General features: G+C 34.0%; 4 protein-coding genes across 21 annotated transcripts in view; 1 reads left to right on the plus strand and 3 right to left on the minus strand.

Moving 5' to 3' along the window:
- Nucleotides 1–4329, minus strand: part of LOC140809569 (potassium transporter 7-like) — an 18064-nt gene extending 13735 nt beyond the window's left edge. For all 4 annotated transcript variants that reach the window (XR_012113129.1, XR_012113130.1, XR_012113128.1 and 1 more), the window contains exons 1-3: nucleotides 3844–4329; nucleotides 456–684; nucleotides 1–164 (exon numbers count right to left, since the gene is read on the minus strand). The exon at nucleotides 1–164 is cut by the window's left edge and continues 85 nt beyond it. Coding sequence is in view for 1 of the 4 variants with exons in the window: in XM_073167244.1 (XP_073023345.1) it covers nucleotides 1–164; nucleotides 456–684; nucleotides 3844–4113 (663 nt within the window). In the remaining 3 variants the exon portion in view is untranslated. The remainder of the gene's footprint in view (nucleotides 165–455; nucleotides 685–3843) is intronic.
- Nucleotides 4330–27297: 22968 nt separating this feature from the next.
- Nucleotides 27298–38300, minus strand: LOC140809240 (uncharacterized). Of its 6 annotated transcripts, none has more exons than XM_073166792.1 (13): nucleotides 38233–38300; nucleotides 37997–38039; nucleotides 36248–36333; nucleotides 35828–36084; nucleotides 35639–35707; nucleotides 35385–35510; nucleotides 33915–34820; nucleotides 33624–33807; nucleotides 29419–32487; nucleotides 29238–29327; nucleotides 28144–28440; nucleotides 27956–28029; nucleotides 27298–27549 (listed from the first exon to the last, which is right to left on the minus strand). In XM_073166792.1, the coding sequence occupies exons 7-9, from the start codon at nucleotides 34341–34343 to the stop codon at nucleotides 29789–29791; spliced, it is 3312 nt and encodes a 1103-aa protein (XP_073022893.1). In that variant the 5' UTR covers nucleotides 34344–34820; nucleotides 35385–35510; nucleotides 35639–35707; nucleotides 35828–36084; nucleotides 36248–36333; nucleotides 37997–38039; nucleotides 38233–38300; the 3' UTR covers nucleotides 27298–27549; nucleotides 27956–28029; nucleotides 28144–28440; nucleotides 29238–29327; nucleotides 29419–29788. The 6 variants fall into 6 exon arrangements, with proteins under 6 accessions (XP_073022893.1, XP_073022894.1, XP_073022892.1 ...); XM_073166793.1 differs by having other exon boundaries at nucleotides 27956–28032; XM_073166791.1 differs by having other exon boundaries at nucleotides 27956–28046.
- Nucleotides 38301–49779: 11479 nt separating this feature from the next.
- Nucleotides 49780–55251, plus strand: LOC140808747 (uncharacterized). 10 transcript variants are annotated; one of them, XR_012112999.1, is made up of 7 exons: nucleotides 49835–50383; nucleotides 50766–51156; nucleotides 51245–51554; nucleotides 52981–53646; nucleotides 54128–54261; nucleotides 54368–54503; nucleotides 54582–55251. XR_012112999.1 is itself a non-coding variant. In XM_073165971.1 (4 exons), exons 2-4 carry the CDS (start codon nucleotides 50843–50845, stop codon nucleotides 53131–53133), a joined length of 777 nt encoding a protein of 258 aa, XP_073022072.1. In that variant the 5' UTR covers nucleotides 49835–50383; nucleotides 50766–50842; the 3' UTR covers nucleotides 53134–54112. The 10 variants fall into 10 exon arrangements, 1 of the variants encoding a protein (XP_073022072.1); XR_012113001.1 differs by having other exon boundaries at nucleotides 49839–49919; nucleotides 50017–50383; nucleotides 54368–55251; XR_012113002.1 differs by having other exon boundaries at nucleotides 49846–49919; nucleotides 50048–50383; nucleotides 54368–55251.
- Nucleotides 55252–55407: 156 nt separating this feature from the next.
- LOC140808746 (uncharacterized CRM domain-containing protein At3g25440, chloroplastic) lies at nucleotides 55408–57953 on the minus strand. Its single transcript, XM_073165970.1, has 4 exons — nucleotides 57761–57953; nucleotides 56931–57405; nucleotides 56433–56834; nucleotides 55408–55605 (listed from the first exon to the last, which is right to left on the minus strand). Exons 1-4 carry the CDS (start codon nucleotides 57811–57813, stop codon nucleotides 55435–55437), a joined length of 1101 nt encoding a protein of 366 aa, XP_073022071.1. The 5' UTR covers nucleotides 57814–57953; the 3' UTR covers nucleotides 55408–55434.
- Nucleotides 57954–64115: the final 6162 nt, after the last annotated feature.

The following is a 64115-nucleotide window of genomic DNA, read 5'->3' on the forward strand; positions in this document are numbered from 1 at the left end:
CAGGGAGGCTTCAAGTCTTTCCTTTATCTTCAGTGACCTATCCAGCTCAGTTGATGGCACCTCTAGTCTAAAGATTGATATACGAGCATCTGATGGAAGTTGGTTGGGTAAAAGACTAACTTTAGCATGCCTACAAATCAATGAGTAAAGTGCAAATGTACCACCTGCAACAATAGGTCAATCAACTAGTTTGATTCATTTATAGGTTATGCATTAACAAGAGTATGGTAATTGTGTGTTGTGAGTGATGTAAAAGAACATTCTCAAGGTGATGTACCTTCACCGACATCATTAGCCCAAAGAACAATAAGGGCATACTTGATCAAAGGAATCAGAATTAAGGTGCACAAAACCAGGGACAATGCACCAAGAACATCTTATAGATTATGCATTAACAAGCGTATGGTAATTGTGGGTTGTGAGTGGTGTAAAAGAACATTCTCAAGGTGATGTACCTTCACCATCATCATTAGCCCAAAGAACAATAAGGGCATACTTGATCAAAGGAATCAGAATTAAGGTGTACAAAACCAGGGACAATGCACCAAGAACATCTTCCTTTCCATTGGCTGGTGCTTTGCTAAACATCACACTGAAGGTGTATAAAGGACTAGTTCCAACATCTCCAAAAACAACCCCAAGAGTCAGAAAGGCAAGTACTATTTTCCTAGCCAGAGTGACATTCTGCGAATACGATTTCAAAATCAACACACCAATTCTATGCCTATTGTAGGACATAAAGAAATCTATCAAAAGCTTAATTCACACGTTCTATTTCAGTAGAACAGTTTTCTAATAATGTCAAACATTTAACAGATTCATAAAAAAAAATTGAAACTAAAAATTCAAGGGCCTTGGTGCTTGTTATCTTAATAGTTAGAAATAGCTAATACACTAAAGTATTAGCCACATAGACCAAAGTGATTTACATTAGCAGGATATGCGAGACAAAACAACAAGATCATACTATAATCAAATGCAGCTGTCTTGGATTGCAGGGTTTCAGGCCTTCTAGCTCAAAGGAATTTTCCACCAGACCAACAATTATGATGCCTAATTATCATTCATCAATCCGTCACGTCAAAACAGAGGACGATGTTTTATTAATTTTTATGAGATTACTGTTCTATTTTTATGAGATTACTGTTCTGAAGCTTCAAATTACCAAAAGCGCGAAGCATTCATTGCATCACTTGGCATACCAAGATTTCAGTAAGTTCAAGAGGAATTAGGAAGCTTTGCAGAGCCTTGGGGTTGTTACAACTTACAGGTACATTTTGACATTTATAATAAATGGGAGAAGACACGAGTCAGGGGCGGAGCCACCTTTGGGCTAGGGTGGGCTCCAACCCCATCTTTTTTAAAAAAAAAAAAATTAGTACTCTTAAATTTTTTTCAGCTCGTATTAAAAATAGAACAAATTTTTTACCAGTTTCATTTTTTATATTTTTTAGTCTCATGTTTAAAAATTAAAAATAAAACAACTCCCACAAATCATAATTCATACTGCGTATTGGTTGGTTTATTGTCGTATGGTATGAAATTATGCAATTTCGAGATAAAAATTCAACGACTCTAAAATTATGTTGAATATTTAGTTGTGATTATTCGAGTTGCAATAATATTGTCTTATGATATAAATGAATTTTGGAGTTTGAATTTTTACCCAGTGTTCTAAATGGCGGTCGAGGCGGCCGCCTAGGCACCGCCTAGGCGGTAGGCGGCCCTCGACCGCACCGCCTATGCTTGAGGCGGATGTTTTAGTCGGCCAAAGCTATACGGCGTTGGGGAGGCGGGTCGAGGCGGCGAGCAGGCGGGCGAGGCGGCCAAGGCGGGCAGTCAAGGCGGGCGAGGCGGCCAAGGCGAGCAGGCGGGCCCTAGCACACCAAACTTTTTTTTTTAACTTTTGGTTTCACTCTCAAGTCTCAACCACTAAGCCCACCACACAATATCTGCCGCCCGCCGCCCTCCGCCCGCATATGTAGATATAGTAGATGGTGCATATGTAGATGATTTGGAAGATTAGTTATGGCATATGTAGATGTAGTAGAGGGTGCATATGTAGATGATTTGGAAGATTAGTCATGTTTACTCTAGTACTTGTTCTACTGATGGATAATAGATTGAAGCTTTGAAATTTAAACTTAGTTTTTTGGTAAAAATAATTATATTACTTTGTTAGTATAATAGCATTAATATGATGATGAATTTTTATTAACTATTTTGTTAGTTTGCATGTATATATTTATTTGCTTTGTATGAAGCTTTTTTGTGCTTAAAAATTATTTAATTACACATCTTACATGAAAAATGATGACTATTTGTGATTATATTGTATAATTATATATGATTATCTATAAAAAAATTCAACCGCCTAGGCACCGCCTGGGCACCGCCTAGGCGGCCGAGGCGGTAGGCGGACACCGACCGCCCCGCCACCGCCTCCCGCCATTTACAACCTTGTTTTTACCCTAAAAATCTATTGTCGCATATTTTAGAATAATAATCAATTGGTTCAAACGTTTGATAATTATTGATGTGCAATTATTATTGGGCTTGTTTTGTGATTTTTTTATTTATCATAACCGAAAATTGAATAAGTATAAAATTTGAAAATTAATTCTTTGTTGTAAAATTTTGAGAATATTGAATTTTTCTAGTTAAGTAAATCAGGGGATGAAGAAAATAAAAACTGTCAAGTTATTTTTAAACCAAAAGAGTATATATCAACAAATAACGGGCAAATATCAATTACAGTATATGAGTGAACAAAATATCGATTTCAACCAAAATAACAGACCAAAATGAATTAAATTTAAATTTCGGTTCGGTGTTGAGATGCAATAATTGTCCCGACTAAGTAGAGTGATCGGACCATGATGCTTAGGCTGCTCTGCGATTTAAAATATTTGAATTACACAATTACCACCAGCTATAGCTTTTGGTAAAGCAGCAAGCGTTTGGTCCTACATTCGGTTTATTTGGAAGTTCGGTTTAAATTTTTTAAAATATAGGGTAGTTCGGTTCAGTTTACTTTTTAATATAAAACTTCGTTAACCTAACAAACTAAACTTTTATAAATAAAAATAATATTATTAAATTTTTTAATAAAGTTTATAAAGATATAAATATTATAATTTCTAATAAAATTTATTAGATAATAGTACTACACTTAAAAATATTTTTTTAATAAATAAAATTTAAAATTTATTTAACCCAATTTTTATATTATACTTTTTTTATTTAAAACATGATTATTTAAAAAAAAACTCTAAAATTTCAATTAATTGTGTTACTAATCGAAATAATCGATTTTTTTTATTTAGATTGTCAGGTTTTCGTAGGAAAGTTCGATCGGTTCGGTTTGTAGGAAAAAAGTTTGGTTAATTCAATTTTAACTGAACATATTACTGTCTAACATTGGATGGCGCCAGGCCTAGGTGCTTCGTCCTTACACCAGTGTAACAATCAGTTGAACAGTATGCACCATATACGGAGCAACACAATTCAATCGACATGGACCGAGTACAAAAACAGGATAAATGGCCGCGCAGAAATCTACTCCACAAATCAGCAGCAACGCTAAAGGTGGAGATTTTCAAATTCAGTAGCATAAGTTCAACCTCTAAAGAAATTAGAATAGAAAATACTTATAGAATTCAATCCACTTCAATAAATAATTTGCACTACGTTCCTCTTGTGCCAGTACTTTCGATCAATTTATTGAAATCAAACCAGATTATGAGAAGAATTGAAAGACCTATTCCACCCCTTTATCCCCATTTTTGGCTGAGTAGGAGAAATACAAGAGCTTCGAGGGCTCGACTTAAAAAACACGCATACCTCAAAAGTATTACTCTGAGCGCCACGAACTTCGAGTGCTTCTACGTCAAATGGATCAATCCTAGGCTCAGTACGTATCAACTTGTACTCGCCGCTGTCTTCGTCATCAGAATCCAGCTGCCGCGGAGAATCCTCAGCTCCTCCGCCGCCGCCTTCTTCCTCGCCGTCGTTAACAGTCTGCGACCACTCCTCGTCTTGAGACACCCACCGAGAATCAACTGAATCCAACGACGATAAATCACTCTTCCCCCTCGACGATCCCTCCGCCATCCAACAACGTGCGTGCACGGGAATTCCTAGACGAAATCATACATTGATTCGACAGCGTAAAATTCCTCGAGCCGGTGAGTGAATTTATACGCACGTGTCTAAGATTGAATGATTTGATTTGTAGATTATAACAAAGGCTTTCTATCCAATCTCAGATCTGATTGTTATTTATTTGGCGGCTACGCAACTATTATTGGTCCAATTTGTAACCGACCTAGTCTTTCCCTTCTCTTTCCATTTTTTATTGAGTAATTTAATTAGACAAAAATTCGTGTGAGACAATCTCACAGATCATATTTTGTGAGACAAATCTTTTATTTGGGTCATCTATAAAAAAATATTACTTTTTATTGTGAATATCGGTAGAGTTGACTCGTCTCACAGATAAAGATTCGTGACACCGTCTCACAAGACACCTACTCTTTTATGTAACATTGTAACGATTTATTTTTCATTACAACTTATAAACTTCTAAAACATCTTATAAATAATTAAAGCTCGATTTAATCTATGTTACACTTGATATAGCTCTTCACGTCATCTAACATGAGGCCTACATCACATTCAAAAGATTCAAGGGCTCTCATCTAGTCATGCTACACGGAATGTTGTCATGGTAAATACATATGTTGTATTTGAATTGATTGATTCGAAAGAATAGATTTCAAATTTATAGACATGTTTGGATGAATTAAATTCAAAGAAATTGTGGATTCACTGTATATCAAGTTTTATTTCCAGTAACAATTAAGATAGATTTCAAATACGCATTTGTTGGATGCCCGTTGAAATCAAATTTTAAAATCATTTATCAAATCAAAATTTTCCATCTAAATACAACTTTGTCGTACTCGTTCTTAAAAACTAGACTATTTTTCAAGGCAAAAACTTGTGTGAGACGGTCTCACGGGTCGTATTTGTAAGACGGATCTCTTATTTGGGTCACCCATACAAAAGTATTATTTTTTATGCTAAAAATATTACTTTTTATTGTGAATATGGGTAGGGTTGACCCGTCTCACGGATTAAGATCCGTGAGACGGTCTCACATGAGACTCACTCATTTCTCAATCGATAATGATACATCAATCTCTCTTCCTCTCACACACACACACACACATATATTATACGTCTTTTGTGAAACAGTCTCACTGAATTTATTTCTGAGATTGATCAACCATATCTATTTTTACAATAAAAATGAATACTTTTAATATAAAAATATTCTTTTTAATAAATAACTCAAATAGAATATCTGTTACACAAAATTGATCTATGAAATCATCTTACATTTGTTTTTTTATATATATAATGTAATTACAATATGATTTATCTAACATAAAAATTTAGAGTGAGTCTCATGTGAGACCGTCTCACAGATCATAATCTGTGAGACGGGTCGACCCTACCCATATTCACAATAAAAAATAATACTTTTAGAATAAAAAATAAGAGTGAGTCTCATATGAAACCGTCTCACGGATCATAATCCGTGAGACGGATCAACCCTATCCATATTCACAATAAAAAGTAATACTCTCAGCATAAAAAGTGATACTTTTTCATGGGTGACCCAATAAAAGATCTGTCTCACAAATAATACCCGTGAGACCGTCTCACACAAGTTTTTGCCAAAAAATAATATTTTTTCATGGATAACCCAAATAAGAGATCTGTCTCACAAATACGACTCATGAGACTGTCTCAACAAGTTTTTACCAAAAATTTAACCCCCTAATTATAATGAGCGTGGTGGACACAGATTGGCTCAGAATGTATGACACTGACTGATTATTGCCCCCAATCCCGTGTTTTTGTTGTTATCCATACTTTAGATATTATCTTTTAACCATTAAATTGTATTATTTAAATTATTTTACTTTATTTATTTATTATTTGAATATGAATATTATTATTCTGATGATGTATGATCGTATAGGTGTACGTAGCCGGGCAAAAAAAAATTCAAAACGATAATATTTTAAATTTTATTTGAGTGTAGTTTTTTATGTTTTTGATTTCTAAATAAAAATTCTTGATAGATAATTCCAAATTAAATTCTAAACATAAAGCACGATGATCGGGATATATGCCCCTCGACTTGGAGTTTGATTTTATCCAAAAATGGGAAGCAAACAAATATTTCAATATTACAAACATAAAGCATAGTGTTCCTATTTATTTGAATAGTTTTTTATGTTATATTTCTTTAGGTTTTTTAAGTAGTAATTTGTATAGCTTATTTGATCTTTGAAAAAAAAAAGTAAAAATTGATATATTTACTGCAACTCGAGGTTCCTTGATGTTATAAAAATCAAATCACGTTTATAACAACATAGTAATTAGATATTTTCAAAATTTTATACCAAAATCGAAAATCCTTAAACGCGTAGTATAACAATCCACATGCCAAATTTTTGTCAACATTATATATTATCTGGCAATGTAAAAACCTGGATATGGGATAGCATGCCCCTCGACTTAGAATGCGAGCCATTTTCCGTTAAAAACTGTTTTATCAAAAAATAGGAAGCAATTAAATACTTCAATATAACAAACATAGATCATAGTGTTCTTATTGTTGGAGTATTGTTTTTTCGCACCTAACGAGCAACAAGTTTAAAAAATTTAGAGCGATTTACTTACAAGAGATTTTTTTATCTCAAATAAACAACAAATAAAGATTTAATCTTTAATATTCAAATCTTCAGCTTTAAACAGCAAGCTGTGAGCTCTGCTTCTCAAATGCCTTTAAGGTAATCTTGGATCTCTCCAAATGTGGATAAACAAACCACTGTTTATAAACAAGATTTATCTCTAGATCTTTTAAACGATTTTCAAGATCTTCAATTTGATTTTTGATTAATTTAATTTTCTTTTTTAAGATTTTCAAATAATTTACAGACGGCATAATATAATCAAATGGAGGATCATAAATATAATCGTATGACATAAACTTACATAAATTTTGATGAAATGATGAAACTCGAAACTGAAGAACTGGAGAAAACTTCGAAACTCTTATTCTCAGAAAGTAGTAGAGAATTTTGGTGTGTGGTTCACAAAGGATAATCACTCCTCTTATAGATACTAAAAGAAAACAGTACTTCCACTATCTATATTACTTAAACCAATATAATAAAGACACAGGCACCAGATAAGAGACACGTACACAAGATAAGATTACAAACTTTAATAATTTACAACAATAATGCAGGACTTTTAGTCGAGAAAGCTTGTGAATTCCAGCTCACACATCCACTGTCTCATGCATTCAATAATGCAAATATGTCGTCACCCTCATATGGGTCCTGAGCATCTTGATCGGTCATCTGTGTATCGTCTTCCATTTTTTCCTTTTCTTTTGAGGAGGTTGATTCTTGAGTGAATAAATTTGAATTTTCACCAAAAACTTCTGTAAACATAGAAGTAATGGTATCTTTGTCCAAATGTTGAAAAAGTTCTTTGAACAATGTGTTTGAGTTGGGGTGTCATGATTCAAATTCTTCATAGTTTCTCTGGCAACTCCCAGAGCTATTACTCCATGTCGATCATAAACTTTGCCTTCTGCAAAGAAGTCTTCTGTTCCCCACCATTTTATAAGAATTTTCCTAATTAATATAGTAGGGGCAAACTTGATTTCAAATTTTTCCTTGGCCAGGTCTTGCAGTCCATATTCCCATCGAATAATCCAGAGAACATTATAATTAATAGCAAATTGAATCATTGCGGTCATTCCGTCAAACTGTGGATTGGGTTGTTGGAACTTAATCCATATGTTTTAAACATTTTTTGGAAGGATTGAGGGTATTACCCCCCATGAGAAGAAAAAAGTTTTAAACCATGTGGGTATGAATTGATGAATATCATCTAATTGGAATTTTATCCACCAAGAGTGTTTTATTTGAGAATTCTCATATAATACAATAGTATCCCAAGCCATGATATAATCATGATAATTAAACATATTAGGCATTGCCTGAAAAGTGTTTAATTGTCTTGCTTGACTAAGGGGTAAACCCCAATTAGCAGCTGTGATTATCTTTTTTATTATCATTTTAGAAAATGCATAATCGCGATTGCGATCCATATGTTGAATTTCAACTGATTCAGTTTCTACTAAAATTGTTTCAAAATAGTCTCTGGTTTTTCTGCCCAATATGGGTTGTAAATCTTTAATCAAATAGCTTTGAGCTTTATGAATAGGTGATAGACCTTTAAGGTCTTTATCAACAGGACAGCAATGAAGACATCCTGATATTAAATAGGGATATTTTAAATCTTCTTTTGAACCATTTAATGCATATATTGCATTATGATAGTAATGAATTTCATAAGCAATATCATCATCTGCAAATTCTTTAATTGGATCAAATTTTTCTTCTTCTGTAGAAGCCATATTAGGCTGAGGAACATTGGCCCTTCTTTTAAAGGGTGGCTTATTCATTGGCTTTTTTCTGGTTGCTGGTCTCTTTAGAACCGTCTTCCAAGGTTGATCCCTGCAAAAATTCTCTGGTTAGAAAATCTGGTAAAGAATTAGATTTTCAAGAGATATGTTCAATATCAAAATCAAAACATGCTAATATAGCTTGCCATCTAGCAAATATTTGTTTAGATGCTATTACTTTAACATCTTTTAAAAGAATATCTTTAGCAGATTTGCAATCAACTCTTAATAAAAATTTCTTATTTAAAAGATCACTTTCAAATTTTGTAATACATTTAACAATTGAAAGAATTTCTTTCTTTATTGTAGAATAATTCTTTTGATTATTCGAAGTTCCAGAAGTATATCTCACAAGAATTTCTTTAGATGTATTATCTAATTTTTGTTTAAGTATTCCTCCATATCCAATATCAGAGGCGTCTGTTTCAACTATTTTGAATGCTTCAGGATTAGCAATAGATAAACAAGGGAGTTCTTTAACTCTTTCTTTTATTTTCTGTATTGCTAAAGTATGACTATCAGTCCATGGTTGAGGATTTTTCTTCAACCTTTGAAATAATAATTTACAATCTTGAGCGAGATTGTTAGACATGAATTGTATTGTGGCGATGATAACTAAAACCAGTAGATCAGCAGACCAGATCAAACGTCTAATTTATCAGTAGCTGCTGTTCTAGTTAAACTAAATCAGTAGAAGAGATAGTTATACAAAACCAGTAGAAGACGTTGCTTAACGTTACTTCTTTAATGTTACCGTTAAGGGTTCCATGTACTAGTATTAATTGCGGCATTAATTGTTATACTGAATCATTTAATGCACCTTACCCATTTTGGTATAAAACAGAACTGATTGTTCTACAGTCTTGTTGCAGGAACTTCTTTTGGCAATATAGCTGACTCTATCAGACTATCTGAAGACTATTCTGATTTATGGACGTTGAACTCAGTTGCTCTTATATAAGGGTAACAAACCTTACTCAAAAGCAGGTTACGAAAACAGATTTTCAAGGATCAAAGCTTTTACATCGAAATCACTCTTAAAGTTCAACAAAAAGAAAAGTAGCACACGCTTCATAGCAATTATCTGATCATTTGAAGATCATCTTGTGCTACTGATCATCACACTCTTCACTATCACTACACTATCTATACTTCATCAAGAAGAGTTTGTAATCTGAAAAGAGTCTTTTCAGAACCTTGTGTTACGCACATTTGTAAGTTGAGAAACTAAGAGTTTCAGTAGGCTGAAGTATAAGTCCTTCTGAAGTGGGTGTGTACAAGAGTTGTACTGTAATATCCAAAGTCTTTTAGTTATACCTTCTGGAAACAGAAGAAGGGGAGACGTAGAAGAGTTTATCTTCGAACTTCCATAAACAATTGCTGCCTACTGTTTTACTGTTTTTCTACTACTTCATCAGATTGTTTCCGCACATTTTCATTGTAATCAGGTGAAAGTACACGCACAAGATCAACTACTATTCTTAACAGGATTCTAGTACTTCATCAGAACGAAAAACGAGTAGAGTTTATTCACCCCCCCTCTAAACTCAACTTCGATCCTCAACAATTGGTATCAGAGCGGGTTATTCTTGTTTGTGAAAAACTAAAACAAATGGCACATTTCAGCAAGATCCCTATGTTCTCTAAGGAAGATTTTGATGACTGGAAGATAAGAATGCAAGCACATCTTGCAGCACAAGACGATGACATGTGGTATGTCATCACAGATGGTCCACTGAGAATCTTAAAGCCTAATACAGCTATTGCTGTCACTGACGGAGCACCACAGATGGTCGAAAAATCAAGAAGTGAATGGACCAGTGAAGATAAGAAAAAGGCCAATCTTGATAATGTGGCGAAAGATATATTGTATAAAACTCTAGACAAGAACACCTTCAGCAAGATAAAGATGTGTTCTACTGCAAAGGATATTTGGGAAAAGCTCATCCAGATATGCGAAGGGAATGAGCAAACAAAAGAAAACAAACTGTCTGTAGCTATGCAGAAGTTTGAAAATCTAAAAATGAAAGCTGGTGAAACTCTAAACGAGTTCGATGAAAGATTCAGTAGCCTGGTCAATGAGCTAGCTGCTCTGGGTAAAGAGCATAGCAACAGGGAAATAGCCCTCAAGGTGATGAGAGCATTACCTAGAGAATGAGATGTTAAAACAATGGCTATGAGAGTATCCAAAGACTTGAACAAATTGGAGCTGCACGATTTATTTGCAGATCTGAAAGCCTACGAGTTCGAATTGGAAGTGAGAAGTGGAGAAGAGCCTTCAAGCCTACCAACCAAGGCTCTTGCTGCTACTGCTACTGCTTTTACTGCTACTGCCTCTACCTCTTCTACTGCTGCTGCAGTTGTACCTCAGGCATTACCGACTGTGATCACTGACAATACTCTGGAGAAGACTGCTGAACAAATCAGTAGTGATGCTATGTCTCTGTTTGTAAAGAAATTCTCCAGGTTCATGAAGAAGAACCATCGAACTTATCATGGTCCCAATCGCAACTTCAAGAAAGACTCACCATCTGGTGATATGGGATGCTTTAACTGTGGAAAGATAGGTCATTTCATTGCAGATTGTCCTAAACCAAAGAAGGATGACCAAAAGAGAAAGGATCACAAAAGGAATGACAAAAAGTCCAGAAGAGATCGAAAAGCGATGATTGCAGAAGAAAGCAAATCCAAGTGGGCGGACTCTAGCTCTGAGTCATCTGACTCAGAAAGCCATTCCAGTGACAGTGATTCAGAAGAAGTAAAATGTCTCATGGCAGACACTGACTCAACCTCGACATCTGGAGAGGTATTTGATTTTGACTCCGACGAATTTACACGAACTGATCTGATTAATGCTTTACATGACATGGTAGAAGAGTATTCTAGACTTTCTCAATCATTCGAGGAAGTTAAGATCGAAAATCAAGACTTAAAGAATCAGAACAGTAAGTTAACTTGCGTGCAAGTAGACAGCTGTAATGATTTACAAGTTGAGATGAGTAAATTGATAACTGAGAATGAAAGAGCCAAAGCAGATTACCAGAAGGTGCTTTCTGAGAACCAGAAGTTGTCGCTACTGGTAAATGCTTGGAATAAGTCTTCTGTTTCATTGGAAAAGATGCAAGAATTACAAAAACGGTCTGGAGACAGGAGTGGTCTCGGATTTTGTAATGATGAAGGATCTTCTGAAACGAATACCAAGCCAAAACTGGATATGTGCAAAGGGAAATATATTCATTTTGTGAAATCCAGCATGGTACAGGAACCAGTAGTACCTACTGCTTCAGTTGAAAGGAATGTAAATCTAACGAACAGAAGAACGCACTATGGTCTGGGTTACGTTAAACCTAAGGAAAAAGTTGACCAGAGTTACAGATTCAGAAGAGAATTCAACTCTGGAAGACAACATCCTATGAAGGTTAAAAACTACCAGTACTACAACTCTAAGCCTGTTCAGAAGAGATACAGACTGGAAAACAGAAACAGAAGGGAAGAACACCATTTTGATATGCATACCGTTAGAAATAACAGATCTTCTGTTGCACACACTACTTTGGATATCCGAAGTACAAAGTCCCCAAGAGTTGTACAAATGTGGGTTCCCAAAGGACTGATAAGGCTTGGACCCAAATAGATTTGGGTACCAGTTACTAAAATTTGTGTTTGTAGGAACAGAAGAAGGAAGCAGAAATCAGTAACTCTACATGGTATCTGGATAGTGGATGTTCCAGACACATGACTGGACAGAAAAACCTACTCTCTGAGATAGTGAGTTGTACTGGACCAAAGATAACTTTTGGAGACAACTCAAAAGGTAGAACCATGGGTAAGGGTAAGATTATCCATGGTAACATCACTATAAATGACGTGTTACTAGTTGACAACCTCTGTTACAATCTTATCAGCATTAGTCAACTGTGTGATAATGGTTATTCTGTAGCTTTCCAGAAGCATTCATGCATAATTAGAGATTCTGCTGAAACTACTGTGTTAACCGGAAAGAGAGAAGGCAACACTTACAGAGTCTCCTGGAACTCAAATCATGTCAATACTCCTACATGCCTAGTTGCTTCTCTTAGTAATAAACATTGGCTATGGCACAAGAAATTGAATCATCTGAATTTCAAGTCAATCAATTATCTCAAAAAGCAGAATATGGTTGATGGATTACCTGACATTAATTTTGTTAAAAATCATGTTTGTTCTGCTTGTCAGCTTGGGAAACAGATAAGATCCAGCTTCAAGACCAAAGATAGCAAATCAACTTCAAGATGTCTGGAACTACTGCATATGGATCTATTTGGCCCAATTCCCATCATGAGCTTAGGGGGAATGAAGTATACTCTTGTTGTTATTGATGATTTTTCTAGATTTACTTGGATAATCTTTCTCGCAGGAAAAGATCAGACCAGTAGTCTCTTGATCAAGCTTCTGAAAAGGATTCAAAATGAAAAATCTACCACCATCATTAAAATCAGAAGTGATCGGGGCACTGAATTCACTAACAAGTATCTTGAGCTATATTTGAATGAACAGGGAATTCATCATGAATATTCAGCTGCCAGAACTCCTCAACAAAACGGAGTAGCTGAGAGGAGAAATAGAACTCTAAAAGAAGCAGCTAGAACAATGCTAGCAGATGCAGACATCTCTCAGCGCTTCTGGGCTGAAGCTATCAATACTGCTTGTTACACGCAAAACAGATCGATGGTCAACAAAAGACACAACCAGACTCCGTATGAAATATGGAAAGGGAAGAAGCCTAACGTATCTTACTTTCATGTATTTGGTTGCAAATGTTTTGTACTAAATAATGGCAAAAATCATTTGACTGCATTTGATTCTAAATCAGATGCTGGGATATTCCTTGGTTACACTGCTGTAAGCAGAGCTTTTAGAATCTTCAACAATAGAACTCTTAATGTTGAAGAATCGATTCATGTTGTCTTTGATGAAGACAGCAGTGCTGAAATCTCTAACATATCTGATTTAAGTAACAGGTTAGACAGGATTCATCTGGAAATTGACAGCGAAGATGATGTAGAAGCTAATACCAAGGATCTTCAAAATCCAGAACCAGACATTCCATTAGTGGAACCAGAAGTACAGACTTTGGATCTACCAATACCAGCAGAAGATGTTCTAGAGCCTACTACTGATTTTGTGGAAAACAATCTTAATGTATCAAATCAGGAATATGCTCAGTTAAATCCGTTTATCTGGAGAAAGTCCCATCCTCCATCATTGGTTATTGGTAATCCAGCAGCGCCTTTAAGAACCAGAAGGCAAATGTTTAATGAATATATGCATGCTGCTTTTATATCTCAGGATGAACCAAAGAAAATTGAAGAAGCTCTTCTGGATCCTAGTTGGATTGAAGCCATGCAAGAAGAGCTGAATCAATTCAAGCGTAATGATGTTTGGTTTCTAGTACCTAGATCATCTCACCAAGCTGTCATTGGAACTCGGTGGGTATTTAGAAACAAACTTAATGAAGAAGGCACAGTGGTCAGAAACAAAGCTAGATTGGTGGCTCAAGGCTTCAGACAAGAAGAAGGCATAGACTTTGATGAGACTTATGCACCAGTAGCAAGGCTCGAAGCAATCAGAATATTCTTAGCCTTTGCTGCTTTCAAAAATTTCAAAGTATATCAAATGGATGTGAAAAGTGCATTTCTCAATGGTCTTTTACAAGAAGAAGTTTACGTGGAACAACCTCCAGGTTTTATCGATCATTTCTCTCCTCATCATGTATTTAAATTACACAAAGCACTATATGGTCTAAAACAAGCACCTAGAGCTTGGTATGACACTCTATCACAGTTTCTTATTGATCATGATTTTACCATTGGAGCAGTAGATAAAACATTGTTTACTTTAGTCAAGAATAAGCATACTCTTTTAGTACAGATCTATGTTGATGATATCATTTTTGGGTCAACTAACCCCAAATTATGTGCAAAGTTTGGAAAATTGATGCAGGATAAATTTGAGATGAGTATGATGGGAGAATTAACATTCTTCCTAGGACTACAAATCAAGCAATCAGAAACTGGAATCTTTATAAATCAAGCCAAATATACCAAGGAGCTTCTGAAAAAATTTGGAATGGAAGCATGTTATGCTGCTTCTACTCCAATGAGCTCATCTATTAAGCTTGATAAAGATGAAAGTGGTATTCCAGTAGAGGTAACTCAGTATCGAGGTCTTATTGGTTCATTATTATATTTAACTGCCAGTAGACCAGATATCATGTTTGCTGTTTGCATTTGTGCTAGATTTCAATCTAACCCCAAACAATCTCATTATATTGCTGCTAAACGTATTTTGAAGTACTTAAAAGGAACTCAAAATGTTGGTTTATGGTATCCCAATGACTCATCGTTAAATCTTATTGGATATTCAGATGCTGATTATGCAGGGTGCAAACTAGATCGAAAAAGCACAAGTGGTTTTTGTCAATTTCTTGGTGATAGGCTGATATCCTGGTTTAGCAAGAAACAGACTTCCATAGCCACATCTACTGCAGAAGCAGAATATCTGGCTGCTGGAAGCTGCTGCTCTCAGATACTGTGGATTCAACAACAGTTGAGAGATTATGGGATTCAAGCCTCCGAATCACCTATATTCTGTGACAATACCAGTGCAATTGCAATCACTCAAAATCCAGTACTTCATTCCAGAACGAAGCACATAGACATCAGACATCATTTTATCAGAGATCACGTGCAGAAGAAGAACATTCGTCTGGAATATGTCTCTACTGATCAACAAACAGCAGATATCTTCACGAAACCCTTACCAGAGAATAAGTTTTCTTACTTTCGTAACTCTCTTGGTTTAATAGATTTAACTTAATTATTTTCTGATTATCTTGGTTAACTTTTATTATTCGCTTATTCATCGTACTGAACTTGAAGAAAAGCAGTAGAGTATAGTCAAGTGCTGAAAATGAAATTTTATTAGAAACCATTCCAGTACATTACATCATGCAAAAGTAAAAACAGTAGATCTTAAATGCTATTTATCCAGTAGCGTTATCTTTAGCTTTTGACTTCAGTAGTTCTCTGTAATTTGCTTAATAAGCACTTCAACACGAACAAGACTTTCTAAGCAAAGAAAGGCCTAGAAAGAATCTAACAAGCTTGGGTCTTGTTAGAACTAATCTATTTTTTAGATGCCTTACAGGGCATCAGAGGGGATTTCATCATCATCAATCCACCAGCACTCTCTAATTGCATCAGCATGCTTCTGGAAGAAATGGATGCAACATATCCATACTAATGAAAGCATCAAATCCGTCTGGTGGTGGATACTGGAAATCCAGGAGTGTATTTCAAGTATCATTACGTGAAGAATGACATCTTCAAACTCCTCTCTGAACAGCTTTGCTTCGACTCCTGAATCAAACCCTAACTCTTTCTTTACTTGAGTTTTCATTTTACATTCATCTGTTTAGCTTCGTTCAAGATGTGCAGGTATTTATAGAGGGAACAAAGACTCTTATGAATCGCAAGATTGCGACTGTTCAGTTTCAACGGCTCAGATTGAAAGATGGCCAAGCGTCACTTATTGCAATTATGACCACTTATTAATTGCAGTTACCGAGGGGGAACAGTCTCTCAATCAGATTGAGAGTTTGACGTCTTTTCAGAAAACAGATAGGATGTTTGTCTTTTCGATAAAACTTCGAGTCTGCTGTTTTTTTGTCAAAGTGCTGAAGTATTCTCAGCACCCTGAAACTTCCAGCAGACGTTATCATAAAATGACAAATCCCCTTCCGATTTTCAGTAACCAACTGGACAGCCCGCTCATTTTCAAAATTTTCAAATTATTTGAATATCTGACAGTTTCTGCAAAATTTTCGAACACTCAACCAAGAACATACTGACACGTGTCTTTATGTTTATCTGACGGCTGTATATATTCTTTTAGATTTAACATTTTTACCTTTACTGTTTCATATCTATCGCTATTCAACTACTGCTTTCTCTACTTTCACTAACTACTGCAAATTTGTCTGATCTCATCTGCATACAGGAATGGCTAACGCTTACACTCTTAACGCGTATCAAGTTAACTTTGCTTCGGTTCTCAACCTCAAGGATGAGAATCTCTTGAAAATGTTTCAGGATCTTGAGCAATCGGGACTCCGCAAATTCCTGGAAACACCAGCAGTCATCTACAAAAATGCCTTACTGGAATTTTATGCTAAAGCCACAGTGCATGAAGGCATGATTGTTTATACTCAAGGAGATGCTTCTATCTCCATTGATGCCGCTCATCTAGGAGCAGTCTTCCTCCTTCCACTTGCAGGTGTTTCTGAACTCTCTGACATTTCTAAGCTGGATATGTCTATTGCGCTTAGTTCTTTCTCAGCCTCTGGAGAAGAACTGTCTCCTTCCTGTCACAAGAAATTGCTAAAAATCGAGTATCAGATTCTGGCCGATATTGTGGCCAAAGCTATTTTGATCAAGGCTGGAACATTCGACAAGTTGACTAAGGAAAAGGTTCAAGTTATGACTGCCATCACCAAGGGGATTAAGGTGGATTGGAGTCATTTTATTTTCAGAATCATGAAAGACATGGTTGTCAGGCGAAGTTCTGGTTTCGCGGTTCAAATTAGCGTTTTGCTCAAGGATGCTGGCTTTGCATCCACCAGTGATCTAGATACGACTCCCATCACCATGATTGATGCAGCGAATGTGTTGGCTTTAAGGCCTAAGCCAACAGTGGCAGAATTTGTGGCGATGAAGAAGGAAATTGGGGACACTGCTTCTGAGGCTCCAAAACCTCAGAAGAAAATATCAAAGAAACGATTGATCATTTCGTTGGATTCAGATGACACAGCACCAGAAGAGTCTGCTGCTGGTGTTCAAACAGCAGTGCCAACCCCAGCTAAGAAGAAATCTCGCACAATTCTTAAGATTAAGAAGACAACAGCACTGTCTGAGATTGAGAAAGTACCTATTCGACAGGTCTTTCCAGAAGCGGTCCCATCTGCTAGGACCACTGCTTCTTCAACTGCACTTGCTACTACGTCCGTTTCAGCACCTCCTTCTGCTCCAGTTTTTAAGCCAACATCTGGAATTGTTTTTCGGGAACCAGCAAGCGGGTCTTCTGCTTTCCGACCAATCGTGCCTATGTCATCTTCTGACAAAGGCAAGGGAAAAATGGTGGAAGAACCACCTGTTATTAGTCACAAAACCACTGTGGCTACTGGCGTTGATCTTCATCTCGCAGAGATTGAGACCTCTGCTAATGATGACATGAATTTTTTTGATGAATGGCATCATGTGAGACTATTCCATTCCTTGAGTTACTTCAAGACAAAAGGAAATTTTGCCAAAATGATGAATGCAGAAAGGAAGGTTTTTCAGCTGGCCAAAACAGAAAATATCATCGAGGCCTTGCGAAGAAGGGATTTTGTCTTCGCTCAGCTGAAATGTCAGAAGTTAGAATCAGTTCTGCAAATTCTTCAATCCAATTTTGATCCTGCTGTTCCTACCGCTGTTCAGGATCAAAATGTTATTATGATTCTCTCTGACAGATTGAAGCAGATGAATGAGCAACTTCTTGCTCAAGAACAAGGCTTTGGAGAGCCCACTGTTTATCATGTCGGTCTTTTTCCAGTATTTCAACAGTCAGTTGAGGAAAGGACTACAGCCTCCCCAAAGGCTTCTGCTCTCAGTACTCCTGCATCTCCGACTCGACACATCCCGACATCATCACTGATGTCCGTGCATGAATTGGCTTCGGTTGAAGAAGTCATTGAATCTATTATACCTTCAGTCTCAACCACTCAAGAAGCAGCACCGGCTACTTCGTTGCCACTTTCTGACTTTCCTACTCCAGGGCAACAATTGGCAGATTCAGATGCTCCCTCTTTGCTACCGAATTTAGAGGTATTCTCTGCTGCTCATCAAGTCGAGATGACAGCTCTTCTGAATCAGCAGCTTGCTCCTTCTACTGAAGGTCCCTCAGTCTCACAGGATGTTTCCGTACCACCGGAAGAAGTGTTGGCCTCTGTCTTGGCCGTTTCTACTGCAGAATTTACTCATCTGGTTGCAGTTGCTCCTCCTTTTTCTGCAACTCCAGCAGAAAGCACAGCAGACCCTGCTCCTACTACTGCTTTGTTGGATGCTGCTCCAATTTCTACTGCGTTGAATGTCTCTGAAATCAAACAACGCATGGTTGCACGCACTCCCTCCCCGGAATTCGATGCATTCAATCTCGAACATCAAATTCTATGTCTGCAAAACGATCTCAACAACATCTCTGAGTTAGTGAAGCGTATGTCTTGTGAAAATCTTGCGGAATTCACTGGTGCTAAATCCTTCCGAGAAACAATGGGTAAACACCTCTATCTCACTAAGGAGACCACAGACAAGATGTATGCTGAAACTTCCATTTTCAGACAAGCTATATCGAGATCTTACGCCACCCTCATCAGTGATCAAAATAATATTCTTACTCGACTCACTGAGCATGATGATCACTTTCGATCTCTATCTACTTCTGTGGAACTTTTGGATGCCAAGATTGATTCTCAAAATCAATCTATCGCTACACTGGATAATCGCATTTCTTCTCAGACCCCGTATCTGGAAATACTAACCAATGGCATTCACAATATCTCAGGCCGATTGAATGACCTCTTTGCTCATGTGGTTGCCGCTGATGCCAAAAAGGGGGAAGATAGGGCAGATAGAGGAGATCAAGGAGGAAATCAAGTAGAATAAGGCAGATAGAGGAGATCAAGGAGGAAATCAAGAAGAAGATGAGGCTGAACCTACTGACAGAAGAGATCAAGAGCCTCCGTCTGAAGAAATTATTTTCAGGGATATTGGAATCAATTGATACTTTTAAATCCTTATTGACAATTATCATTCAGTTTATATGATTATCTGTTTTATTTAATAACTTTCTACTGATTAGGTTTTGGCATCACCACAAAGGGGGAAATTGTTAGACACGAATTGTATTGTGGCGATGATAACTAAAACCAGTAGATCAGCAGACCAGATCAAACGTCTAATTTATCAGTAGCTGCTGTTCTAGTTAAACTAAATCAGTAGAAGAGATAGTTATACAAAACCAGTAGAAGACGTTGCCTAACGTTACTTCTTTAATGTTACCGTTAAGGGTTCCAAGTACTAGTATTAATTGCGGCATTAATTGCTATACCGAATCATTTAATGCACCTTACCCATTTTGGTATAAAACAGAACTGATTGTTCTACAGTCTTGTTGTAGGAACTTCTTTTGGCAATATAGCTGACTCTATCAGACTATCTGAAGACTATTCTGATTTATGGACGTTGAACTCAGTTGCTCTTATATAAGGGTAACAAACCTTACTCAAAAGCAGGTTACGAAAACAGATTTTCAAGGATCAAAGCTTTTACATCGAAATCACTCTTAAAGTTCAACAAAAAGAAAAGTAGCACACGCTTCATAGCAATTATCTGATCATTTGAAGATCATCTTGTGCTACTGATCATCACACTCTTCACTATCACTACACTATCTATACTTCATCAAGAAGAGTTTGTAATCTGAAAAGAGTCTTTTCAGAACCTTGTGTTACGCACATTTGTAAGTTGAGAAACTAAGAGTTTCAGTAGGCTGAAGTATAAGTCCTTCTGAAGTGGGTGTGTACAAGAGTTGTACTGTAATATCCAAAGTCTTTTAGTTATACCTTCTGGAAACAGAAGAAGGGGAGACGTAGAAGAGTTTATCTTCGAACTTCCATAAACAACTGCTGCCTACTGTTTTACTGTTTTTCTACTACTTCATCAGATTGTTTCCGCACATTTTCATTGTAATCAGGTGAAAGTACACGCACAAGATCAACTACTATTCTTAACAGGATTCTAGTACTTAATCAGAACGAAAAACGAGTAGAGTTTATTCACCCCCCCTCTAAACTCAACTTCGATCCTCAACAAAGATCTTTATAAAAATCTCCTATATAATTAAGACTTCCAAGAAATCTTTGTAATTGATTTAGATCAGTAATTTTATCAGGAAATTTATCAGCAAAAACAATTGCTCTTTCAATAGGAATTATTATTCCATTTTCAATATAATGTCCTAAGAATTTTATTTTAGTTTGGAAAAGTTTTACTTTTTTCTGATTTACTGCCAATCCAGCTTTCTTAGTAACTTGAATAAATATATTCAGATGTTTAAAATGATGATCAATATTATCGGAATATATAAGAACATCATCTATATAAACGATAATATAACCTATATATGAATTATAAATTTCATTCATTATATTTTGGAATTCCATTGGAGCATTTTTTAATCCAAATGGCATTACATTCCATTCGTAATGGTCAAATGAGACAGTAAAAGCTGTTTTATATTTATCTTCCTATTTTAGAAGAATCTGGTAGAATCTTGATTTCAAATCAAAAAAAGAGAATATTTTCTCAGAATTTATTTTCTCTTTAATATTTTTAAAAAGAACTTCATTTTTTAATGAAGTGACAAAATTTTCTTTATTATTTACTATTTTTTGTAAAATATTTATAGATTTTGAAACATGTATAGTGGTAAATGGGAAAAATAAATTATTTCCTTTAATATTGGTTTATAAACCCTTTTCATTAATTTTATTAATAGGAAACAACATTTGGAAAAATGGGGTTCCTAGAATCACAGGAGTAGAGATATTTTTAATGAGAATAAAAGTAGTATTTAAACAAACTTTAGAATTACATATTGCTACATCAGACAATTTGTAATTAACTATAAGAGGTTGTTTATTAACAGCTGTTATAAATTGAGTAGTCTTTTTATAATATTTAGAAGGAACAATTCCTTCACTGATGCAATTTACAACAGCTCCTGTATCCAGAAGTGCTTCAATAGTAATTTTAAATTTTTTATTAATAATTAATGTTACTTTTGGGTACCATTTTTGAGAAATGATTTGATCAATTTTATTAACCCATACCATTTGATTTATTTCATTATTATCTTTGGGTAAAATCTTTTCTTCTTCTTCATCATCAAAAGTAAAATCTTTTTCCCAAATATGATCATTAATACTAAGAGTATTTACTCTTTCTTTTAAATATTTTATTTCAGATTTTATTTGATCTATCTCTCCTTTTAATTCAGAGATAGTAGGCTCTCTTTCTTTTTGTTTTGCCTTTTCTAATATTTTATTATAAGAATATAATTCATGTTCTTGTACAGTATTTTGTACAAGTTTTGTAGGCTTGTGATTTGCCATGTTTAAATAATGTTCTATAGATTTTCTTTTTTCTATAGGATCTTTTATTTGATATATGAGATCTAAAATAAAAGTTTCTTCATTTTATATAACATTTATTTCTAAGCCCATAAAATTTATGAGACAAGTATCACAATCATAATCTGGATCACAGATTTTGTTTTCTGATATTTCAGAATCATTATCTGAACTATTATTAGAATATTCAGAGAATTCATTCTCAATAATATTGATATAAAAATCTTTTTGTTTTAAATTTTCTTCTTTAATAAGAAGAATATTTATCAATGATTATTTTAAATCATTGTTTATATTAAGATTATTAATCTTTTTCTTGACATAACACTTATTAGCCATATGTCCAATTTTTCCACATTTCCAGCATACTGGAACTTTAGTAGAATCATTTTTTATAGGTTTTTTAAATCTTTTCTTAGAATATTTTTAAGATTTTTCTTTATCTTTTAGATAATGTTTTTTCTTTTTAAAAGGAAATCTTTTTCTTTTCATATCTCTTTTAGGATATTGTATTGGTTGAAAGCCTATTTGCTCACAAAAATCACCAATAATATTTCGGTTTTCTTCTTTTTGCATATCAAGCTGTCTTTTTAACTTGATATCGTTACAAAGAGTTATACCTTCTGCAGATATTTCTGCAGATAAATCTACATAAGTAAGAATACTCCAATCTATAGAGTTTGTTGGAGATTTAGATTTTAATCTATTTTTAACTCTTTCAGCAAAAAGAACTGGAAGTCGAGAAAAATAAATTTTTCTTTCCAGAAATTTGCATTGCAATCATTTCTAGTTAAAACTTTTGTCATAAACACATCTTTATACCATCTGAATTCAGATAGTGTTAGACATCTTAAATTCATTAATTGTTCTTGAGATCTATCTAATTGAAGTTCATTTGCTCCAATAAAATTAGATAGGATAGTATAAATAAGTGTATTAACCGCATCAAACTCTTCTCTTCCATTTAAATAAATTATAGAAGAGTTAAGAATTTTATTCTTTGCATCTTTTGAAAGATAGAAATCCCACCAACCTTGAAGTTGGCCAGTAAAACCAGTAATAATTGCTTGAGCAATCTGCCTATTATTATTACCTTTTATTTTTGCGGCAGAAGAGTATATTAACATTTGTTTAATAACAGTTTTAATCTGATATTCAGACTTCCCATCTATATTACATTCAGTAATGGCTTCGCCATTAAACTGAACATAATCTTTCTTTTCTTCAATTTGAAGATCTATAGGTGTTGCGTTTTTATAAAAAGGTTTTACAATTGATACTTTATGCATTTTATTAATCTGCATTTCATCTTCAGAAGAACTTGAAGAATTTTCAAGTTGTTCATTTTTGGTAATTACCGAAATAGAACCTTTTTCTTTTATATTTATTTTTTGTAATCGGTCTATTAGACCTTCCATAAAATCTTCATCTTTTTTAGAGCTTAAAAGAAATTTTTCTTGCTTAAGATTAGGGGGAGGTTTTATCATCAAGGCTTTCGAACTTTCTCCTCTAGATATTTCTTGTTTAGGTTTAGAAAGAATTTCTTCTATTCTAGTGGTTTGATTTCTTATAGAATGTAAAGTGAGATTAGTAAAATTATTTTGCTGAATTATATGGTCAAAATTACCATGTCCTATTTCAGATTTTATGGGAGTAGCATATATCTCTTTATTTCCCTTTTTAATTTGTATTAAAGGGTTCAAAAGAAGATCTTGAAAATCGTTTAAAAGATCCAGAGATAAATCATGTTTATAAACAGTGGTTTGTTTATCCACATTTGGAGAGATCCAAGATTACCTTAAAGGCATTTGAGAAGCAGAGCTCACAGCTTGCTGCTTAAAGCTGAAGATTTGAAAATTAAGGATTAAAACTTTATTTGTTGTTTATTTGAGATTAAAAAATCTCTTGTAAGTAAATCGCTTCGTGTAAGTGGTTCTTCTTGTAAATCCCGAGGAACGGATCTTCCTCCATTTTCGATCGACAAATAAGGTTCAGGATCAGATAATGAATTTCTTGTATAGATCGCACTACAGATCTAAATGAAATTTGTGTCGAGATTGGATAACGCAGAATTTCGAAAATCCGACGACGGTACAGGGAGGGAAGTGGCCGAATTTTTTATTTTTTTTCCCAAAATTATGTAGTGGCCGATTTTTTTAGGAGAGAAAGGGAGACAAAATTTTGTGGGTAAAAATTATTTTATTTCATATAACCTTTAATGATTAATATTCATAGACTTTGATTCCTGATCACATCATGAATAACACTTCAATTAGGATTCATTATCCTAATCCGTTTAAGATTCTTTTTCATTAACTAATTAAAATTCTTGTATTATATACATAATGCAAAGTCAACTTTCCATAATACATGATACATACATACACACACTCTCTCTCTCTCTAATAAATCGATACATGTATAAATATATATATATATATACATGTATAAATATATAAGTAAAAATAAATAACTATTATTTAAATTTTTAATTAATTTTTAATTAATTAAACAATTATAGACCCCTCTAGAATATTTCAAAATCTTGCATTTATAGCAATCAACACTACTAACTTATTATTAATAATTGTGAACTCATTATAACACAATCAACGATTAGACAGCGCCAATGTATCGAGAGTACAAATTTCGTTCGTATCATGAAAATTTAAAATTTCGAAGATCAAAATTTCCAATGATTCATTTTCGGCCGTTTTTAGTTTGTAAACTTATTCATCAAAATAGGCAGTTCCGCTCTTCTCATTTAATTAGCTGTTAGGCTAACTTCCACATCTTTCACCATATGGAATTACCTTATAAACTCTTTTATAAACAATTTGTTTGATCTGCATCAAACAAAAATCATCAAATTCAAGGTTTGCATTTTACCATCTCAATGGGAGCACAGAATCCGATACTTATATGACCTTCAATAGTTCAGGGATACAGCTAGCTGTGGGTTCACAACTTCATGTGATTCATAATAACATTTATTCTTATTTGAGCTTATCCTAATTAACCATATTCTTTTCATAAACCTTTTATAAAAAAACGTCAGAACTCAAGTCTGATTGCACTCATAAGATCGTGGTAAGATAGTTTAGTAGCATCACATCATGATCCCTTAGATATCACTTTTAGTGTTTGTGAGAACTTTAAGTTATGGTTAGCGTACAGTACAGTCACTTCAACTCATTTATCTTGATTGAATATGCAATCATTGGTATATCGAGAATTGTAAATAAATTCGATAACGATGAGATATAAAATTGAGTAACAATAGTGACATGATATGTGCAACTTAGGAAACGTCTTTCCAAAATGCATATGTCTTACTCTGGTCAATGATTCCTTATACTATTAATTCATCAGATCACATTGGATATCTTCACCCATAGGCAAAGGTGAATCCAAGATTACAATACATTTACTGTTACTTATTTCTAAACTACACTCAACCTCATCATCTAATGATCCTCAGTGGAGTCGGTAAATGATTCAAAGTGCAGTGCTAGTACGTAGAGCCTCCATCTTATCCCGGGTCAAAGGACTAATGGTGTACAATCATAACCGCAGAATTTTCCACACGATAAATGATAATTACTTGGAAATTATGAGGGAGGGTTATTCAGTGCATCATCAAATTAGCACTCATCTATATGAATAGACATTTCCATGCCCTTACCAATGAATCATGACATTTACATCACTTATGTTAGTCTTGAGCTCAAGCGACATTTATCCTTATTTTAAGTGGTTGATTTGAATAAGAACATGTTTAGAATATACAATACACTTTCTGATGAGTTTCACGATCTTGTGTTGATAGGTAAACCTCATGGTATTTTTTGTATATTCAATGACGTTATCTATGCAACTTGTATATGTATACAGATAATATAAATGTCATGACTGGATAAAATCGTAAAAAATTATTAAAATAAATTTTATTTTTCACACAAGAGTCAATGAAACACAAACTGCAAGTTGAATCGCTGTGCACCTATTCTAACACTTATTTATATGAATAATGTTTTTTTTAGTCAATTTTATTTTTTGTTTATATGTTATATTTGATTTTTTTTTTTCAAGTGTCGTGTGTTTTTCCATAGTTTTTTTATGATTGTAATTTCTTAATAAAATTTATAATGACTAATTTTTGTTTTATTTATCTCCTTCTGTTAAAGTTGGCAAATCTTTTGAATAGAGGAGTAATTTTATCTAAGCGCATTTAATCTTTCTCAAAGCGACAAATACCACAAATCTTAGTTGGTATATTTACTGCATAAACTCGAGGCTTCATCAAAGTTATAAAAAAATCAAATCCTATATGTAACAACATAGTAGTTATATATTTTCAAAATTTTGTATCAAAATCGAAAATCCATAAACACATAGTACGACAATGCACACATTAATATCTTTATCCACATTATATCTAGTCTTCCCATGTAAAAACTTAGAAATAGAATGCACCTAGCATTAGAGTGAGTAGGTCTCTTGTGCGACGGTCTCACGAACCTTTATCTGTGAGACGTGTCAACTCTACCAATGTTCACAATAAAAAGTAATACTCTTAGCTTAAAAAATAATAATTTTCATGGATTATTCAAATAAAATATCTGTCTCACAAAATACGATTTGTGAGACCGTCTCACATAAATTTTCTTTTTAACTGTTTTATATATATAAAAAAAGAGAAAGCAAATAACATTACAAACATAAAACATATATGTTTTATGTTTGTATTCATAAACTTTTTCAACATTAACCCATTTCTGGATCAGAACATGACCTGGCAATAATACTATGTTGCCCCCTATTGACAATGACTATCGGATTAGTCACTCAGTATGGTCCAAGAAAACCCCATCTTTTCACTCTCTTTTAATTAATTATTAATTGGGTTCAAATTTTAATAATTGAATGAGAAAATTAGTATTTTTTTTTTAAAAAATTTTATCTCTGCTGTTTGTATATTTATTAACTAGCCACCGAGGCACACGCGTTGCGTGTGTCATGAATATATTGAGCTAATATATTAAACATTCATGAAATTATAACAGCATGACACCGAAACATTTTGTATGTGAATCATAGAAGGCAATGGACTCCAAAGCTTAAATAAATCTGCCAAACTCAATTTGTTACTTTACATGATATATGAGCCTAATATTTTAAACATTTATGATATAATAATACCATGACACTGTAATTTTTTGTATCATGAATATATATTTAAAATTAAAAATTGTACATTTAAAATATGTATTAGCAAATCAATGTCATAAAACTTACCAAAAACAGCTCAAATCCAAAGCTTGCAAGCCATATAAAAATCATAAAATTAAAATAAAAAGACAAAAAATTACACGAACCATACGCTAAACTCATGAAACTAAGTTTATAATATTCAAACATACGACTTTTTCAGAACATCTTCACAAATCTAAATAAACTGTTTATTATATTTGATAGCATCGGTACAAAATGGGCATCTAAAAAGGGTTAAGAACTTTGTTTGACTCCTGTGGTGAATAGATGGGATCAAAAAATGCAATCCTTGCAATCAACAGATATGCAACACCAGTCCATACAGACAGATAGACCAAAACAATATGACATCAACCAACCTCTAAGTTTTTTAATGGGCAAGGCTTTTGGAGATATGAGAAGGCCTTCAATGTTGTCACCACCTATCACTTTAATCCTGCCATCCCTGTTACTCCGATCAATCAGAAAGAAAAGATTCATTAAGAGGCACAAATGGATGAACACATGTTGAAAGATCATTATTTGGACTTGATGTTCTAATGACTACTCTGCTGAGTAGATATCAAATTTTCAACAAAATTCATCACCGTCCTCAGTAAACAAAATGTACATAAACTTATGTTTTTAAACCTTTTTGAAAAAAAATAATAATAATTGTTGTAATCATTTATGCCTGAGTTTGTTAAAATTTTAACAAAATCATCACCATCCTCATAAAACAAAATGTACACAAATCATCAAGAGACCACCTTTAGTTGTCCAATATACATAAAAACACATTTTGAATAATTTATTAATGAGAAGGCCACATTTGAATAATATATTATTGAGAAGGTTTCTTTTATTCGTACCTCTGCTTTTCAATATGCTGCACTCATTTACCCCATTATGTTTTCCCAACAGAATTTCAAGGCAGTCTTCGATGCTGCTATCAAAGTCGTGCTCCAGCCACCCAAGCAAAAGAAAAAGAAGAGTAAGGCTCAAAAGGCATGTTCTATATTGTGATCAGCCATTAGGCACAATAAGGACAATAACCCACCATTGTTTCTCCTGCATCAACTTCATTTGCTTTTCCCTCCTCAAAGTAGGAACCGTTGTCTGCCTTCGCTTGCTCCACGTTATAGCAATTCGTATAGATGGTCCGATAAATATAACAATTTTTGAGAATGAAGGATGTTATATATGAAGAGATTTTTGGACCGATTAAATATAACAATTCTTGAAACCATGTTTAGTCTACAGAAGAAATTGTAAATTTAAAATATGCATTAGCGAATCAATTTCATCAAAATTACCAAATACATGTCCCATCCAAATGGTTCAAGCCATAAAAAACCTATAAAATAAAAATAGAAATACAGAAATTTACACAAATTATACGTTAAACTCATGAAATCATGCTAAAATCATACTAAAATTTTTTTGAAATTTATTCGTAAAACTACCCTGAATCACATTCAAAAATTTGAAGCCAGTAAGAAACTGAAAAAATAACAATAAAAGGACAAAAAACCATATGTGACGCATAAAACTAATGCCCATGTAGTTTACATCCAAAAATTTAGGTGCCAAAGAACTGTAACATGTAAATATTTTTTTTAATTTGTATATTATCACGACGACCACCTTTACGTGCACACATGAGAGAAATAGAAAAGTAGTTGAATATGATACCAATTTAATCAGTTAACGAAATTTCAAATCAGTTATTAACCAAATCACTTAGATATACACCAACAAACTATCACTCTCCCTGAGATGGACATGATGAAGATTCATAATTGTGGCATTGAAGTTGAACATTGCAGCATCAATGCAAGCTCTCACTCTCACGCATGCGCCACGGAAATAAAATAAGCATCGATACACAAACCAAAAATTAAAAAAGACTTATGAATTAATGAACCGAAAAGGGAAACCAAAGCAGGAGTTATAAGTATAACCTTCACATTTATATGTCACTTGGCTATACAAACCAAATATTTTTTCGACCTATACGTTGTTTAGAATGTAACACGAAATTTTTTTTCACCAACATAAAAAGACAGACTATAATGATACAAACCATTATGCTTTATCATTTCATGGACAAAATTGCAAGAAGAATGAATCGAACATGTCACAGGAACTTACACAAAAGAAACCTCTTGGCAGATAGAGATTTCTTATCCTCTTGAAACCACCCAACGGATTTTTGAGCTTCTTGCACAATTTGTGAAATCTCTGCATATAATAAAATGTGAAGAAGATGAAAAGAATAAAAAAAAAACAAATATTGGTAAAAATTACAAATAAAGAGAGTTGATTTACTTACACTTTATCATTCTCTATTAGGTAGCAAGACGTCTTTGAAAACAACGTTTCTTGTGAATACACCAGATCGACGATGTAAATTACCGTCTTTTACCAAAAATTTTGTAGTATTTTGTGAGACTCCTCTTGAAAGTGCCACATATAGCTGACCATGGCTGAACACATGGTTACGCAAAAAAATGCCAATATTTTGGATTGTTTGACCTTGTGATTTGTTTATTGTCAAAGCAAAACTAAGCCTTATGGGAAACTGTCGACGTGTAAGCTCAAATGGTAATCCAGAGTTATCTTCACTTTTCAAGGGCATTCTATGTACAAAGAATCTGGTGCCCTTATGAGGACCTGTTATGATCTCGGTATCTATGAAATTTCTACCAAGACTGCGGCATATTAATCTTGTTCCATTGCATAGACCAAGTTCGGGCGCAACATTTCTCAAGAGCAATGATCGGACTTCCTACTTTCAATATGATTCTATGTGGTGGCAAACCACTTGGACTAAGGGAATTCAAAAACTCTTCTTGAAAAAGGTTGTGATTGTCGTCTTCTACACTATCCCAAGATGTATACTCTTTTTCCTCTCCAGGAAACTGGAGAATGAGCATCTGATTAATATTGTCGACATCAACATTTTTTGGTGCGATGATGGCTCTATGGACCATATAGTTTTCATCGTTAACATGATTTATCATATTAGGGAAAACAGCATCAATCAACATCTGAATTGATTGTTCACCTTCCCATGGTATGATCATTGAATCTGGTAATTTAATGAAATCATGATTCACAGTATGTTGCAATCCATCACCTATGCGCAAGAGAAATTGCGAGAACTCAATATCTTGAGCAGATCTCATATTCTGTTGAAGATGTACTATCTTTACGCAATGCCAAAATGGTGACCTTGAAATACTTGCAGCAATTTGTTCCGCCTTTGACCCTCGTTTAACAACTGGTAAAACTTGTCGGAAATCACCACCAAAAACCATTGTCTTCCCTCCAAATGCTATTTGATTTTCCATAATATCTTGGAAACTCTTACTGACGGATTCAAAAGCGTAGCGATTTGCCATTGGAGCCTCGTCCCATACTATAGCTGATGCACGCCTTATTAGTTCTGCAAGTTCGGTTTGTTTTTTTATTTTGCAAAGTGTTGATGCAGTTGGTCTAAGTGGAATCTGAAAACGTGAATGTGCAGTTCTTCCACCTTGCATTAATGTCGCAGCTATCCCAGATGTTGCTACCGCAATTATAATTTTACCCATTTTTCTTAGATGTGCCAACATCGTGCGGTATAAAAAAGTCTTACCTGTACCTCCAGGACCATCAATGAAGAAAAGTTTTGATTGGTTATGCATAATACTTTCTATGATGGTGTCAAATGCAATCTTTTGTTGAGCATTTAAGCGTTCAATAGATCTCAAATCATCATCAGAAATATGATAAGACAGTTCATCCTCAATTATTCTTGGTAGCGGTGTGTCTTCTAAAAACTCAGCACTTACCGATGGCAAATCAAAATCTTCAAGTTTTTTTTTGTAGTGATGCAACAACCTTCGTATCTCAAGCAATAACTTATTGATGATTAAGTTACTTGAAGAAATTTCTTTACCATAATCTTCACACATGTAAGGATGGAACTCATCCCAGAGTTCTCGAACTATTGTTGGTTGACAGAACACCAGTATTGATACAAATAACCTTCTCAATGAAGATGACATTCTAACAGAGCATGCTTCTTGAAGACATTGTTTTACATAATCATCCTGTTGGAGAAGCCCCCTCATTTGAGCAGACTCCTTAAATGTTGAATATGTTACCCCATTGACAGTCATCAGATTTTCAAAAGATGTTGGGCACCTAACATGATTTAAAAGGATACGAAGATAAAATCTCTCACCTTCAGATGACGACACAACATATACTCTTCCAACCACTTTATTGTTGCTTCTTCGTTGAATCCATTTTTTCCCAGATTTTATCCATGTGTAATATTGTGGAAATTCTCGATATAAATACTTTCCTGTCAAGTCAGGATCACAATTTATTTTGAAAAATTCTGTAAGCATAGTCTTCGAGTTGTCATCATCTGCAAGTATATCATTTACATGTTGTTGTGGGTCGAAATAAATCAAATGTTGGTTTGGTGCATGTATTTGTAACCTAATGACTGAAGGATACATCCTACTGAACTCAAATGAGAAAATTCGCCATAATGCTTCGGGCGCACAAATCCACCTTCCATCCACATATTGTTGGATTTCATCACAATTTTGCCTATTTCGTAACTCTAGTGCGACTCGGTCAGGACCTTTGTGGATGTATTTGTATATGTACTTGACACATTTAATCCCTCCACATACTTCAACATTTATATGGCAATCATATTTCAACAAAAGCCATGGATTGTACGGGACAACCCAACCATTATCAATGAAAACATTGTCATTGTTGGGAATTGATACTTGGACACCTCCACGTCTTCGATACAAAGGGTATGAATCATTTCCTCGAGATGTGTATTCTACAAATGGTTTTGGAAAGTTCTTTTTACATTTTCCACTTACCATGCATGGACAATTAGGATTGATTGGTCCACATGGACCATGTATCATATGATGGACAACTGCTCTGTGTAGATTGGGTTCTTCTGTTTGTGAAGGTATTTCAGCACGCACAATTGAGTCAAAGTGATCGGGAGTACACAACTTGTCATTATTTTCAAATATCACTAACATATGAACATGAGGAAGCCCTCTTTTTTGGTATTCAATGACGTATGAATAAGAGCAGACCTTACTTAAAACCCCTCTATCCACAATGTCTTTCTTAAATTCCTCAAATTTTGATCGAAATATTCTTGTAATCAAATCTGGACGGTCTTGAGGTGATTGTCCAGGAAGTAGTTGATATTTTATCTCATTCCAATTCGGATTGCATGTCATTGTAAGCATTAAATCTGGTTTTCCATATGTTTGTACCAAAGTCATGGCATCTTGATATCTTTGGTACATATCACGTGGGCTTCCACCGAAAGATGAAGGCAAAACAATTCTGGTACCAACATTTCCTGTATGATGTATTTGATAGAGATGTATAAGTTGTGAGTTGTAATGAGTTTCACAAAAAGTGCGTGTGGGAAGAATGTGATATTTCTGTTTGATGAATAGTTATCCAGATTGTCTTTGTTTGGTCAACATTAATGTCAAATTTTATGGTCAAAATTTTAATTTTAATTTTTTAATTTTTAATTTTGAAAAATGTGGTTATTATGTAAAAATATTTTTTTATGATAAAAAACTATATCATGTACATGGAAGTTTAACTTTATTAAATCGAGATTTAATTAAGGCTTCAGAATAATATGATTTTTATGATAAAAAACTATATCATGTAAGGTAACAATTTGAGGATGTCAAATGTATTTAAGCTTTATAATCCAGTGTATGTCATGAATATGTTCATTGAACAGAATATTTTGGTGTCATAATGTGGTAATATCATGAATCTCTAATATGTTAGGGTCATATATTCATGAGACATGCAATGTGTGTGCCTCGATGGCTAGTTGGTATTATGTTATTGAATATATTGATTATTTTGGAATTTTAGAATGATCTACAAATTTATCTTTTTGAGATATTGCACACTGGAGATGGGACTATGAAGAAGAATTCTCCTCTCCAAATCGGTAATTTATATTTCATTTTCTCATTCTCACTTTCTCAATATCAGCATTAATATTCGCATATTATCTCAATTCTATTTTTGAAATTTCAGTCCATGTACAAATGACACTCTTCTTAACTTTGCAGCATCTAAGTTTTAATCTTATATCTATTGTTTTTTTTATATATATATAAATTTATAATTTTGCATTATACTTTTTTCTCTGAGATGTATACTTATCATTTTATTGCTTAAATTTATGTTTTAATCATCCTATTTAGTTTTTCATATTTGCTCATAAAATTGCTCTCGACAGGCTTGATGAAATGTGAGAAAGAAGATTATTTAGAAGAAGATGTAAGCAAGTATTAGCAACAACGATGCACTATCCAAGGTATGAAATATATCAGAGATTCAGAGTCATTTTCAACAGTGTTTGTTTTCAATATGATGTATTTAATTATTAGCAACAACGATGCACTATCTAAGGGGCTGGTGTATATAATGTAATTGGTAGATATGTATAAGTTATCGTACCTGCATTGTTTTCACCTCCATGTAAACAATCTTGCAATCCTTGGTAAAGTTCTGAACGTATATCACGTTGATTTGAACGTATCCATCGTAGTCTTTGTGTTTCAATCTTTACGTAATTGTCGACTGCATATTGTTGAAGTAGACGGCCTCCTCTAAGTAGCAAAGATGGCGAATTCTCTCGTATCTGATTAAGAAGATCATTTACACTATATGAGTATAGTTGTAAAATTAAATTTAATATTATTTAATTAAGAAGTTAAAGCATAAAGTACAACGTTTGTTTCCACTAACCTGTAGCATATAAGCATAGTAATTTAAGCATGTTATTCGGGTGCCATCGTTATTTCGGGTATTTATATCCCAACCATATGTACCATATGGCAGAAGGAGGGGATATTGCAAAGGATCATAATAGCCAACTACATCTTGAATGCTGATAAGATTTCCACCGATCCCTTGTATAGTAATATCTCGACTGCTCAAAGTTTCTTGACATTCGTTGTCAACAATAACGGCTGCAACTTGATATGTTGTTGGTAAACTATATTGATGTTCATTAGGTTTTTGTTGCCTGATGATGAGTCTACAGTTAGGTATGTCTTGACATTTGCCAATCTGTCGAAACACGTGGACAAATGGATTGTGTTCGTCAAGAATGTTTTGTATCTTAAGCAACAATTCTCGCCTTAGTCCTGAATTTTCAAGAAGCCTGTTTATCATGATCTGTGTCTACAATCCACATCTGCATGTACCTTGGCCTACAATTTTCATTTGGTAGAAGACTTCCAATAGAGTGATATATTGATCCATGGGCACGAAATGTGTAAATTCCATGCGTACCAGTTGCTAAGGACTCATCTATGTTGACTCCCATCGATGTAAAAGAGAAAACATGATTGTATGCCCTTATGAACTGCCGAAAATGTCTGCCTTCCTCATTTTCAGCATCATACAACTCTTGCAATTCAATGGGAGAAGGGATTTGATCCAATTTTGTATTTCCGTTTCTACAGCAGAATTGTGTTGTTTCACCATGAAACAATTGAGCTTGGCAATGTATACAAATTCTTGGGTTAGACATTTGCCACTGATAATTTATCTCACTTTCTCCGAAATTTCTTGCTAGGTTACGATATCGACGTGGACGTGGATATCGTCGTATGTTACTAACGATATCGTTTTCAATGAAGTTATTTCCTGCAATATAAGAACTAAATTTTGTTAATGGAAATGTTTTGTTGTCATGAAGTTTTAATATCTTTAATATGTAATATATTAGTGTTATATATTTTTGACACAGCCAACGTGTGTGCCTCGTTGGGTATTCTTTATTGAAACTTTGAAATGCATATAAGCGATAATGAGAAAGTCATATAGATCATATTATTTGGTAAAAATATATATTATATTATAAAAATATGTTTTTAATAATTATAAAATTTTTTTGTAAATGACAATAATTGCTTTAAATAATTTATAAATCTTGGACGAAACTATTAAAATAAGACATTTAAAAAATGTACCATGTGTTTTAATTAAATTTTTCATGGTTATAAATATATGTCACTTGATGATTATTTTAACAATAAATTTTTAAAAATATATGTCAGAGTTAGCAATAATGTTGTTTTTAAAATCGATATCTCATATAGTTATAATTTGATTTTTGGTGTCTTAGATTATATGTAGATTAGATAACGCAAAGTAAAAGAAAAAAATGGTACATGTTATATTAGTGGTGTATTTGTATTTGTACATTACCTTGATGATTTAAATCAGGTAGACGTTGACATGTGCTCGTACTCCCTTGCTCAAAATTTGATGTCATTGTTTGATAAGGTAATGTTTGTATACGAAACGTTTGTCCACCTGTAGTTGCGTTGATACCTGGCATAGAAGTTTAATGTTAATTATTAATTAGTATATGTGAATTTAGTATCAAGTATTGGCTTGCATATTATTTAAATTATGTTCAAAATCGTTCAACTTCAAACAATGCAAATGAAATATATCACCTTGATTTGAAGAAGTTTCCATTGTTGTGTGTGTTGTGGTAGTCGTAACCAAATCGTTGTTGTTTGGAACTGTAAAATGGGTAAGAGCATTATATTCGTGTAGTTTAATAAATAAATTATACTCAGAATGAACAATATAAATGTACAAAAAAAGAATATGATGACTGATAAAAAGGAAGAAATTAATACCATTAAAATTTGTAGTAACATCTGACATTTGAAAGTTGGAATGTTCGGAATATGAAGCATCTGCACTTCTATTTATACGTCTTCGGTAGTTTGACCGACGTCGGGCAAGATTTGTTTGTCGTTGTTCTTCTGTCATTAATTGTCTGTGTGCTCGTCGTCGCGATGTGTTTAATTGACGCCTTTCATTTTCATTTCGATTGGTATGAGTAGCAGCCTGTGTAGAAGGAGAAGACATTGAAGTTAAATAGTTTTTAAACCTGTGACAATATTTATAAGGCAACTCTTATATATTTGTGTAGGCATGTTTAAGTTTGAATGATTCAGGAAATAAATTAACATAGTGGAAAAAAACATGTATAAACCATCTTACGTAGGGACTGAAAAACAATAACCATTGAGTTTAAGATGAAAGAAACTTACCTTCTTTGAAAGATTGAATTGGAATTCGTGAAGCCAAAGGTAAAAATTCAGAGGAAAGAAATTCTGATGTGAAAGGTATTCACCAACTGTTTCAGAGGAAAGAAAGTCATCAAGACTACTATAAACATGTCACATCCAAATCCTTCAAGCCATGAAAACCCATAAAATAAAAATAGAATGAGAAGTCGTGAAAATATGGTAAAATTTTATTTTTAATTTAATGAAGTTTATTCGCAAAAGCACCCCGAGTCACATCCAACGAATTGAAGCCATAAAAAAATTGTAAAAACAACATTAAAAGGACAGAGAATTAAACGAATTATATGTTAAACTCCATGATCTGTAGACTTGTACACAAAATCAAACATAAAATTTTGAATGTATGATAGAACTAATACAATTAAAAAATGTATATTTTCTTACCTGGTATTGCAATGTAGGAGAATATTTTAATAAATGTAGGTTGAGACAATCGAGAGTTGAATCGAAACTAATATAAAAAAATTTAATAATATGTTGACCATTCTCCCTCACTTTCAGTTTTTTGGGTCTAATGTTCTAAAAGTTTTGTGATATACTCACATTGTATTCAATATAAAACTAAATAAAACAAATATTGCACATGATGTATTTAGTATTTTTTTTTTCAATCCAACCAATTATGTTAAAAATGTAAGGGAGAACAGGTGTTTGGTTCCATCTCACTATATTCCTTTGTTATTGTTATTTTAATTCGTTTTTTTTAAAATTTAGAAAATACAGATGAAGCCATCTTTCTAGATAGCATAATCAAGAAAATAAAACTGGTGATAGTGTAAGGCAACAAACACTTTTTCGTGCTGTATGTTTGAAAGGATAAGATAGTGATAACAATAGTACAAAGCCCACAACATTAAAGGGAGGGCACTTTAGAATTTACAACTGTAAGAATCATTTTCGTTCTTTTTGCCACCATCCAAACATACAATAATACACCACTGAATGAGGGGAAAACTTTTACAGGATTTAAAGTTCATCATCCACGCCTCCTAAATAAAACAAATATTGCACATGATGCATTTAGAATTTTTTTTTTCAATCCAACCAATTATGTTCAAAAAATAATGATTAAAAGTTGAGCTGAAGTAACATCTATATTTGAGGAAAAATGAAAATAGTTATTGGAGCTTGAAGTTGATCAAGTATTGCTTCTTTGTGTTTGAACTCGACTTTATTTACAAATAAGTTATTTAAACTTTATACAGTTGATTATTAAAGTATGTAATTGCAATAAAGTTAAGAGCAAATAAGTAATGCAATTCATAGTATAAAAAAGTAAAAATAATTTCTCGGGTTCTAGTACTCAAAGAATACTGAATCCTAAAATAACAAAGCTTGAGTTTGGGTAGGGAGATTGTTCGAGGCACTGAAGTTCAACTTAAATTGAAACAACCTCTTCGATTTTTTTAAGAGTATGAATTTGGAGTTAGAGGAGAACACATTTTCTGGCAGTACCAATTTCCTTTGCAAAAAAAAAAAAAACAACAGAACAACGAAGCAAACAAAAACAACAGAACAGAGAAGCAAACAAAAAATTTCGTTTGCAAAAAAAAAAACAACAGAACAACGAAGCAAACAAAAACAACAGAACAGAGAAGCAAACAAAAACAACATAACAGCGCTATTAAAATAAGATCAAACTGATTTCAGAAAGCAAATTGTAGAGGGAAAATACCAGCAAAGAGATCACAAAATTCGGAAAAGAAATACCTCTAGTGGCATTGGTCATATCCCGTACTCTCCCGAAGTGCCTCTGAAATCAAATCAAAACGCAGAAGTGATTGTTGAGTAAAAATTAATGCTTAAAACGTGAAGGGAAAACTCACAACCAGAAAGTTTAACTATCTGGAAGAGCAAATAAGTGAATTGTAGGAAATCAAGAAATCACAAATCACGCACAGAGAAGCCATCACAAACAAAATCAAACATGTATAGATGTTTTTTACCTGGAATATTTCCCTGGCGGATGAGCAACTCGATCGATGGTGTGTTCGATTGCGATTTATATTATTTCTAAACTACACTCAACCTCATCATCTAATGATCCTCAGTGGAGTCGGTAAATGATTCAAAGTGCAGTGCTAGTACGTAGAGCCTCCATCTTATCCCGGGTCAAAGGACTAACTGGTGTACAATCATAACCGCAGAATTTTCCACACGATAAATGATAATTACTTGGAAATTATGAGGGAGGGTTATTCAGTGCATCATCAAATTAGCACTCATCTATATGAATAGACATTTCCATGCCCTTACCAATGAAACATGACATTTACATCACTTATGTTAGTCTTGAGCTCAAGCGACATTTATCCTTATTTTAAGTGGTTGATTTGAATAAGAACATGTTTAGAATATACAATACACTTTCTGATGAGTTTCACGATCTTGTGTTGATAGGTAAACCTCATGGTATTTTTTGTATATTCAATGACGTTATCTATGCAACTTATATATGTATACAGATAATATAAATGTCATAACTGGATAAAATCGTAAAATATTATTAAAATAGATATTATTTTTTACACAAGAGTCAATGAAACACAAACTGCAAGTTGAATCGCTGTGCACCTATTCTAACACTTATTTATATGAATAATGTTTTTTTTAGTCAATTTTATTTTTTGTTTATATGTTATATTTGATTTTTTTTTCAAGTGTCGTGTGTTTTTCCATAGTTTTTTTATGATTGTAATTTCTTAATAAAATTTATAATGACTAATTTTTGTTTTATTTATCTCCTTCGGTTAAAGTTGGCAAATCTTTTGAATAGAGGAGTAATTTTATCTAAGCGCATTTAATCTTTCTCAAAGCGACAAATACCACAAATCTTAGTTGGTATATTTACTGCATAAACTCGAGGCTTCATCAAAGTTATAAAAAAAATAAATCCTATATGTAACAACAAAGTAGTTATATATTTTCAAAATTTTGTATCAAAATCGAAAATCCGTAAACGCATAGTACGACAATGCACACATTAATATCTTTATCCACATTATATCTAGTCTTCCCATGTAAAAACTTAGAAATAGAATGCACCTAGCATTAGAGTGAGTAGGTCTCTTGTGAGACGGTCTCACGAACCTTTATCTGTGAGACGTGTCAACTCTACCAATGTTCACAATAAAAAGTAATACTCTTAGCATAAAAAGTAATAATTTTCATGGATTACTTATAAAATATCTGTCTCACAAAATACGATTTGTGAGACCGTCTCACATAAATTTTCTTTTTAACTGTTTTATATATATATAAAAAGAGAAAGCAAATAACATTACAAACATAAAACTGTTGTGAAAAAGTAAAAATTTATGGTAAAAAGTAAAAATCTCAAACACTCAAAATTTACCAAACTACACACTTTATAATATTTTTCTCTCTACTCAATTGTGATTTTCTTCACAAATGAGATATCTATTTATAGAGTTTCATTACACATAATCCAAAAATAAAATATATCATTACCTACATCATCACACACAAATTTCTAACTTTACAACTCTTATTTTCAACATTCAAATATTCAACTATTACTTTTTCAATATTCAAATATATTATTTCAACACTCTCCCTTGTATAGATGATCATGATATGATGATGTCTTCATTACGTGTTTTGTACTGTCCTCGTTAAAAACCTTACTTGGAAAAACCCATTGGGATAAAAACCATAGTAAGGGAAAAAGAGTGCAGTCACGTAAACTCCCCCTGATGTTGACATGAACAATTCTTCACAAATTTCGTAGATTGCGCATCCCAATATTATATATGTGCTTTCTGAATATTGACGTAGGAAGTGCCTTTGTGAAGAGATCTGATGAGTTTTCACTTGATTGAATGTGACGAACATCAATACATTTATTCTTCTCTAGCTCCTTGGTGAATGCGAAGAACTTAGGAGGAATATGTTTAGTTCTGTCGCTTTTTATGCATCCCTCTTTCATTTGAGCAACACATGCAGCATTATCTTCATATAGTATCACAGGCTTCTCGTCGAATGATAATCCGCGTGAGATTTGGATATGTTGGGTCATTGATTTTAACCACACACATTCACGACTTGCTTCATGTAGTGCAATAATCTCGGCATGATTTGATGAAGTTGTTACAAGCGTTTGTTTCTGTGAACGCCAAGATATTGCAGTGCCTCCACGAGTAAATACATATCCAGTTTGGGAACGTGCCTTGTGTGGATCAGATAAGTATCCAGCATCAGCATAACCAATTATACTTGGATTAGCATCTTTTGAATACAAAAGTCCCAAGTCTGTCGTTCCTCGTAGATAACGGAATATATGTTTAATTCCGTTCCAGTGTCTCTTTGTTGGATATGAGCTAAATCTTGCCAACAGATTCACGACAAAAGATATATCAGGCCTTGTACAATTTGTAAGGTACATAAGGGCACCAATGGCACTTAGATATGGTACTTCTGGACCAAGAATATCTTCATCATCTTCACATGGACGGAATGGATCCTTTTCTATGTTTAATGATCTAACAACCATTGGAGTACTTAAAGGATTTGCTTTATCCATATTAAAACGTTTAAGGATCTTTTCTGTATAATTTGTCTGGTGAACAAACATTCCACATTCTTTTTGTTCAATTTGTAAACCCAGACAATACTTAGTTTTTCCAAGATCCTTCATTTCAAATTCTTCCTTCAAGTATGACACAACTTCTTGAATTTCCTTATTCATTCCAATGATGTTTAAATCATCAACATATACAGCAATAATTACGCATCCGGATGTTGTTTTCTTAATGAAAACACAAGGGCATATTGAATTATTTACATATCCTTTTTTCATCAAGTGATCACTTAGTCGATTATACCACATTCGACCTGATTGCTTTAACCCATATAATGATCTTTGTAATTTCACAGAATAACATTCCCTGGTTTTTGAACTTTGTGCTTCAGTCATCTTAAATCCTTCAGGGATTTTCATATATATATTACTATCAAGTGATCCATATAAGTAAGCTGTAACAACATCCATAAGACGCATTTCTAAATTTTCAGATACCGCCAAACTAATCAAATACCGAAACGTAATTGCATCCATCACAGGAGAATACGTTTCTTCATAATCAATTCCAGGCCTTTGAGAAAAACCTTGTGCAACAAGTCGAGCTTTATATCTTACTATTTCATTTTTCTCATTTCGCTTTCGAATAAAAACCCATTTGTATCCAACAGGTTTTACACCTTCAGGTGTAAGGACTATAGGTCCAAAAACATTACGTTTATTTAGCGAATCTAATTCAACCTGGATGTCATCTTTCCATTTTATCCAATCCTGCCGATTTTTACATTCACCAAAAGATTTTGGTTCATGATCTTCGTTATCATTTATGATGTCGATTGCCACATTATAAGAAAATATATCATCAATTTCATCTATATCTTTTCGGTTCCATATTTTTCCAGTATTAATGTAATTGATAGAGATTTCATGATTCTCGTCAGTTTGTGGTTCTGACAGAACATTTTCATCATCATGTGTTTCTTCAGGAACACCATTCTCTATTTTGTGATCATGTGTTTCTTCAGAAACATCATTCTTTATTTTGTGATCATCGTGTTTCTCTATGGATTTTCTTTTTCGAGGATTTTTATCCTTGGAACCGACTGGCCTTCCACGCTTCAGGCGTTTAATGACATCATGAGTATCTTCCATTTGTTTCTTTGGAATTTCAATTCGAGCAGGGGCATTTGCAGCATGTATATATGATTTAGTTACCCCTTTTGTGTCTGCAAATGCATCTGGTATTTGATTTGCTATTCTTTGCAAGTGTACAATTTGTTGTACATTTTTTTCACATTGTTTTGTTCTTGGATCCAGATGTAACAATGATGATACATACCATGTAATTTCTTTTTCAGTATGTTTCTGTTCTCCCCCTAACATTGAGAATATTTCCTAATTAAAATGACAATCAGCAAAACGTGCTGTGAACACGTCGCCTGTCTGAGGTTCAAGATATCGAATGATTGATGGACTATCATAACCGATATAAATTCTAATATTTCTTTGAAGTTCCATTTTCTTTCGTTGCGGTGGTGCAATAGGCACGTACACCATACATCCAAAAATTCTCAGATGAGAAATGTCTGGTTCTTTACCAAATGCAAGCTGTAATGGAGAGTATTTATGATATGCACTTGGTCTGATGCGAATTAATGAAGCAGCATGTAAAATTGCATGTCCCTATATAGAAATAGGGAGCTTTGTTTTCATAATCATTGGTCTAGCAATCATTTGCAGACGTTTAATCAATGATTCAGCCAATCCATTCTGTGTATGTACATGAGCAACAGGATGCTCAACAATGATTCCCATAGACATACAATAATCATTGAAAGTCTGGGAAGTAAATTCACCAGCATTATCCAGTCTAATTTTCTTGATTGTATAATCGGGAAATTGATTCCTCAATTTTATTATTTGAGCAAGTAATCTTGCAAATGCAACATTTCGAGTTGACAATAAACATGCATGTGACCATCTGCTGGAGGCATCAATCAATACCATAAAGTATCTGAATGGTCCACATGGTGGATGGATTGGTCCACAAATATCACCCTGAATACGTTCAAGAAACATTGGTGATTCAGTTTGGATTTTGACTGGTGATGGTCTTATAATAAGTTTTCCAAGAGAAAATGCTTTGCATTGAAACTTATTATTCTGAAAGATCTTATGGTCTTTCAGTAGATGACCATGTGTATTTTCTATAATTCTTCGCATCATTGTTGAACCAGGATGTCCCAATCGATCATGCCAATTGGTTAATATCGAAAAATTATCAACTACCATGTTTGATTCAATGGGACTTATATGTGTATAATGCAATCCAGTAGGGAGCATTGATAGTTTTTCAATCACATATTTCTTTCCTGATTTATATGTGATAAGGCACATATATTTCTCATTCCCTTCATTCATTGTTTGAGTATCATACCCATGAGAATATATATCATTAAAACTCAACAAATTTCTTTTCGATTGTGGTGAATATAAAGCATCATTGATCAAAAATTTTGTACCATTAGGTAACAAAAATTGTGCTTTACCACATCTTTTAATCAAGTCTACAGGACCTGATATTGTTTTCACCGTTGTTTTTGTTGGTTTTAGTTCCAAGAAATATCTTTTATCTCGGAGGATAGTGTGCGTTGTACCACTATCGGGTATGCAAACTTCAGCTTTGCTCATAGCATTTTCCATATTTGAACTTCAAAAAAATATGCAATGAAATAAAATTACTGAAAATACATATGTAAATATAACACATATCATAATTGTACAATAAAATATTATTACATGAATACATAAAAAATAAATTATTGTACATTTATATTCTACTATTAAATTGTTCATTTTCAGAGAAATCATTGAGAAAATCTGTAGCATCAAAATTGTTCATTTTTATCCCACCAACATGTTGATCATTTCCAGAGAAATCATTCATAAAATCATCAGCATCAAAATGAGTTGAATCACTCAAATGGTCACTGCGTTCAGTGAAGTTGGTCTCCTTTTCTTTCCCCTTTAATGATTCTTTATAAAGTTTACAAAGGTGCTCAGGGGCTCGACAAACTTTGGACCAATGTCCTGGAGTACCACATCTGTAACAAGAACTTTCATATCTTTTTGAGTGATTCTCATTAACACTTGTATTCTCATGATACCTTTTCTGTGGATGGTTTGGGACGCTCTTTTGAGATGAGTTATAAAAATAACTATCTCTATTATTTTCAAAACCACGGCCTCGACCACGACCACGGCCAATTCCACGTCCACATCCACGTCCACGACCTCGACCTCGACCTCGACCAAAATCTTGCCTATGAATTTGATTTTGGTTCCGAGGTTTAAATTCATTTTTACTTACAGCATTTACTTCGGGAAATGCTGTTGATCCAGTGGGTCGGAACTGATGATTTCTCATTAATAGCTCATTGTTCTTTTCCGCCACAAAAGACAGGCGATGAGTTCAGAATATCTCGCGAATCCACGTACTCTATATTGTTGCTGTAGAGTAATATTTGATGCATGAAACGTGGAAAATGTTTTTTCAAGCATCTCAGATTCTGTGACCTCATGTCCACAAAATTTTAATTGCGAGATTATTCTATACATCACCGAATTGTAATCACTAACTTTTTTAAAGTCTTGGAATCTCAATGTATTCCATTCATCCCGGGCGGTCGGAAGTATAACTTCCCTTATATGTTCAAATCTTTCTTTTAATCCCTTCCACAAAACCATGGGATTTTTTTCAGTCAGATATTCACATTTCAATCCATCGTCAAGATGTCGACGCAAAAATATCATGGCTCTTGCCTTTTCTTGTGACGTGCATATGCCATTTTCTTTAATGGTCTCGCTTAGACCCAATGACTCAAGATGCATTTCTACATCTAGAGTCCATGGCATATAATTCTTTCCCGTGATGTCGAGCGCAATAAATTCGAGCTTTGTTAAATTTGACATGGTGGTACTAAAAAAAATTACGATGCATTTTATTAGTTAATAAATATTGCAATACAAAGTAACGGATAAACAACAAGTACAAGTATTTGTAAAAATAAAGAAAACGCACGAGGAAGATATTCTCCGATAAATACAAGACTCGTGAGTATGATAACCAAAATAATTAAAAATATCCTTGAGAAAGCCATCTTCTTTTTTTTCGAAAAATTTGATGATGAATAATTTTTAGAGAAGAAGAGAAAGTTGGAGTGATTGAATGTGTTTGTAAGATCATATTTATAGGGCAAAAACTAGCCGTTTTTTACCATTTATGACCGTTGGTGTACAAAAAAATAAAGGTATGTATTTTTATAATTTTATGGTAATAATATGATATATATAATATTAGACATGTTTAAATAATTATGTATATCATATCATAATATTATAATGAGTGTCATAATTTATTTTGTTTAAAAACCTTATAGGCTTTTATACTTGTCGTATCCCTTACCGGGAGTGTGGGATGTCGTCTTAACATCCTCCCAGGATTTATAACAAGTTTATGAAAAATTTATTTTTATTATTTATAATAATAACATTATATTGTATATTAAATAAATACACAATAAATAAATAACAGTAAAATAAATATTATTATTTTTGTTACCTTTTTCTTCTGTTTGGAGCTTGGAAAAGTATGTAGGACTTTTAGAGCTTCGTGCTGATAACGTGTTGTGAAAAAGTAAAAATTTATGGTAAAAAGTAAAAATCTCAAACACTCAAAATTTACCAAACTACACACTTTATAATATTTTTCTCTCTACTCAATTGTGATTTTCTTCACAAATGAGATATCTATTTATAGAGTTTCATTACACATAATCCCAAAATAAAATACATCATTACCTACATCATCACACACAAATTTCTAACTTTACAACTCTTATTTTCAACATTCAAATATTCAACTATTACTTTTTCAATATTCAAATATATTATTTCAACAAAAACATATATGTTTGTGGTTTTATATTCATATAAACGTTTTCAACATTAACCCATTTCTGGATCAGAACATGACCTGGCAATAATACTATGTTGCCCCCTATTGACAATGACTATCGGATTAGTCACTCAGTATGGTCCAAGAAAACCCCATCTTTTCACTCTCTTTTAATTATTTATTAATTGGGTTTAAATTTTAATAATTGAATGAGAAAATTAGTATTTTTTTTTAAAAAAATTTATCTCTGCTGTTTGTATATTTATTAATGTCTCGGTGCATCTATGAATATTTTTTATTTTAAAAATATAGATGTAAATATATTATTGTTGTAGAACACTTATTTGAGAAAAGTAATAATTTTTATAAAAATAAAATATTGGGATCAAAACGGAGTTCAGAAGGGTGAATAAATTTTTTAAACTATTTTATTAGAAAACGAGTTATTCTAATAGTTTTTAGGCTATTAAAACAAATACTCTTGAAAGACTGGATTCACTTAACCACTAAAAATATATAATTATGGAAAAACCATATATTAGATTAATAAGTGTTCTTATTGAAGTAACCATTATGTAAGGATTATTTTGTCCGACAGATACGTAAATTCATGAGAATATCAGAATATGATGTAAAACAGTAAATTCGTGTTTTGTCAGAATTAAATGTTGTGCCAGATGTTACAACATCTCGGACAACATCTACACGCAACGGAAAATTAATAACACAAATTGAATTTAAATAAATAGATGGACAAGATTAAATATGCACAAGTATAAATACTTGTGCGGTGCCTCATGGCAAAAATTAATCACTAGAAAAATCAATTGTTCACACACACTTAACACTAGTGATTATGACAAAAATCAATTTATTCAACAAGTTGAGAAAACAAATGCTTTCTAAAACAAATAACCAGAATAAAACTAAAACAAGAAAGCAAAAACGTGTTGCTAAAAAGTAGATCCAAGAGAAACCATCTTCGGCCAACTTCTTCCCAGATGTTGTCCACAGATGTTCTCAACATTCACAGCAACACCCGGTATCTGCACTCTTCAAAACAGCACGTCCCTCGAAGGATTATTTCTCTGAATTTTTCACGGCGTGCACAAGTGCGTGTAAGTATGTATGATTGAGAGAGGAGAGCACCACGAAAATCACCTCACTTGAAAACTCTTCACGAAAACTCTCCACGAAAAACACTTTGTCTCCACGAAAATTCTACACACAAACTCTCTGAATTTTTCTCATGAAAATTCTTTCTTTTAAGCTCCCAAGGAAATCACCTCCACGAAAATCCTACACGTGAACTCCTCCACTAAAACTCTCTCTCTCTACAATCTTCTCTCTATTCACTCTCTATCATATCACGTTGATACCTCTTATGTATATCTTTCATCTCTCCTCAAGTTTATCTTCCATAAAGAAATCTATAAGATATGGTAAACAATAATTCTATTAGAAACAAATCAATAATTCCAAATCATGTAAATCACTATCATAAATATTATATCTAGAAGATATTTATCACAAAAATAATATCTAGAAAAGTAAAACAAAATATTCCACATGATATTATATCACAATAAAATCTTAACATAATTATCTAGAAAGGCAAAACCACAATTAAATATTATACTCAATCAAATCAACAAGGAAGATAATATTAGGGAAATTATTTAAGATAAGAAATTATATCAATTAAATAAAGAAAACATATTTCCCTTCACATTACTTTGTACTTATATAGATGATCTTATATTTAAAATATCATGTTATACTCCACTTCCTGGGGATAAAATTCATTAAAAAATAACTTTATCTCACCATATGTTGATGGTCTTTCTTACTTGGATGTTCAAGGAATGAGCCGACACAACTTCCAAGTACTCAACTTCATATTTATAACTTGGTTATTCCATTGAACCAGGGTCTAGAGATCTCCAATTCTCAATTAGGGATGACAACTTGCCCCACGGTTTTGGGACCCCGCGGGGAAAACCCGAAACGGGGACAAGGATCCCCGATTTTTTCGGGTTTGGGTTCAGGTTCGGGGATTTTTATAAATCCCCGATGTAATTCGGGGCGAGTATAGGATTATTATCCCCATCCTCGAAATCCCCGAACCCACCCCGAAAATAATATCAATAATAAAATAATAGTATTATTCATATTAATAATATAATAATCATATTATTTTTTAAAATATTAATAATCTTATTATTATTAATATTGATATTAATATTAATATCGCCTCTAATAATAATAGATAATAATAACTTTTAATTTGAGAAAATCTCCGAATTCGTCATCGTCTTGCCATATTAATATTTTTGAAACGGGGATGGGGACGGGAATGAGAAGTTGATCCCCGAAGTATTCCCCGAACCCGAAAAAGCGGGGATCAACTTCCCATCCCCGTCCCCATCTCCGTTTCAAAATTAGGGATTCCCCGAACCCGAAAAAGCGGGGATCGGGGCGGGTATAGGGGTGGGGATGTAATTCGGGGATGTGGATGGTAATGGCAAATCCGCCCTCGCCCGGCCCATTGTCATCCCGATTCTCAATGTTGGATTACTGGTATAAATATTTTTATTTTTTGGTTTTAGGCTCATTCCTCTTAACAACTGGTACATTTGATCTCGATTTATTTATTTATTAAACGGATCCGCTAAGTTTTTCTTTGATTTCAATATTCAACAAAAATAACTTCTTTGAGATCAACTGTCTTATGATATTATGTCTCCAAAAAATATGTCAAGACTTACCATTGTACATAATCATTTTGGTACACAAACTATTGATAAATTGATACATGAGCAATTGTAAATGACTTAATTGGTATATGAACTATTTATAAATTGGCCAATTGGTATAGTAATTATTGTAAATGGCTTAATTGGTACATGATCAAGCTAAAATGTTAATTTTATCCTTAACCTAAATTATTTTTAAGAGCAATTACCATTAATAAATTCAATTAAGTACACACATTTATTTGCAAGTTTATGTAACGTATTATTTCATTTTTTTTAAAAAAAAATTATATTATGATAAATAATTATCAAATCAATAAACAATTAATTTTTTTATTGAAAAATTTCTTCTATCCGCAAATACTTTTTTCTCATGTATTAACTTTTTAGAAGTCGTTTACTGTTATATTTTGATACATGCCAATGTTCATTAACTGCTAAGTACTATTATCTGAAAGAAGACAAAAAACAACTTGTTTTTATGTCGGCAATCGATATAACTATTTGCTTGATTAAGATCTGACCGTTGAAAGAGTTCATCTATATAAAAGCATGATTCCATATTGAAAAAGACTTAATGATCTAGCTGCATATAGCCGGTCTAGAAACAAATATTGACAATTAACAACTATTAAAATCAGCTCAAATTTCAAATATTTTTAAAGAATTTATTCATTATCTCTCTTAATCATTTATCTTCGAGCACAACAAATATATAATCATAATATCATAATATAGATAAATATTAAAATATTATTTATTATATACTTATAAATATTTTGAAAATATATTATATTTGAGTATATAATATAATTTATTAAAAACACACACACTCATGATGTCAAATTACTCGATTCATGATGTCAAATTACTCGATTTAAATGCACTTTAATACAAAACATCATAACAAAATTTATTATACCTAAAATTATATTTTATTTTAAAAATCGAATACTTGTAAAATATCAGACGAGGCACACTTTTTTTTTTTACAAAGTCAAATTGACACGACACTATATTTTATATTTAAAAAATAATTAAAAATAATAAATAATTGTGTAGGTGGAACAACTACCAAAGCCCAATCCAAATGTCGGAAGCCCAATCTCTCTAATCACAGAGATCCGACACGTGTCATTATCTAAACAGTCACGTGGACCAATAGGATCGCACCAAGAGATCGGACATGCCCCGATCCACCACCTGTTGCCTGTGCAATGATTTCTGCACACGTGGCTCCGTCCTCGCCACTCGACTTTCTTTTTAAGCTCTTCCACTGATATTCTAGTAATATCTAGAACTTTCCGGATCATGCACATAGAAACTGAAGAATCTGAATCATCAATCAATATTTGAGTCGAGTTTTCTTTTCGATTACCGGTGAGGTTTCCGGAAAGCTTCTGCTGTGGTGATTTATGATTTTGATTGATGCTCTGTAACTCTTTAAGGTGGTTTTTTTTTTTTTAATTCTATCTAGTTTTGTTTGATCGTTTGGAAACTGAAATCAGGAGGAAAATTGTTGGGATTTGGGAATAGAATTAGCAGAGGAATTGCCAGATTCTGGGTTCTGATGATGCGGAAGTCCGGTTGAAGTGAAGAGATCTGTGTTTTTACTGGTCGAAGTATGTCTCTCGACCAAAATTAGGAGATTAGGCGCATTCAGTGGTGAGAAGGAATAGAGATTACACATTTCACTGAACCTGAAGCTCGTAAATTTCATTCTTTTGTAGAAATTAGCAAGTGAATTTGTTAGATAAGGCAAAGGGTTCGGCTATCTTTCTCTGTTGACTTGTCTTGAAACGAGAGACAACTCATAATTTTGAAACAGAGTTAAAAAAAACTTGGTAATTATAGGAAAGCTAGTTAATTCAATTGGTTTGTGTAAAGAACATTTTATCTTATTTTCTTGACATGCCACGAAACACTGATGCATTGCTTTGATTGTGTGGTGAATTCTTCTGCATTTGGACTGCGTAATTAGCGTATGAGAGTAACTTCGAAGTTGGCTCCTTGTTCTCCTCAACTAGAGTATATTTTAAGTTTTCCATTCTCAGCATCATAGACATTGTCTTTGTTATTGAAGTTGTGATATTGTTGGTTAAAAACTTTATGGGTGGAGGGATTGTCTCTCGCATTTTACGGAAATATCTGCAAGTCTTGCGGCTAGAGTTATTTAGCAGCTTCATAGCGTTAAAACCTCACCTTCAGGCAACTCTGTGATACCAGGCATACATTTGTTTCTAGACACGACGAAAGCTGAGGCGAACAAAGAAGATATTCAACTATTGTGAAGACAAAACAAAATGTTGGGAAACCAAAGTGGCATATGTTCGTCTGACAGCAAGTCAAGTGGAGGAACTTCAGGTGTAACTTTTCACAGTACAAAGAATGGCTTCAAAAGCAATATAGATTCCGAGGGTAGCGAGTTTTCGGCGAGCAATAGCTTTTTCGGCAACAGGAGCACTCCTGTTTATAGCCATTCTCTTAGCTTTCCTCTCCGTGACCTAACTCACTCAGGGAATAGTCTCAATTTGTTTGAGAACACATCTTCTACTGATTTCCTATATGATGATTTACCTGAAATAGGTTGCTTCGACGACGCTGACAGGATATTTAGGTAAAGCCAACCAGTTTCTCATATGTGATTAGTTCAATCGCCATTCTTGGTTTATTACACTCACTCATAAACATGTGTTGTCTTCCAGAAGAAGTTATTCAACATTTGTTCTTGAGGCCAGCAAGGAGGATGAGCTTGGTTGGTTATCATCAGAATATGACAAAGGAGAGTCAGGAGAAGCGCTGCGGTCAGATTTCGGGTTTTCATGTCATGACACAAGCATCCGAGCAAATGTATCAGAAAATCAGGGCTCCTCTAAGAGCTATACTGAATTGAGTGAGGCAGGAATTTTGATGAAAGGTGTCTCTTGTACCCAGGAGAAATCTCATCCTTCTACATCTTTTGTGAATGGACTTGGCATATGTGATGGCAAATATTGTTTTATTCCTGAAGAGCAGGTCAGTTTATAGCTTTATCATTTACGCCCATACATCTTTTCTTTCCCGACTTGCCTATGCTAGAAAATTGAAATTTCAAATTACATATGGGGCTATTATTTTATGGAGAGGAGGATACTGGTAAGCCTAAATTTTCTTTATTATTGTCTATTAGAAAATTATTTTTAAACAACGGCTTCATGTATATTTATTAACTAAATTCCACAACCACGTAACAAGAGAAATAAACACTCTCTAAACTGAAATGTATAAATTAGTTATGCCCAATTTGGAACGAGAAGAAAAATATAAGATTACAGAAAAATCTTCTGTAGTGGGAATGAACAGTTTGTTCCGAATAAGTAGTGAAAGATGTGTTAATTAGGTTACTTTTTACAACATAAAAAAGGGTGATGATTCACCATGTTGGTCCTCTCATAAAGTATATGATTATTAGAACCACTGCTTATTAAAAATGTGCATGGACCTTACTTCTGACTAAATAGCTGTCTCTTGAGCTTGCAAACCATGTCTCCCCAAAATATCCTGGAGCATGCTGGATACACTCTTCTTTTAACATGTCAACATGTAAGAAGGTATCCTTGATATCTAGTTCAAATATGGATCACTCCTTATTCACAATGATAAGAGAATGACTTGAATCGAATCGAATCGAATTCATGTGGGCAACATGAGAAAATGACTCCAAATATTTTACAATGTCCATCTGCATGAACCCTTTCTCAACTAATTCGATTTTGTACGCATCAACTGTACCACGAGTCTTGTATTTGACAAAGAACGCCAACCAGCAATATCACTATGTACGTACATGTAGAAATAAATACAGGGCCACACTTCCCTTGGGATAGCAACACGTACTTCTTGTCATTCATAGCACTCTTCTATTCCTGAAGGTTGTTTCTCGATAGGAATTGCGGATAGAAAAGTAGACAAGGCAAGGACGAACTAACAAAAGTTTGGAGAAAGGCCGTGATAAGAAATAGGATTTAATAAAAGGCCAGTTGTGTTGGTGCGCTTCCCTCTGAAAATGGCATAGGAGTATCCAAATCAGAAGCAAGCTGCCGATGATCCAGATCTAGGTTCGAGAATTGGACATTGGTTAGGATCCCAGTACATCAAGTAAAATATTTATGTGCTAACAAATATCTAGCATATAAAGCCTATAATATAAGATAAATTTATTTAGTTTAATAATAGTACCTAACAATCATGAAATAAATCTTGCTTGAAGTTGCAATAATTTGCAAGTAAATGGCCAAGGAAAGAGACGCTGCACAGATGCAGAAAGTAACAAGTTTCTGTTAGTGAATGCACTCTATTAATGTGTCAAAGTTGAAAAGAGGCCTATTCTTGCTGAAAGTTTGTCCTCAAGTGTAGATCCTAAATTAGTTGTTTTTTGATTTTGTTTTTTGATGCCTGGCAGATGAATGAGTGCAAAAAGCAGCTGAAACACATGGAGGAAAAAAGAAAGGAACCTAACTTTGGAAACGGTAGCAACAGTTGCCTTGGCAATTTACCATATGAACTAAATCAGCTTTCTTCTGGGACCACTTCTCTTCAGGGGTTACCCATCTGAACATATGAGTCAGCGACTGCGAGCGACTGGACCCTGATTCCTTCTTTTATCTACAGCATAATAGCTCTCAATCATATTCAGATAACATTCCATTGTCAGATCGGGCTTCTGTGACTTTTAACGACTCAACATCCCTGGAGTCTTGGGTATCATCCCATCCATCCAATCAAATGCAATTCATGGGGAGTTCTTACGACCATCAATCTCTTTTGACTGCACTATCAGGGAATGATAATGGAGCGGACACACATACTTTTCAAAGTAATCTATCTTCTCAAAGTACAAGTTTGATGGAGCAGGCTTCCATACAGGATCCTGGACTGGTGGGAAACCAAGTCAAACTTTGTGGAGATACATTTGAGAATCCTGCTGATGCTGGAGGAGTCAGCTTGGTAATTCCAGTGGAACCAGGCTCTTCAAATATACAAGAGAGCTCAATGATCAATATGGGTGCCAATGATATCTCACTGGCAGCAGGCTAGTTTTTGCCAGCTTCAGCTTGTTATGGAATGGGTAACTGCCTCTTCTTCGACTCTTAAAACTAGCATTTGTAATCGATGTCTAGGGCTTTCATTTAAGTGCACAACTTATTATTCAAGGTGTTCTGTTGTACAAATCAGTTTATGTATATTTTTGTATGATGGAGTTGATGTTAAGGGAGAGTAAGGCAATCCTCGCTCGACTTCTAGTTATAAGGGCACAGAGCAGTGTTGACTGTTGAGAGGCCAACTGAATGAGATACTGAGGGATAAACTGCAAACAATGTTTTGAAAAGGCTATGTTAGGACTCAAAGCATCAATCCAGCGCCCTCAAAGCATTGAAACATTCAAAATTATATATTCCTTGTAGAAGAATTGTATATAAATTTATTATAATAATCATTTCTTGGGTACTAAATTTTCTTCATAAACTAGGAATGCTAGTCCTGTTGCTAGTTGTTTTGTTACATGATCAACTGTCTTGAAACTTATTGCGGTTGAAATTCTTGGCCAGTTGGATTTGAGTACAAAGCTGTGCATACGGGATGGTTTATACCGTTTGGCTCAAAGTGCGGAACAAAGGCTCCACCATGCAAACTCACTTGGTAATTCTAGTGGTGTATCATTCATGGCTGAAGAAACAAACAAGTACATTTTATCATATCTTTTATTCTGTCAAGAGTGCAAAGCCTAATACCATTTTACATGTCTTCTCAATTTCTGTTGTCATTGGTATTCTTTTGATCCCTTGTAGCTGCACGGGTCTCATAAATATGGAAACAGGCACAAATTCTATAGATCGATCAATAGCACAGTTGTTGTTTCACCGACCTTCAGATTCATCGGTGATATTCGCCCATGATGTGTAAACTTTCTAGTCATGTTGTAAGGTACAGTTTTAGTTTTGTGCTGTATATGATGATTCATGCCATGAGATGCATTGTATTTGATATTCATGTGATTAGCAGCTTCGCAACCCCCGCGAAACTGGTTGTGTGAAGAAGGCTACATTAGAAGAAGGTGGACTTTGATGTCTCAGATCATTATAGAGTATGTAATTAAAGTACAGTGTAGCAATGTATATTCTAACGTCTTTTTGGTCAGTTTTGTATGTTCATGTTCCCCTCCAAAAATCATAATTCCTGACAATTTTTAGCCAGATGTAATTATGATTCCAAGGGGAAAGTTAGTAGAATTTGGAGATAGTCGATGTAAATATCTTTAAGATGTTATATGCACGGGAACTCTTTTTCTCTAGATAAAAGAGATCCTGCTTCTGATAATAAAATCGTAAATTTCTAATAAAATTAAACAATATTTAATTATTTTCCCATTTCTCAAATTCCTTACCATGTAATTTCCTTTCTCGCATTCATAGATCGAAATGTAACATATACCCACCATCAAAATTTTCATGCCAAAAGAGCACTGGCAGAAATACTTTGTATAGCCGCAATTAAGCCACATTTGCAACAAGAAATCGTCACCTTACTGTCCGCCCTTAAAGATATCGAACATGAGTGATCACTCTTACGATTGGACGCTTCGGGCAGTCGCACTTCTTCCTGATAACTCGCAGCCTCGCACCTCCTAGCAGAAGTTGTGCCGTCCGGTGTTGCCATGAAAATTCCAGCAAAAGAAATTTATCCACTAATTTCAAAATGTATCACGAATTTTCTAAGTGAATCAAGTGAGTTTTCATTCCATAACTTACAGATTTACAAGCCTAGCAGACGGTGGAGTGAATGTGAATGACAAAATTTGAATGAGATACATAACAGGTAATAACTACACAAAAAAATACTCATCAACCTGTACTCATCATTCTTCAAACACTCGTGCCCCAAACGTTTTCATCATGTGTTGCTCTTCACTTCGATCCTTTTTAAACCGCGCTACATGTTTATGATATTCTTCCAGTTCATTCTCCAATTTTTCAATGAACTCACTTGTATGCTCCAAGGACTGCTCGTAACGATATTTTTCCAGAGCCTACGATTAGAATAAATAAATGTCATCAAATCATGTAAGGATGAACACAACCACGACCAGTCCGTGATAAACAAAGTGATCTCTAATTTTTGTCCTGATTTTTTTCCAACTGTTGCACCGCACCTAATCTTGACCAAGACAACATAGCCAAGTCTAGTCTAGCTCGGAGCATTCAGGTTCATGACTGGATTAAATTACTCAATTAACGTCAAATAAGCATCTGTTACAACATATAAATGCAACCCAAAAATTTTAAGCATAAGACAACCTAAATTTCAAGTTTGATCCATGTGTAAAATAATAATTAAACAACAAAGGAGAGAAGTGACTTGACAATAGGTTACATTCAAACACAAGATAAGAGCTGATTAGACGAGGTTCTAAAAAGCACGAAGTGTGAAGAAACGTAACGGTCAAGCTTCAAGCTTTACAATGAGAATAATGATAACAAATCGTTTTTAGTTTCAGCTTTCGTTTTAATTATATCATATCAATCAATATGTTAAATAACATAAACATACAAAATTCAAAAACAAATGCATAAATATCAGAAACTCTTGACTATCTCAGGTTTTATTTCGGTGTTTTTAGATTTTTTTTTTCCAAACAAAAATAATACTATCAAATACTTATTAATTGAAATTTAACTTTTATATAATTTTTTTACAAATTAACTTAAAATTCAAAGAAAAATTAAAAGTTAATTTAAAATTTTGTCTAAAAGCTCACGCTTTTTTGCACTCATCAACCTAAGGTTGCCACTTTTTTCTCGCTTCATGCTTCTTGCTTAATCCATGTTTTCATGCACACTCAAGAAGAGTTGATACCTTTGCTTTAGACAGAGTATCTGGGGGTGACATGACATCAGGTTGAACATAATTCTTCCCTCGATAAAATAATATTATATTATTTGGCTTTATGTCGATAACAATGCCTTTGCTCAACCTAGCAAGCTCCTCAGCGTATTGATGCACTTGTCCAGGCTTGCAAGGCTTGCACACAACTTTCACTGTCTCGTGCTTCTTCCAATGAAGATGCATATTAAGAACGACACCACCAAATACCCCTCGTCTCCCAAGCGGAACATAATTTTTCTTTTTCTCACCGGTACGCTTCAGATAAAACCTTTCTTCTTCAGTCAATATTTCGGGATCATAGGTTTCGGGCGGCGCTTTTGGCACCCCGTATTTCCTTAGTTTCTCAATCAACCATGCTTCCTTCCTTTTTGCCTGATATCTTATAGAATACATGAAATGAAATGAAATTGTACATAAAATATAGAAAATAAATTTGAAAGCCAAAAACATCTGGGGCAGTATGCAGACCTTTTCTAGCTTGTATCTCATTCTAACTTCGGGATTCGGAGAATTCATTTTCTTCTTTGCTTTCAACCTGTAAAACCTAAGTTCATTCAGCTTTCGTTTTCTAGACAATTTGGCCTGTGTTGCTTTCAGCTTTGCTTTCTTTCGAGATCCTAATTCGCCACCTGGCTCACCAATGTCAAACCTGACAACATCTCCATCTGTTTTAAGCTCAAAAACTGAAGCATCGCTCATGATTCTAGCAATTTGCCACCTCGAAGAAAGATTTCGGTGATCAAACATGTAGGATCTTTTACCAAAGGAATCATTTGCTAACAAGTATCCACATGACAATTGTGGAAGAAATTTCCTCCACGGATAAATTTTCTGGCTTTCACAGATGAAATGACCCGAATATCGAATCAACAAAGTAGGTTCTTGTGAACATGAAGAACTTGAAGTGTTCAATGCAGGACGGAGTAATTGAAGGACAGACTCACTGCATAACATATAAAGTCCATTACCACTGAGCTCCCACAGTCAAAAAGCTTAACCAAGAACCCAAAAGGTTTCCTTTTGTCCGAAATTACTAAAGACTAATGAACCTTATCAGTTGGTTAATAAAAGAAACTGGAGAACAAAACTTATTTAGGTATCCAAGAAATTCTTCAAAATCAAATCAGAAAAAAACAACCTAATCTTATTCTAAATTCATTCCGATCCCCAAACCCATTTCCCTGATGTAACAACACCCTGCATTCTACAAAAAAACTTAAATATTTGAAAATAATAATGAGAATTTCATCAGATGCAGTTGATGTTTAAAAAACCTTGATTAAAAACACAAAGATTACCTTCTGATAGGTGGAATCAGGCGAATTTTGCTGAAGATGGTACATCTACGCATCGTTGGTTACGGATTTGTGCTAAGGCATCGCTTCACCAGCTCTTCCACCAAATCCCTCCACTCTATTATTATCTCAAAGAACTGGAATCGCCCAGAATGTCCAGGTTTTGTCGTGCCTTCACAATGTTTTTAATATTATTTAGTAATCAATATATATTTATATATATATATATATATATATATATATATTTCGATTAGGGATCAATATTTTGGGTAAGAAAAATTGCAGTGCGTGTTTTTATTTTAATGTTTTTAGAGAACATTTGAGAAACCTTTTAATTATTATTTTATTATAAAAAATTATATATTTTAAATTGAGTTATATTTTTTAGCAAACTTATTTTAATCAGTCAAATTAAAATTAGTTAAGTTCATTTGATTGATCCACTTGTCATTTAAAATAAGTGTGTTAAAGTTGGTAATTTAACAATCAGTCAAATATTCAGAGTGCCCCATCTTAAAAAAATGTGTTGCTATCACTATTTAATCAATGTTTGTTTTTTTTTGAGTTAAAACTAGATATCATTGTTTAATAACCATTTCAAATCGTACAATTTGATTTAAAAATAGAAAAAATTGAATTTTCAAAGATAAAAGTTGCATGTGTTCGTGTTAACAACATCAGAGTACAACATTAACTTTTGATACACACTATTACGGAACATTTTCCAAAGGCTATTAGAACAATACCCTCATGATCCCTACAAACCCATCCCCCACTGAAGTAGTCCTTAGAATCTTTGACAACAGCATCCACAATAATCTTTAAGAAGCCTGTCGGAGGTGGCAACCACTTTGGAGTGCTCAAAGCTGGACTGGTTGCTTAGCATTCTACCTGCTCTTGCTACAACGTCATCACACGAGTGAAGATTATTCTGAAATACAATTGTATTCTCTCCACCCAAGCTAAGTACTCCCGCAAAACACCACAAAACATTCAAAATCAGCAACTGAGCATCTCTCATACACCCAAATAACAAGGTCCACAAAAGAGCCCCTTTGGAAAGAACACAAGATGGTCCAAAGTGCTGATTTTTTCCATATCTGTCGAACCCCTCTTACAGCACCAAAAATTATCAGAGAGAGAGAGAAAAAATAATAATGCTTCAATAAACGATTCACAAGACATATATATAAGTGTGTGTGTGTGTGTGTGTGTGAAGAGAAAAAATTATCAATGCTTCAATAAAATATTCACAAGACAAAAGAAATTAAAAAGGCACCATTTGAGACTTGGGTGGTGTAGATTTGGAATCTTAACTGAAGACACAAAACCGCTCATATATTTTTATATATGTATGTGGGAAGTTGGGATTATTGTTGAAGCGTCCCTACTTCTAAATTCATTTAATTTATAATAGCTTTTTTTAAACCATGCATAAGCTAGCATAAATAATCAATAAATGAATTTCATAATATCCAAAACCACTCATGTAGAATAAGTAATAAAGCAATAAAAGTCTAAATTCAACTCAATAAATTATAGCATCTTAACAGTCTATAAATAAAAATGATAATCTATAAAATCATCAAAAATTTACAACATTTACGGAATTTCTATGTCCTCAAGTATGCAATGTGTCTCCCGGATTACTCGATAGTCCATACTTCACGACTCAACATCGTCATCACCTGCAACCATTCAAACCTAGTGAGTCTAATGACTCATCATGCTCAAACCTAATATAGCAAATACGTAGATATACACTCATATGCATAAAAATTATTTTTACTAAAAATAGATTTTTCCATGCAACCATGAAACTTTCAAAATATGCAATTTTTAAACCATGCTTAAATATGAACCTTTTCTCTTCAAAATAATCATTTTAGGTGAGTTCTATCCTCAAAAGTGACAACATTTATTCGATTGATCAATCTCTGAACCATAGTACTAGGCCGCCGGGTTCAACGTCCACTTCTTCGACGATCCCACCGGCTATCATAAAAATAATTTCAATGTTCACTTCTTTAATGGATTCATTATAATTGAGATTCTCGCCTCCGTTTTCGATGGTTCACTCCATTTTCAATGCAAGTTCATCGTTCCAGTTTTCAACAGATCTCTTATTACTTTTTTTGTCACAATCAATTCATATTCCTCAAAAATATTTTCCTTTACTTTATCATTTCATAAAACATTCATAACTTTCCATATTCTTTAAAAATTCCCAAAAAGATGCTTTATATAATTCATATACGTCGAGATTGCTAAAAATAGCATATTCATGCAAAATACTTTAAAACTTCTAAAAATAGCATATATCATGCATAAACTTTAAAACTTCTAAAAATATCATTTACGTTAAAACTTCTAAAAATAGCATATATCATGCATATACTTTAAAACTTCTAAAAATAAAATTTAACATGATTTGGAATTGTTTTAGGAAGTTTCAAACCATCCTCGACTTTCCTCGAACTGACCGATCACGATTCAACGTTATACTTACCCGAATGACCTTAAACCTTGACTCAAGGCGACGACTCGATTTTAAAACTACAAAAACACCCAAAAATATCTAGTAGCTTGCTGGAAATTCAATCTTAGGACCTACGTTTAAAAAATGACTCAATTCGCTATTTGGATGGCTCGTTTACCACCGTTTTCGCGTTTTTGTTAAACAAATGACCAAAATACCCTTCCGACTCGAACCAATCCAAGACCAGACATTTCTTAAGATCCTAAGACACCATTTAATCTGATGTAAGTCCCCAAATCCAAGCCAAAACAGAAAGTTCGATTAACCTTTTAACCTAGGCTCAATTCGTCCTTTTTTTGAAACGTTCGAACAATTTACAACCCCGAATAGACCACGACTCAAAACAATCCCAAACCAGGCCCTAGACCCCTTAATTAGACCCTTAAAGACCATGATCAGGCCCTTTTGGACACAGACCAGACATCCTAAGCTCTAAACCCCTCACCACAGCAGCCCACCGAATGGCTCTTTACATGCAGCCGAGGAACAAACGCTCCAGCTGTTGTGGCTGCCCTAGACTCGACTTTTGGCTCACACTAGACTTTCACCAGGACCCTAAGGCACGTCCCAAGCCCCTGGCCCAGCCCTTGAACCGACCCCTTAGCCCTAGGAAACCCCACGCACCAAAACATCACCACATGTGCATGTTTGTGGTGTCTCGGCTACAGCGCTCGACCGACCCAAACAAGCTCTGACCAAACCATCTCTAGACCATCCTATGATCCTTATCCTTGCCTCAAGACCACGGCTAGAGTCCCATCCAGCCCCCATGATTGTAGGAACACCAGAGCCGCACCTTTCCCCTTCACGGCCTGCACGCATTTTACGTGCAGGGTTGGACAGCCCCTTGCGGCTTTCCGTTGTAACTTTTATCCCTTCAAACCTCCTCTTAAATGTATAAACCAGCCCTTGAATACCTTGGTTTTCATCCCTCCTTCAACAATTCATAACATAAAAAAATCTTATGACAACATGAGATGCACATGTAGGACGTTGAAAACCATCATTATTTTAAACTTTACACACAAAATCATAATACATGCAATAATATGGATCGAATGGTGCATGAAACATGTTTCAAAACATGCCTTGTTCCCTTATTCTTACGATATACGAGCGACGGCGCGACGAGAGACGAATGAGACACGAATTTTCTTTCCTTCATCTCCTCTAAGTTTCGGCCCCTAGAGTCCTTATGTGTGTGTGTGCACGTGTGCTAAATGTGTGTGTGTGTGTGGCGTATGTTTTAGGGTGTGGGGTGGGTAGGTTGTATTTAAATAACTTATTAAGTTGTTAAGTGGGCTTAAGTTTACATAATGAGCCATAATTACTTAATTATATCATTGCTAATCTAGGCCGAATAAAGAATTAATTAAATACTTAATTTGTCCATTAAAATCCCAACAATATTTAAAATATTTGGTGCTACTCGTTTTTAATGTCGCACGCCCGAAACTACTCATTTTCTTTATAAAAGTTCGTTCCGATTAAATTTGTTCATTACTATAAATAGGTTGTCGCTTTCCTAATTTGGACTTACTAAATATAGCGTTTCTATTTATAACTTTCTAAAAATAGAGACTTTATCAAAATCATCCCAGGTTCTCTCGCCTTTGCCGTAACTCGCATGTTCGACTATAGAAAGTTCACATTCATAACATTCGATTAAATAATCATTAAACCATGCAAATACTTCTAGACCACTCATTTAGATAAATTTTCATGCACGCATGTGGTTAGTGTGTTCGGGCGTTACAGTTATAGACATAATTATACAACCTATGAAAACAAGTATATAACTGCTGGATTGAGTAGATGGAAAAATAGGTTTCAACTTTTGTTCTTCATTCATTCTCCCTCAGTAAAATTCCCTCTGTACATTCTCCTTGAATGAATAAATAAAATTGTGCTCTGAGTTTCAAGTTGATGTAGGTTATATTGGTTGAACCACTATAATTGCTTGAGTCTTGTAGTTTTAGATACTCAGATTGCTCTTGATATACTTATTCCTTGATCGATTGTTGTGTGCATACTCCAATGAAGCTTTCAAGGGAAACTTTTACTCTCGATAAAGATCAAACATCCGAGAAAACTAAAGAATCTCAAGAAAAATTTGTCAAGTAAGAAGGGGACGGGAATGATTGGTGATGAGGGGTCCGCCAGAGAAAAAAGATCACAATAATGAATAAGAAAAGAAAGAGTACGTCAAAATTCAGAACCAAATTGAAGTGCTTCCACTGCCACAAATAAGGCCACTTCAAAAGATATTGTCCTGACAGAAACAAGAAGGGTAAATCTAAATATGATGAGCCCTCAAATCAAGCCATGATATCTGATGGATATGAGAAAACTGAAAGTCTTGGCAATACCTAAAAATCAGAATGAATGTGAGTGGATTTTAGATTATGGATGTTCTTTTCATATGACACCCCACAAAAAATGGTTTGAAGGGCTTAAAGAAAATGACGGAGGAAAAGTAATCATGGAAAATAATTCAGAGTGCAAGGTTATGAGAATTCAAAAAACATCATATTGAAATGATGGACGGAACTAGCAGAGTTTTAACCGAAGTGCATTATGCTCTAGGACTAAAGAGAAATTTGATTTCCTTTGAAAGTGTTGGTGTAAAAAGATACACTTATAAAGTTGTAGTAAGAATACTGACAAAAGGTTATTGTCGGCAACCGAATAACAAATACGAAACCAACGATGAACAAACAAATGTCATTGATGAATTCAGTGTTGTTCACGAACTAGAGCAGGAATCCGTAAATTTGGCAACTCAAGTAACTAGTTGGGTGATCGATAGTGAAGCGGGAATAATGACTTATCCAGAGACGTGGGAAAGTGATATGTGAGCTTGACTACCTGGATGGCTCTACACTGATCCTGAAAGATGTCAGAAATGTGCCAGATATGCACTTGAGTCTGATATCGGTCGAAAGAATAGATGACAAAAGTTTATGCATATCCTTCCGAAATAGGGTATGTAAGTTTTTAAGAGGATTATTTATGGTGGCAAAGGGATTAAAAATGTCAAAGTTATATGTAGTTCAGAAAATCATTCTGAAGATGTGAATTACGCAGGGGAAGAAAACTCAACAGAGTTGTGGCATCGACGTCTTGATCATATAAGTGAAAAAAATCTTATACGTCTTGTGAATAAGCAAGTTTTGCCAGGTATAAAGCAGGTTCATATGAAACAATGCACGAACCGTGTAGGACCGAGTGCTCGTCGCTTTACCAAAAGCTATAGCTGATAATGGTGCAACTCAAATATTTTAAACCGCACATCAGCTCAAGCACTACGATTCGATATTGTGAGGCTCATTTATTCTAATGATAATTAATGATCAAACAATAATGGTTTGATTTAAAACTACATCGTAAAAATGTTTAAAAAATGCTTTAAAATGGACCTCAGGGCCTAGAAAAATTTCGGCATGACCTCCCCGTAAGTAGGACATCCCGAAAACTCAAGCAGCAGTTTATATCAAAATATACTCCAACTAGAGTCATTATAACAAAAACCGAAGTTAAACATCTATAGTCGCACTGGCCAGGACTAAGCAGAAATTAAAACTTACCAAATACTCACCAGATCATAAATATCACAGAATCGACTCAGGATATCACAAAAACAATCAAATACCACTATAGATACACGAGGCATCTCCCCGACAAATAAACTACAATAGAATACTGAAACAAACTCAAGACATACATATAGACTAACTAGGAGACTCCACTGAATAGCACCAAGCAATCCAACCTCAATCCCAAGCTCTACTAGCGGAACCTCGGCCTGATGCTGCAAAA

Source organism: Primulina eburnea, chromosome 13, assembly GCF_022965805.1.
Source record: "Primulina eburnea isolate SZY01 chromosome 13, ASM2296580v1, whole genome shotgun sequence".
Classification (NCBI taxonomy): Eukaryota; Viridiplantae; Streptophyta; class Magnoliopsida; order Lamiales; family Gesneriaceae; genus Primulina; species Primulina eburnea.

Bases quoted from the DNA above. Each gene is read 5' to 3' on its own strand.
- LOC140808746 (XM_073165970.1), bottom strand. From the start codon at position 57,813: ATGCGTAGATGTACCATCTTCAGCAAAATTCGCCTGATTCCACCTATC. The intron at 57,406-57,760 runs GTAATCTTTGTG...TATGTTATGCAG, and splicing joins CTGATTCCACCTATCAGAAG to TGAGTCTGTCCTTCAATTAC. The intron at 56,835-56,930 runs GTCTGCATACTG...ATAAGATATCAG, and splicing joins TGAGATACAAGCTAGAAAAG to GCAAAAAGGAAGGAAGCATG.
- LOC140808747 (XM_073165971.1), top strand. From the start codon at position 50,843: ATGTTGGGAAACCAAAGTGGCATATGTTCGTCTGACAGCAAGTCAAGT. The intron at 51,157-51,244 runs GTAAAGCCAACC...GTTGTCTTCCAG, and splicing joins GACGCTGACAGGATATTTAG to AAGAAGTTATTCAACATTTG. The intron at 51,555-52,980 runs GTCAGTTTATAG...GATGCCTGGCAG, and splicing joins GTTTTATTCCTGAAGAGCAG to ATGAATGAGTGCAAAAAGCA.
- LOC140809240 (XM_073166792.1), bottom strand. From the start codon at position 34,343: ATGATAAACAGGCTTCTTGAAAATTCAGGACTAAGGCGAGAATTGTTG. The intron at 33,808-33,914 runs GTTAGTGGAAAC...CTTCTTAATCAG, and splicing joins ACTATGCTTATATGCTACAG to ATACGAGAGAATTCGCCATC. The intron at 32,488-33,623 runs GTACGATAACTT...TACATCATACAG, and splicing joins TGGAGGTGAAAACAATGCAG to GAAATGTTGGTACCAGAATT.